Genomic DNA, 71,282 nt, shown 5'->3' on the forward strand with positions numbered 1-71,282 from the left:
ACTTGTAGGAAATCTCTGAGTTAATTTCAGCTGGGGTGCAGGTATTAATGTAAATTGTTTTGTTTGGAGACTATGGCATGTGTTGGGATCTAGCTTATAGGGGCAAGCTCTTCTCATTCGGAGGGAATAGAATCTTACTTGGTAGGAGCTGGGAGAGTACCTAATTGTGTTTAAAATATGGAAACTCCTAACTGTGTTTAAAATACGATCCACCTTAAAAGGAGATCCTCATTGCTAAGCCCCATACCCCCTAGACTTTGAAAATCTTTGGTCTGACCACTGATTCATTCTCAGCTCATTAAAAGCCCAAGGAGGGGAGGAGGTTCTTTGAGTGGATTTGCTGGGTGAGAGTCACTTGGACTCTGCCTGGTGTAGCAAAAAGCTTTTCAGTCAGAGAGGTCCGAATCCCAGCGAGTGGGCCAAAAGCCATTTACTCATCTGAGGTCACACTTCCATGAGCAAACGAGCCTCATGCTGGAAAGGTTTTCTTCCACAGGTATAATTTTTGCAGCAGCGACATGGTGCAAGAAGACGTTTTACAAACTCTGTACCCTTGTTAAAAATGTGGTGGCCTCAGAAGACCTAAATAGACATTTCTCCAAAGAAGATATACAGATTGCCAACAAACACATGAAAGGATGCTCAACATCACTAATCATTAGAGAAATGCAAATCAAAACTACAATGAGGTATCACCTCACACCAGTCAGAATGGCCATCATCAAAAAATCTACAATAAATGCTGGAGAGGGTGTGGAGAAAAGGGAACCCTCTTGCACTGTTGGTGGGAATGTAAATTGATATAACCACTATGGAGAACAGTATGGAGGTTCCTTAAAAAACTAAAAATAGAACTACCATATGACCCAGCAATCCCACTACTGGGCATATACCCTGAGAAAACCATAATTCAAAAAGAGTCATGTACCACAATGTTCATTGCAGCTCTATTTACAATAGCCAGGACATGGAAGCAACCTAAGTGTCCGTCAACAGATGAATGGATAAAGAAGATGTGGCACATATATACAATGGAATATTACTCAGCCATAAAAAGGAACGAAACTGAGTTATTTGTAGTGAGGTGGATGGACCTAGAGACTGTCATACAGAGTGAAGTAAGTCAGAAAGAGAAAAACAAATACCGTATGCTAACACATATATATGGAATCTAAAAAAAAAAAAAAAGAAAAAGAAATGGTTATGAAGAACCTAGGGGCAAGACGGGAATAAAGACCTACTAGAGAATGGACTTGAGGATACGGGGAGGGGGAAGGGTAAGCTGGGACAAAGTGACAGAGTGGCATGGACATATATACACTACCAAACGTAAAACAGATAGCCAGTGGGAAGCAGCCGCATAGCACAGGGAGATCAGCTCGGTGCTTTGTGACCACCTAGAGGGGTGGGATAAGGAGGGTGGGAGGGAAGGAGATGCAAGAGGGAAGAGATATGGGGACATATGTATATGTATAAGTGATTCACTTTGTTATAAAGCAGAAAGTGACACACCCTTGTAAAGCAATTATACTCTAATAAAAATGTTAAAAAATAAAGGAGAAATGATAAAAAAAATGTGGTAGCCTCTTTATCTTTATGATAATAAAATTTTTAATGGGCTTGTTTTGATGTTGAAGTATTAGTTTGATCTTGAGGTGTTAGTTTGACATTCTCTATGTTCTGGGGTCACATTTCAGAAAAGATTTGGGGGGCTGGAACCACTTGGCCACAGGTAATGCCTAGAACATCCCACCGGTCTGCCTCTGCCACCATTTCTCTCAGGGCACTTGGTGTGGCCTGTCCTAATGTATTTTATATCCTTAGACAGTGAAATTCTGTCCTGTTTGAAAAGGTTGCTTCCACACATTGCCCACTCAGCTTTCAGCATCCTGCGGGAGAGAGCAGACCCCATGTGAGAGCAGCCTATGGCATGAGTGACAAGCTCTGAGCATTATTTAGGTGAAACCTGCCTGCACCATGGAGGAAGGGCTTTAAAATAAGTTACTACAGGGCTTCCCTGGTGGCGCAGTGGTTGAGAGTCCGCCTGCCGATGCAGGGGACATGCGTTCGTGCCCCGGTCCGGGAAGATCCCGCATGCCGCGGAGCGGCTAGGCCCGTGAGCCATGGCCGCTGAGCCTGCGCATCCGGAGCCTGTGCTCCGCAACGGGAGAGGCCACAACAGTGAGAGGCCCGCGTACCGCAAAAAAAAAAAAAGTTACTACATGCACACGGCACAAAATGCAAACAACGCAGAAGAGCGCTCATACACCGGGTACTTTCCTTCCAGCCTTGCCCTCGGGCCTCTCAGTTCCTCTTCCCAGAGACAACTTGAGTTTTTTCCAGAAACATTCTATGTATAAATATTCATGTACCCATCTCGCACACCCCAGCCCCACTCCACCATTTTTTTTTTTTTTCTCAAACAAATGGAAGCATACAACACGCACCGTGCTCACCTTGCTTTTTTCACTAACGGTAATTTTGATATTATTCTCTAATGGTCCAGAAAGGGCTTCTTCATTCTTTGTGTGGCTTCACAGATTCCACTGAGGGATGTGAGGTGGTATGTTTGTCCGTGCTGATGGACATATAAAATTTTCCTCTTATGAACATTCATGCAACTACTATCCTTTTATGATATTCTAACATGATACAAATTTGTCTAAGAAATGTTCAGGATGTTTATTTTGATCAGTATTGCCAAAGTACAGTCCAATTTACACTCCAACCAACAACACGGTAGGTTGAACTGTAAATTCAAATTGCCGCTCTTGGGGGCCCAAAAATTCAAATATTGACAATTTCATATGGTTTGTTCTAACATGAGAGTGTTTTGCACCCTCACCAATGTGGGAAATTGTCAAACCTTTTGTCAATTAGGCGCTAAAAGTGCTTTTCCCTCTGTTGTAATTTGTGTTTGCTTTGTTATGAATGAGAGTGAACATCTTTTCAGTGTTTAACGGCCTTTTGTATTTCTTTTTCTGTGAATTGTCCAAACTGTGTGTCAATTTTAGGCATCTTTTTGATGTAATTTTTACTTTAAAGAACTGTTTAATATTAAGAAAATTGCAATGTTCTGTCGTACGCAGATATTCTCCCCAACTTACCCCTCTTCCTGGGAGAAAACCAGAAAGCTAGTGGGAGGGCCTGGAGCAGGGCCTACACCCCGACCTGGGCCCCAGCTCATACAAAGATTCTGCACATGCTGTAACCCAGGGGCTGCCCGGAGGGCTCCCCCCACCTTACCTCACACCTGGTTAGCGCTAGGTTTCGGCTTTCCTTCCTGAGCAGGATAGAGCCTCAGCCTGCGTGGTCTTCTTTCAAGGCCAATGAGCGGGTAGGAGTCTGTGCTGAGCTCTTGGGGGGCTTGGTGCCACAGCAGGCAGAGCTGCTGGGGCCTGTGCAGAGTGTGGCCCTTCCAGGCTGGCCTCCTGCCCACTCGTGGCCTCCCAATAGCTCCCAGCTGACCTGCTCACTCATTCCTGGGGCCCCAGTGAGTAAACAGGCTGGTGGGAAGATGAGGGAGGCACTTTCAGGGCCTAGGATGGCAGTGGAGGGCACACCTGTTGGGCAGAGTGGGAGTATCCATCCACTGCTCGATTCTGAGAATCCAGATATGGCTTCACTGAGCAATTCTGTGAATGGCGTCATGGCCACAGGGACTGGGGCTTGAGGAGAACAGCAGGTGAGTCAGCCCCTGAGTTTCCGAGAATGAGGCCAGAAGGAGCCCACCCTTCCCTTTACAGGAATGCCTCAAATTCACAGCAGAACCAAAGTGCCTGAGCTCAATACTTCGGGGGTTTTCTTTCATTCTTCTTTTTTCTTTATGTTTTCTAAACTTTTTTTCTTGAAGCCCTATACAGCATGTAAAATCTCGACCTGGTGCAGTGAAATAGGTCTTTGTCTGAGACCTTCTAGACTTCCTAGATCTCTGTAAAACTAATATAAATTATAGAACAGAGGTTCTCGGCCTTGGCCCCAGCTGTCTCTTTCCCTGTACTACGTGGGCTGGCTTCTTCACTTCTCAACCTCAGCACACCTGGAATAACAGTATCCCTCCCTCACAGGGCGGCTGTGATGATTAAATAAGACAAAGCATGCATAGCACTCAGTACAGTGCCAGGCACATGATAAATAGCCAATAAATGAGGCAGGAGGGGCAGGGAAGCCTGAGCTATTCTTTAAGAGTAACAGAGACACCAAGGACAGGACTGAAGACAAGAACAGCCTCTGGGAAGGTATTTGAAGTGGACCCAACAAAGGATTTGTATTCAGAATGCATAAAGAAAAGGACAGCCACATAGAAAAGTGGACAAAATGATATGAGCAGTCAACACACAAAGAGACACCTGAATCATAAATGTTTGAGATTCATCTCACTAGTAATTGAGGGAATACAAATGAAATTCTGATTACCCAAAATACAACTTCATCAACGACAGAGAATGAGCGAGGGTCCATATATATCATCATGAATAGATCTCCCAGATGTCCTGTTGAAGAGAAAAGCAAGTGTCAGGAAGATGCCACTTAGCTAGAGAGGTTACCATGTAAGTACATTTCTGTTCACAAAATACTACTACTCACTGCAGATGTGGTGCAACATATCAGAAGAAGGACGTTTAAAATCCTCTATCAGTGGCGTTATGTTTATTTGTCATTACAAAAGGATCTGGAGCAAATATGACAAAATGTTCATCTTTGCTAATTCCAGGTGGTTGTTACAATGGTGTTGGTCAATGTTATTTCTTGGTAGTTTTGATCTTTTATCCAAATTTAGGAGAAAAAGGAGAGAGGGGGGTGGTTTACAATACTTTGGAGTTCGGGACCTGTGGCTAGTAGGAGGGGTCACTGGTGAAAGTTTTCTAAGACCCCAAGATCGTCCCCATCTGTATTTGAATTCAAATCCTGATTTATCTGCAATTGTTCCCAAGACACACAGCAAGAGCCTCTCTCCTCTTACTCATGGGGACTTGTGTCTGTCACATCAAAACTCTCCATCTTCAGTCTTGGACAGTCTTGCCACTTGTCCTCGGTGTCTTGCTGTCATCCCTGTGTCAGTGGCACTACTGACGAGGACCAAACCCAGGGCCTGGCAGCATCTTGCTGGAGCCAGCCGAGACCACCCTTAGGTAAACAGCTTTATTTCTTAGCATTTACCCACCCAGGCACAAACCTTGTAATTCCACAGAGATCTTACTGAACCAAGATGTTACCAGCACCAAAGATGCAATACAAAGCTCTTCGTTAAGAACGGAGCATCTTCATCCTGTCTTCTCAGACTCCATAGGGGAAAAAATAATGTGAATACTTTACAAAGCTATTTCATAAAATGTTATGCTAAATGAACAACAAATTGCTTTTTCTTTTACTAGCTTTTAATGTTAATAGTGCCGTTTATTCCTGACCTTCAGAAATATGAGATATTTTAAATGACAACTTATCTTGCTTGAAAACGCAAGCTACTTTAGACTGCATATTATTACTTATAAGTATAAGCGTGTGCCAGCATCACTCATTTCAGCATCGCATTTGTACCTAACTGATATATATTTCCGTTGACATTTATTGTTCTCCTGCTTATGTGTCAAATTCCTTAATGATGACTCTGACAAAGTTGTTAGCTCGGTATATATAATTTACATTTGCTACCATATAATCGGTGTTATCTATTAGAATGCTATTTGTGACAAATCATGTTCCAAATAAAAATTGAATTGATTTTTCTGTTACTTTAATATTGTGCCGCTCACAGCAAGCCTTTGATTGAATCTGAAACACTTTAATGCCCTGTTTTTGTTTGAGGCAGATCAGAAATGGAGTCTGCCTGATTCACAAATCTAAAACGATTTGTAAAACAACAAAATCAAATTTCAAAAAGCATCTTTATTTTCAAGCCAAGGGAATAAATTTGGTAAAGTTATCATTACAGGGTACACAGCCTAACAACAAAAGCCTCGCATGCACAGTTAATTTCTATGCATCCATTTTCATCTAAATTAGATTTTAACTTTAATGCAGGGTATGAAAAGCCTCTACAGGCCTTTGTTTCTACCTTTTCTCTCAAGCAATTGCAGGCTTTCTCCCGGCTAATCTGAGCTTCACATCACCCTGGTCACTCTCCCTCTTGGCAGTGGGTTTGAGCTACATTTTCAGTTTTCTGGGGTGCATGGGGGTTCTGTTCCCCAGATCTTCCCAAGGGGTCTCTCTCTCAAGAGGGCACTTGCTTGACCCATACTGCTTACAAAATAAATCACTTACAACTAGATCCTGGCTAGCATCAACCCCTTGGGTTAAGTTCTGGTTTAGAGCAAGGGTCAGTGACCTGGGCCCTTGGGCCACCTGGATTTGTACAGACTTCTAGCTAAGAATGGTTTTCACATTTAAATTTTTTTTAATTCAAAGAAATAATCTTTCGTGATACATGAAAATGATATGAAATTAAAATTTCAGTGTCTATAAATAAAGTTTTATTGGAATGCAGCCACACATTCATGTATATGTTGTCTATCACTGCTTTCCTGCTAAAACTGCAGAATTGAGTAGCTGCAACAGAGACCATATGGCCTAAAATATTGACTATCTGGGCCTTTACAGAAAAAGTGTTCAGCCCCCGGTTTAGAAGGAAGGGCTTTAGTGATTTATGTCCTGTTAAAAGGGTGAACACCTTCAGGGGAAGAGGCTGGGGCAGCACTCAGACAAAATGCTGCATTCATGACAATAAACCTCACAGAAAGCTTTTTCAGACACTGGCTAAGAGATCCTCAGAATGTTCAAAAGTAGGTAAAATGAGGGAAAGGAGGACAACCGAGGAAAACAAAACACCTCCAAACTGCACAAAGCTGCGGATGTGATAAATGTGCACACAAATCGTGAGTCAGAAATGCCCTTAGACAAATAGGTTTTAAAATACTTTACGCGCACGCACCAAAATTGAGTTGAGTTTAAGCAAGTAGGAGTGATTTGGGGTAAACCGAAGCTGGGTTCTGGGAGTGTGGAGGGCAGGGGGATGTCCCAGGCAGACAGAGAGGTCTGGGGAGAGCTGCCCTTGGTGTGACCTTCAGCAGAACACAAACCGGAAACAAGGCCTGAAGACCTTGGGGCTGAGTGGCCAGCTCCTCTAGGTCATGGAGTACCTAGTGCATTTTCCTGATGGCTCCCTGGGCTGGTCAGGAAAGGTGGAGAACATGCTTCTTCTCAGCCTTTGGAGAAGCCAGACCCAGTTTGAGTCCAATTATTGACATGGTGCTCTTGTCGGGGATATATATGCCTTTGAAGGAGCCACCTGTATTGTTTTCTGGGAAAAATGGCCCTAAGTGAATTGTTTAACCTCTGTGTGATTCAGTTTCCTCATCTGTTAAATGAAAGTATTTATACTAAGTAATACTAATTAAATAAGCTATTCCAGGCAAAGGACCAGAGTCTGACATAAGCGAGCACATTAGCGGGGCTGCTGCTACAGATTTATTATTGGCCAATTACACCTGTTCTGCCTGCCTCGCAGGGTTAGGATCCCTGGAAGAAAAGTGCAGCAGTGAAAAGGACACTTCAGTAGGGGCCAGGAGCCCTGGTTCTGAACACTTTTCTGTTGAGAACTCACTGTGTGGGCTCATCACGCTCCCACCCACAACCCATGTCAGCTCTAGCAATGTCCCCAAGACCCTTTACCCCAATGGTAATTGATAGTATTTACTGAGCACAGATTTACATGCCTAATCTCTTCATAACTCATGAGACTGGGTTGGCTTTTCTGTTATTTCACCTTACAAAATAGAGATCTAAGGCTCAGAGAGATTAAGGAAAGTGCCCAGAGTCACACAGCCAGAAAAAAGCAGAATTGAGCTCTGAACTCAAGGAGTGTCTGACTCCTGGCCACACGCTTCACAGCTGTGCTGGAACAAGGTTAAAGCCGTAACTGAGGTCCTGTTTGGAGCCACCAGTCACCACTCTGTGGGACAGGGACAGGGAACCAAGGCATCCCCTCCCATCATCCCACCTCCGGGGAAACTGTCAATTCTCCAATACAAAGAGAGAGCAGGGACCCCAAAGGAGCACTTTAACTATCCCCACAAAAGGCCCCATTGTCATAAGAAAACATACAAACTCACAACCTCCATTTCTTCAGCATTTCCAGATCGAGGGAATTTTTGTCTTATCAGGTAATAGACTTGTTTTTAGCAGCAAGAATGAGCTCATTACAGATGCAGCTTGTGCTAATAATGATAATTTGCTGTGCAGTAAAATCATCTCTCTCCCTCCCCTGACAGACGATGCTCTAGAAATTACAGGTTAGGGAGAAACAGAAAGGATAAAGATTAAGGAAAAGAATTGCAATGCGGAATTGTTTCAACAAAAGGAGTTTGATATGCACATTGAACTTGATAATCTTAATCATGAAGTTATAGAAGAATTAGATACTATTAGACGATCTTTTAATTGCCTTTATTCGATTTTGTTATTTCTGTTACTGGGTTGTTGTTTTGTGTTTTTGTTTTACTGCTCAAGTCATTTTTTAAAGGTCAGTGCCAGGAATTAGCTAGTGACTTAAATATTGAAAAGATTCGATCCCGCGAGTGAAATCAAGATGAAGGCAGTTGCAAGAAGTGGTTTCGCTCCCGACATCCCCTAATTTCATGGGCAAAGACTTCAAAAACCCTGGGTTTAGAGCAGTAATCTGCAAACTCTATGGGTGTGGGAGAGGGGAGCAGGCAGAACTGCTTCCTGTGTTCTTCATTTCTGAGGGGCCAGCAGAGATGCAGCAGCCTGGACCACACGGCCCTGGGCAGGTGAGGGATCTGTCTCCTGGTTTCCTTCCTGAGGCTGTGGGATCACTCTCCCAGGGTGTTAGGAAAGCTGGAAAAAATCCCACCTGTTCACTGAGCTTGGTCCCGGCCCTTTAAAGAGAATGCAGCTAACTTCTGTTGAGTCATGGCTTTCTTCTTTAAACATGCAATCTCTAAAAGAGATTTTTAATCACTTCAAATAAGGATCTTATCAATTCAAATAAGGAAAATAACATTTTTTCCCGATTATGAAAACAATACCCGTTGGCTGTGGAAAATTGAAAAAACCACAAGAAAGTAAAAAAGACCAATCGCACCATCATCCAAATAATCACTGTTAGTATTATGGGTTAGCTCCCTTTCCCACTCCTCCCTTGTTTTTAAACAGAAAAACAGGATTATAGTGATGTGTGTGTGTGTGTGTGTGTGTGTACACATGGGTTTGCTGTTATTGTCCTGTCTCATGGTCTTGCTTTTCTCATGTACTGTATCAGAAATGTTTTTCCACAATAGCATTTCTCTATCACGTTATCTTTTAATAACAGGATGCATTGTAATGCCACACCCCATTGGGTTTGGGGTGTTGTTTGGTATGACAACCACCCCTTACACACATCTTTTGTTGTTTCCCAGGACAGGGCTCCTTTCCATTTCTGTGCCCCAGACCCTCTGGCTGTCTGATGAACCTATGGACCTCTTCTCAGAACAATGTGTTTAAAGGCATAAAGTATAATACATGAGATTACAAAGGGAGCTAATTATATTGAAATACTATCAAAATACTAAAAAGAACAAATTTGTGAATTAGCCATATAAGTGTTTGCTTATACGTATGTTGAAGAACAATGTTAGAGAGTAGACATGGTAGCTCCAATGACAACTGTGATTATAAAGTACTGATCAACATTAACATTATTTCAAGCTGTTTGCAACAAATGTCACATGACGTGAAAAGATCTGGGATTTTTATTGGGTTAAGGTGACAGGTACAGCTGGGGTTTGTTGCCTACACTCATAAACAAAGGAAATATTATATTTCACTTGGAGGTTAGTGAAACAAACATGTAACTTTTTTCTCATTCCAGTTCTTTTTTCTCATCCAAGATATGACTCCTGATTTCCACCCATGGAAACTTGGGGGGCCAGGGAGCCCAGGTGAAAATTCTCATCTTGGGAAAAACGCTCAGGTGCGGCTCAGTTCATCTTTTGGCCCAGCAGTTTTGAGTCTTTTGATAACAATGGCCTCACTGCCCCAGGAGCTGCTTTTGAGTTATTCTTCATGCCAGTGGCTGCAGAGTGAAGTCAGAGAGAGTGCCTGTCAGTGATAAAAGGTCAGCCAGTGTTATGGGTTGAATTGTGTCCCCCCCACTCTGCCCCTGCAGAAGGATATATTGAAGGCCTAATCCCAGTACCTCAGAATGTGACTTATTTGGAACTAGGATGTTGCAGGTGTAACTGGTTAAGATGAGGTTATACCGCAGAAGGGTGAGCCCTAATCCAGTGTGACTGGTGCCCTTATTAGAAGACAGCCATGTGAAGACACAGAGACACAGGGAATTCACATGATGACAGAGATTAGAATTATGCACCGAAGATTGCCAAGGATTGACAGCAAACCCCCAGGAGGTGGGAAAGAGGCAAGGGGTGACTCTCCCCTAAGGTTTCAGAGGGCACATGGCCCTGCTAACACCTTGAACGTGGACTTCTAGTTTCCAGAAGTACGAGACAATAAATTTCTGCTGTCTCATACCACCCAGTTTGGGGTACCATTACAGCAGCCCTAGGAAACCAGTACAGCTGGTGTGCCAGGGCTCTCCTGGGGACTGGGATTCTGAAACAGCAGGGTTGGGGTGGGCATGGCCCTGTGCCAGTGTTGGGGACTGCCATGCCACAACCCAAGGTGGCTGATGGGGGCCGACTCATTAGATGGCCGGGCTAGGGCTTCAGTGAGCGCCCGATCCAGGTGTGCAATGTTACCTCAGCATCGGGAAGAGCTGGGCCCCACCCAGCAAGGTCAACATAACCTGGAAAACATCCACAGAAGCCGCAGCATGCCGAGAAGTGTATCCTCTTTACTCTCACGTGACAATAAACGGCCTTTATTGTGAATGACATGTTATCACCAACCGGTCAGGGTGCAGGTGGCAGTGAAAAGGACGCTTATCTTATGAAATTTCCCTCGTGCCGGTTGGGGTGTGTGAGGGGCTCTCAGGTGAGAATGGTGAGCTTCTGAGCCCCCCTTAATATGTGCCTCTCCTTGGGAGGCTCTCCACTTCTACCCTTCCACGCCCTTTACTGAAGAGAGTGGCTCTAGATAAATCCTCCCGTTGCATAACACATTTGGCCTCTGAGCGCAGCCACACCTCACCGGAGGTCTGGGGTCCTCCATCAGGGCTCCTCCAAGGTTAGGACACCTAGCACCTGGAAGATAAACCAGCCCCACAAGTTGCAGGCAGGTGGCCCAGCGAGGCAGAAGGGCTACTGCAAACATCCCACCCGCTTTTTTTTTTTCTACTTAGAAAACAATTTTTTTATTGTGTTAAAACATACTTAATACTCACCATCTTAACTATTTTTATGTGTCAGTTCAGTGATATTAAGTCCATTCCCACTGTTGTGCAACAACAGCACCACCCATCCCCGTGACTCTTCTTCTCTTGTAAAACTGCACTTCTGCACCTATTAAGCAAGAATCCCCATTCTCCCCTCCCCTCAGTCCTCGCAATCACTGTTAATTTACTGTCTTTAATTTTGACTACTCTAAGTACCTCATATAAATTGAATCATATGTTATTTCTTTCTCTGTTAGACTTATTTCTCTCAGCATAATGTCCTTTAAGTTCATCTGTCTTGTAGGTTGTGTCAGAATTTCTTTTTTAAGACTGAATAATATTCCGTTGTACATATAGATGACATTTTGCTTATCCCTTCATCCTTAGATGGACACTTGGGTTACACTACTATGAATAATGCTGCTATAATTATGGGTGTACAAATATCTCTACAAGACCCTGCTTTCAATTCTTTCCAGAATATACTCAGAAGTGGAATTTCTGGGTGTATGGTCATTCTAATTTTAATTGTTTCAAGAGCCCACCATACTGTTTTCCATAGCAGCTGAACTATTTTACATTCCCATCTACAGTGTACGAGAGAATCTAAAGGCAACCCACAGAATGGGAGAAAATGTTTGCAAATTGTATATCTGATAAGGGATTAGTATCCAGAATATATAGAGAATTCTATACACTTGACAACAAAGAAGCAAGCAAACTGATTCAAAAATGAACAAAGGGCTTGAATAGACATTTATCCAAAGAAATGTATAAATGGCAAATAAGCACATAAAAAAGATGATCAACATCACTAATCATTAGGAAAATGCAAATCAAAATGATAAAGAGATACCACCTCACACCCGTTAGAATGGCTAATATCAAAAAAAAAAAAAGCAGAAAATAAAAAGCGTTAGCAAAGATGTGGAGAAATTGGAACCATCCCCTTTTTAAAACCAGCAGGAAGGAAGGAAAGTCCTCCCTTACCTGGAATAGAGAAATCCGGATACTTTGGCAGCAGCCTTTCATGCAGCAACATTTTTGGAGAAGGGGTAGGAGGAGGTGCTGCAGGCCTAACTCAATATATTCTAAAGTAAGAACAAAAGTCATGGAGTTATTCCTTTCATTAATAATAAAAATAAATATAATCTGTGCAGGTCCCGATGAGCACGGTGTGTTTATTTCTGATCCTTACGATTTATCCTAAAGGATCATCATCTCCATTTTACAGAAGGGAAAACTGAGGCCACGAGAGCCCCCCACTCCATGCAGTGCCCTACCATCTCCCTTCCTCAGCATGCTTGAGCCTTAGGTTGCTGCCTGGACAGGGGGCCCAGTTGGTTTTTACTGCCAGCCTCTCCCTGCAAACCAGCAAAGACCAGAAGCAAGGCTTCTGGAACTTGCTGGGCACAGGTTGGGAGCAGGACGTGGCTGCCTACTTGGCAAGTCCTGCAATTACAAACACAGCGCCTTCTGTAAAACAAAAGAGACACCAAAAAAAGAAACAGTCCTAGCGCTGGGCTGGGGGCATCTGGAAACCCCTGGCCTGAGATCTGCTCTTCCCCTCGTTCTTGTTACCTGAGTTACAAGCCAGATTTACTCCTCATATGGTTTCAGGTGTGCTCTCTTGGCCTGCTCCATGACGTCCAGGAAGTCCCTGTAGCAGTTTCTGGCCATGACGGTGTGCCGCGTGGCACAACCTAATTCAGTGACCCTGGCTCTCGGCAGGTAGCCTGCCCAGCTGGGGATGGGGGGTGCTCCTGAAGAGGTTTCGTTATGTATTTGCATTCTGTAAAAAGATGCCATGCTTCCTGAGAAGCCACACAGTGGGCGATGCTCCTAAGCTAGCTGGCACCCCAACAATCAGCCCCAGGGGAAGCATTAGGCCCCTAGACGTGATGAGGGCAGCTACCAATGGTTGGTTGATGCTGCGTGCCAGCACCTTGGTAGGGCTTTGCATAGGTTCTCATTTTATTCTCTTACAAACCATAAGGAGTTGGTGCCATTATTACCTACACTTTGTGGAGAAGGACACTGAGACCTCAGAGAGGTTAAGAAAGTCTTGGCCAAGGTCACATAGCAAGGAAGGGATAGGGCCAGGATTCAAACCCAGGTCTCTCTGATTCCCAAGTTCTTGCTCTTAAACAGATCCCACTCTTTTCTCAGACTAAATACAAAAGAAAAAAGAAAAAAAGCTTCAGACAACGCTCTTTGACCATCTGAATAAGGGAATCAAGAGAAGCACGCAGGTCAGGAGAAAGCACAGCAGACTCGGCTCTAGCTGCCCGGCTGGCTGCCCTTTAGCAATTTCACATTTGTGAGATGTAAGATAACTGCCCTTCAGTTGCTGTAAGAATTGAATTAGGCCACTGAGTCCCAGAACCTAAAAGCTGGAAGGCACCCTAGGGAGTGTCTAGTCCATCCTTCCCTGCCTTGGATGAAGGAACTGTAGCCCAGAGAGGGGAAGCAACCTGCCCTAGGTCACATAGCAAATACTCATGGAGCTGGGCTAAATCCCAACTCTTAGGCAGATGTTCCTTGTAATGACTTGGAAATTTTTAAAAGCACGCCAAACATGTGAGTCAGCGTGTGTTCTTGAAAAGTCCCCAATTACAGTAATAATAATAAAGACAATCAGTCCATTACTTTTCTTATAGGCCTTTAGGCCTTAAAAATAGTCTAGGACAAATCATTGTTGTGATTATTAACATTATACAATCATACTGTCAGTTGTTTCTGTCACCGTTATTGTGACTGTTACTCAGTGTAAAACCCCTTCCCGCCCAGCCAGCACCTGAAGGAGCTGGGTTCAAACCAAGGTCTGACCTCAGACAAGGGACACTGCTCTAAAGTGGGAATAATAGTATCGACTTCATAGGGTCATCGTGGGTGGTTAATGAAATAACGGTAGCCAGCACAGAGAAAGCAACTAAAAGCGGTACCTACTGAGACAACAGCTGCTCTCTGAACCTCTGTGATGATTGCTCAGGGAGCTTAGTACCTAGCACCCTCCTCCCCACCTGTCTCCCTCTCCCCCGGAAATGTTTCTTTCTCCTTTTAAGAAACTGGGCCTCTCCATTTTGCACGGACGCCTGGGGACCTGGAGCTGTGCTGGACCCAGTACCCTCAGTCGCAGCTCAGCAAGACAGCCAGGCCCTGTGCTTGGGCCCAGGGTGAAGGGCGGCTGGTTTCTGGGAGCCGGTACCCCAACTCAAGGGGCGGTACCGCCGGTAATACTGGTGCAGGGTCCACAGGACCGTCTCCTGTGAGCAGACGGGCTTTAGTTCGGGGCAGTGGCCACTGTGCAGCGTAAGTCCTCCAGCTGGTCTTTACTCCGCTGTGTGTTCTCCTGGAAGATTTTCAGACAGTGGGACATGTTGTCCTCACTGGAGGTGCCCTGGCAGCTAAGGTAGGGCACGAAGCCTGCAAGAGCCGATCACGACCTTCAGCGAGGGATTCAGAACCTGCCCAAACCCCCAGAATCTCAGCCCACCCCTTGCCGTTTCTTCCTTGGCCGACAACACTGCATTTTCCCAAAGGCCATTAATACAAGCCGCGCTGTTGTTTCCACTGTGGCCGGGCCCTCCCAAGGCCATGAAAAACTGACCTTGGAGCAGGGAGGGAAGGCCCGTTTCAACAAAGGCAATGACAGTAATATTCTTTGATAGCAAAGCCCCTGATGTCAGCCCAAACGGCAAATGGGGAAAGCATTTAATGGACCAAAATGTTAGTCAAAGGAGTAACTGAAATTATTCATCTTTTTAGAGAGAGAGCTTATTTTCTTTAACACTTCCCAAATGCAATCGGGGATCTTTTCTGTCGGACCACCGGGAAATTGCGGGCTTATTAAAAGCAGAGACCTATTACACAAAAAGGTAAATTCATTATCTGTGAGACCCACCCCGAGCACAATTTTTCACCATTTCCCACAAAATAACATGTAATCATTACAATTAGTATGGGTAAAACACAACTATTTATTTAAACTGGATGCTGAATCCTAAGTACTATAATGCTGCCATAATAAGACCAGTTTTTAAAAGAACAAAGGGGGAAAAACTGGTTAAGACTTGGCTTTAAACTGTCAATAAATAAATAAGTAAATCCCATTATTGAAGCCCACCATTTTTGCCCTTGTCCCCAGGGCCAGAAAACCTGGCCCCAGAGTTGAGAGCAGCAACCCTCACCCTGTGCACCTGCAAGAAACCTCCTCTGGAAGAATCCAATTACTAAACTGCTCTTGACAGTGTTGGAAGTCTTCCACCCACTATCCAGTCTCCCCAGTTTTGGGACAATTAAAAGTTACCCTAACATCATGGAGGAGATCGTAGACACCCAGGGGCCCTGTCACAGAGGTTTTTCTCCATCAGGGTCTAGTTTGATCTGTATAGATTTTACCTGATTGCGTATATGCACACACACACATAGGAATACAAGCTACCCTTACTGAGTCTTGCTAAGGGCCAAGATATTTTAAATAGGCTATGTGTGCTGGCTCCTTTAATCCTCACAACAGTCTTATGAGGAATCTATCCCTACTCCATGTAATGGGTTGAATTGATAGACCTATCCAAGTCCTAACCCTTGGTACCTGTGAATGTGAACTTATCTGGAAATAGGGTCTTTGCAGACGTAACTAAGGATTTGGAAATGAGATCATCATGGATTTAGGGTGGGCTCCAAATCCAGTGCCTGGTGTCCTCATAAGAAAAAGGAGAGGGAGATTTGAGACACACAGACACAGAGACACTGAGCAGAAGGCCACATGAAGAGCCATGTGAAGATGGGGACAGAGACCGGAGTGATGCTGCCACAAACCAAGGACACCAGGGGCCATCAGAGAGAGCACGGCCCTGCCAACATCTTGATTTCAGACTCTGGGCCTCTAGAACTGTGAAAGAATAGACATCTGTTGTTTTACACAGCAGCCCTAGGAAACTAATACAACCATTTAATAGAACTTTCTACTTACCATAGAGAGGTAAGTAACTTACTTACAATCACATAGATAATGGCCAGGGAGAGATTGGAATCTCAGTTTATTAGAATCCAAAGCCTATTCTCTTAACCAACCAGTAGGACCAGGGTGAGGATGGGCAACCTTGGAATATTCTCCATGCCTCTCCCCACCAAGAATACCTATATGTGAGAGCAGAGGGCCTATGGGGACCACCAGGTTTGTTACCCACAGGGATGTGACTTAGTAAATTCTCGGAAGCCTGAGGAGGAAAAGCCTTTAGGTAGGGTGACCAGTTGTCCTGGTTTGCCAACAACTGAGGGGTTTCCTGGGATGTAGGACTTTTAGTGCTAAAACTGGGACCATTCCCGGCAAACCAAAAAAGTTGGTCACCATCCCTCTAGGGGACACAGGAAGAAATGGGACCATAGGGACAGCCCTAGTTCATGAGAACAGCACAACTTGGGAAGGAGGACAGAGCCTCAGCTTATTCATTGTGTCTATCCTGGTCCAAATGTATATAACAGACATTAATTAAGCGCTTCTTACATATCAGGCCATGTCCTGGGAGATCTGCCTAGATTATATCTCCCCACTTATCAGAACCCAGTTATCTGCCATCTTCAGCAATGAAACACTTTCAGCAAGTTTCTTAAAAGCTAAAGTGCCTGTACTGGTCCAATAAGCCGGTCAGACATGGACAGTGGGGCAAGGCAGGGACAGCGATCAGGACCATGGTCCCCCTGCAGGGCACATCACCACTTACCACTGTAGCCTGGCGTGATTGGCAGGTGTCTCATGAAGGTCTTGGAAGACTCCATGATTTTGCTCTCTGTTAATGGAGGGAAGTCCTTGCCTGGAGAACTCACTGCGCATGTGCTAGAGCCCTTGGGCGTCAATAACCTTGCCCGGGGATTAGGACAGAGAGAAAGCACCACAATTCGCCAAGGATGCTGTTAAACATGCAATGTACAGGACATAGCAAAGAATTAGAGAAAACTGTGGCTGGAAAGGATCAGAAGTTGCAAAGGCTGGCATGGAGTCCACGATGGGGCGGGGGGCGGGGGGGGGCGCGGACCGAACAGGGCCAGTTTCCGTGGATGCTGTCTCCCGAGCCAGACCCCTTCTCCCTTCTGGGATGGCCTGTGGTGCCCCCAAATGGACCAGGTCCTGCATCTGACATCTGTTGATGCTTCCAAGTCCTACCCTACCAAGCCAGTTCCTCTCTCAAAAGTCATGCCCTTGTGGCCAGGACAAGTGGCCTCAGGGGTGGAGGGGAGGGCCTCAGGCAAGGTTTACTCAGCAGTGATGGAAATTTTTTAAACAGTTCAGACATTTGAAGAACACCTGCTACAACACGGCTGAAGACAGGACTGCATTCCTGTGAAACGCTAACGGCCGCCCTAAGGGTTAGTTCCTACCTGAGTCCCTATTTTACAGATGGAAAAATAAGGCACAGAGAAGTTAAGTAACTTGTCTGAAGGTCCCTGTGCCCAAGGAGGTGTGACCGAAAGACGTCTACACTCTAGGGGCAGGATTATGTTGCCCAGAAGCGTGCCGCGGGTACGTGGCCGGCTGCGCAGCTGCAGACCCAGCCCAGAGGCCTGCCTGGAGGAGGCTGAAGGGAAGAGCGCGGAAAGGGGGTGTGCTGGGGGTGTGGCCGGGAAGCGGGTCAGAAAGCGCGGACACGCCCCCTCCCCCCGCCCCGTCCTCACCTGGGCTGGCCTGGATCCTGGCCCCGCCGGACCTCCTGCCCTGGCCCGGCCTCCACCAGGGCTCCCGGCTTTTCTGAGCTCACCTCGACCGCGGTGGGGCGGGAGGGGGGAAGGGGCGGAGTCGGACCATCCCCCACCCCCTCACCCCCGCCCCTCCCGCCTTCATCACCCTTTGGCCTCCTGGAGAAGTCCGGGCCTGGGAGCCAGAGGCGACTGGTGAGCCCGAGTGAACTCGCTCAGCGTCGGTCTATGGGGTGAGATGCAGAGGTTTGCCCGGAAAATATTTTGCCTCCGAAGCTGTTCTCCGTTCTGAATACACGGTCTCACCCAGGCGAGGCCGCTCTGGGTTTGGAAATTGTGGGGAGGGGTACACGAAGGGATCCGGGTCAAAGCCGCCTTTTCTGATGTAGACACTGGGGAGGCCTGGGCTGGGGGGAGAGGATTGGCGGGAACAGGCCTTGGCAGGGGCGGGGGAAGCAGCCTGGGAGGGAAGCAGAGGCCTGTGTCCCAGACGGCTTCCCCTGGGCTTCTCACACCCCTGTCCTCCCAGCCTCGTATCTCTTACTGGGAGAATCTCCAGATGGCCAGGACAGGTAGCCGGGCAGAGAGGGACAAAGCACCAAAACGAAGGATGCTGGGAAGGTGTAGCCGTACTCCTTCTAACCGTCCTCATTTTATGGGAGATGAGCCTTCATCTCAGTGGACTGAAACTGTCAACTACAAATTGGCACTTGCCATGGGCACTTGCCATCTACAAGGATTAATTCAGGTGCTGCTGAAGTTGCTGACTTTCAACACCCCCTGAAAGGAGTTCAGGGTGGAGAGCAGAAAAGAGGCACTCTGTGCTCTGGGAAGAACTGGCCCAACAGGTCTTCAGAGAGTTAGATATTTTCAGGAGCCGATTTTATTTTATGAGGCTAATTCTTGCATCTCCTCGTATTTAGAAAAGCACTAAAATCCTTCATGGTGACGTCCGCTTCTCACGACTAGCAGAAACCTTCTGCAAAAAATATGTGCCTGATTGCACGTCCTCCCTCTTCACCAGAATCACATATATACTGACTTCCCCCCGCACCTCCTCAGAGCAGTTTCTCACAACTATCTGAAATGCTGTGTCCCGGACTATAGCCCTCATTTTGTCCCAAGTGAAACTCAGCTCTCAACTCTCACATTGTGCACTTTTTTTAAGTCGACAAAACCAAGATGCCCACTGTGTGACCCAGATCCAGGGATTGAGTGGCCTTTACAGACGGCTAGTCCCAGCCGCTCCCTACAGATGAGGAAACGGCAGCCAGACTGCCTGCTGGCTCTACTTTGCAATACACATTTGTTTGACTGTACATCCTGGCCTTCCCGACCTCTCCTCATGGGAACTAAACTTCAGATGAAAGCTGGTGCAGCTACCCACTTAGGAAGAACCCATTTATACCTCCCTCGAGGTCCTAGGGCCCGCCTCAGACTATCCAGAAACTCCTAGAGCCAACTGTGGAGGGTGACCCAGACATAGAGCCTGGAATAAACCCAAGGCCCTAGATGCAGCGGCCAGCTAGTTGTGCCTGCTAGGATACCACAGGACAAGGCATCAGTCCTTGGCCTTCTGCTTTTTTTTTTTTTAATGACCTTCATTTGGGTGCAGTGGAGTTGTCAGTTGTCACTGTGGCTTATCTGCCTTTTCTCTGGCAAGGCTGCTTTCTTTGGCTTCAAGGGAAAAGGGGTTAGTGGATGTCAATGGAGGCTTGGTTCCCACTGAACAGAGGAGCCAGTCTTATTGGAATGAAAGTTAATAAAGCTTGCAACACCTAGGAAAAGACCTGAAAATCAATTTCCATCTGAGATGGGATAGAGGGGAAAGTCAGTAATGTATCTATAATTCCATTTACAAATTCAGAGTGCACAAAAAAAGTCTGGGCCACATGAGATCCAGAGTTTTGCTTTATTAGACATCTGTGAAGACAGTTTGCAGATACAGTCAAATTGTGAATTGCTGCCAAGTTCTGTGAAGTTCGAATTTATAGTGAACAAGACCCCAGTGGCTGTTATTTTAAAATATATTTCCATATTCCAAGCAGATAAGAGATACGATGTTATGGCCAACAACTTTTATACTAGTCACCCACTTCAGCCATTTCCCAGCATAAATATGCAGCTTCATCACAGCTATTTCATCTCTACAATGTGTGATTCGGTCTTCAGCTAATAATGCATTTTGACTCCTGTTTATATAGGTGCATGCGATTCTTTGCCACCCTGGCAATTAACCAGACCTGGACTCTAAAAGCTAAACTTGATCTAAATAACATTCTAGGGGTAGGGCAGGCTCTGTAATCTGGATTCATCTTAGCCATCGGTCTGCAGAAACGCTTGTATGTTTCCTCTTTTCTCTCTTGTCCATCTGACATTCTTGTCTGACATTCAACATTTATTAATGCGTGCTGTGTACAGAAAGGGAAGTTACAAAGGAAACCCTTTGACAGTTCTGCTTCCAAGAAACTTGAACCTCAGATAATATGCCAGGGACAACTGAGTAATGCGTTAAGACAACGGGCCTTTTAGAAACTTTCTAAGATTAGAAAATGTGTCCACGTGTACCTATCCAGTGTTCTTACTCCAGAATATTTCTGTGGGGGGGGGAAGGGGAGAAGGGGTGGATTTGAGGATTCCCTCTAAGAAGTCTGACTATCAGGGCTGCATCTCTGGGGCAGAAGAAAATCCAGTAAAATCATCACCCCCTCTCCATCATCTTTTTGCCAACATTGCAAATTTCAACCATTTCATTTAAGAGAAATGGTAGACAAGGAGACGTCCTTAATGCCAGATGGGAAAGGCCTTACATTAGCCAGGGAAAGGACTTGACTCTATTCCTCACACTTACACCTAATCCAGTAGAAAAGCTGGATTTGTGTACCACCTGATTCCTTCCTTTGATGCTGGTGTCCTGAAAACATCACACTTTGCCTTCAGAGTGACTGCTTCGCCCCACAAGGAGACGCTGACAACCCTGCAGGGACACAGAGTTTTCTGAGGTTTTTCTGCACAGTCACATGGCTTACAGAACCAGAACGTTCAGCTCTCAAAGACAGTTCAGGAGAATCGATACATTATTGTGCACCTTTAAATATAAACTGTGAACCTTCGGGAAGGATGTGTGTGTAGAAAGGTCTGATGGAGCTGTCAATCCAGCCGGTCTATTTCGTAGAGGATTCTGACCCTAGGCACCTCTGTTGCTCAGTCTGCACACACAGTCCATAGCTCAGCATCAGTACAAATCAATGTCTAGTAAGCACAATTAAGAAATGAAACCATGGAAACTTACAGGCAGCAATGTCATCAACAAAATTCAAAGAGCATTTTCCCTTTTTTTTTTTTAACAAGAGCACATTGTAGAAATCAAGATTCTGTACAATTTTCTAATATTATATGTACATAAAATTATATTACTTATAACTAAATGGAAAAGTCTTGTTTGTAGAGTATGGCTGGCAACACCAAAGAAAGGCCCATAACATTTAGGTTTTGAAGCCGAGCAGGCAGCAAGAGAACCCTAGAGCACACATTTGTGTCTCGATGCGAAACCCCGCTACTAAGTATGTGACTAGCATTCTCTAGTTCTGGGTTTGTCAGCGTTTCACATTCTAGTAGGGAATTCTGCAGCAAGCGATGTGAAAAAGAAGACACTTAAAATGAAGTTGGAAATGCTACTTAAAATCTGCATATGATAATGGGCTGTGATAATGGGTTTGTGAATCCAAGTTGCATTCAAAGTTAGTGGCTGAGTCATCCATCCTCCCCTCATTCATTATGCATGCCTCTGGCGATTTAAAATCGAATTAACTCCAGCAGGTGGAAAAGACAGCTTTGAACAGATCACATGGGCTGAGTCAGGTTCTTGATTCTTCTCCTCAGTTGGCTCGTGAATGTTGAAGACTGGCTTTGCAAGTGGGGAAGGATGGAGAGCGGACACACACACCAGTTGGTTCCTCAGCCCCATTCTTAGGCTGCCTTTCTTCCAATCTTTTTCCTCCCCAGGCCCTTCCTGTGAAGGTTAAAAGTGCCATCCCCAAGCCAGCTGGAGCTCCAGCCCCACTCACAAGAGGGCAACGTGTGGGATTGTGGTTCTTCACTTGTAGGCTCACTCCCTAAGGGAACCCAACTGGAAGCTGCAGGCTCTGGTCTGTGCCCCAGCTTTCCAAAACCCTAAAGTTAGGAGTTTTCAAATTCCAACTGAACCACAGTCCCCTGTGGCATTTACTAAAAATTGCAGATTCTGGTTCCCCTCTCCAAGACTTGAGTTCATAAAAAGGACAGAATCCAGGAACCTGTATTTCAGAAGCACCCAGGCAGTTCTTGCGCGGGAGATCCACAGATCTGCTTTGAAAAAACCCAGCTTCATTCACTAAGTACAGATCTCTGAATGCCTTTAGATAGAATCTTCAGTTCTAGTTTTAAAACTGAAGATTTTAAATGAAACATTTCGTTAAACAGATTCTCTGCCCAGGGATCACCAACGTATTCTTTTCAAAATGTGGAAATAAATGGCCAAATCTCTTAGGGAGATGAGGGCAAGCAGGGAGAAGGAGGGAGTTAGTTTAAAATACGTGTGCCTGTCAAGGGGAGGGGCTGTTCCGGACTCCCGGGCTTGGTGATGTGAACGAGGCAAACTGCAACTTCATTTTCTCACACAGAATCCTACGAAGGTTAACGCAGATTACTAATGAATTCAGAAATCAGGATTTGGCCTTTGGGGAGTTCTATCACAGCATATAATTTGGGATATGTCACTAGCTCAATATCCATTTCCCTCCAAGCAAATTTTTACCTGCTGAAAAGCTGAGGTGTCAGCTCTCCCACTCACAAATCCTAGTGGATTAGCTGAAGCTACAGTTATTCTTCACTAACCCTTTCTGGAATTTAAATTATGAGAACCTAAAATAGCGTCCAGTGTAGGCAGTCTTCTCCCACCAGCTAAAAACCCTCCAAGTTCCCAGTGAATCATCACTTTTAATCACACCATGATGAAAAGAAATTAACTGCAGATGGATGGCATTTTATAGCGACTGCCATCCAAAATATGTAAAAAAGAAAAGTCTCAAGAGAGATGAAGAATCTCCTCCTGGCTCAAAGATCTTATTTCAAATCTGGAAGGATCGCGATAGGGCATCCTAAATTCTACATAAGGGAGATCTCTTCGACCCAAGCCCGATCACTGCTGCAGAAATGTACTGATTCCCTTGTGGGGCGGCGGGGGTGGGGTGGGGTGGGGGTGGGGTTTCACCACTTCGTACCTATGAACGCTAGCTGCTTTTCTGGGATCCTCAAATTCCTTATTTCCCAACCTCCATCTTCACTGCCAACAGTTTTTCTGACTCCAGTGTGCCCTCGAAAATCCCTAATTATTTCTAGCCCTGGCTGTTCTCATCTTCCCTGCTGAAATTCAGACGGGTGATGGCTAGGGTCAAGGGCAGGGAAAGAACAGTCAGGGTTGAGGTCAGCAGATGCAGGTGAGCTGAGTCCAAGGGGACAGGCGGCGGGGAGGGCCAGTTAGTAATTTAAGAAGTCGATCCCAACCTTGACACTCTTGGAGGTGGCTATATCAACGGCCATGGCCTTGATCTCAGTGTCCCCGAACTGCATGAGGGTCTGGATCTCCCTGCGGGTGGGCACGGCAGTGCCGCTGGCCCCCGTGAGATCGAGGCGCAGCGTGCCGCACTTCTTCACCCCGGGGTCGGTGATGAAGCTCACGTTGTCGAGCTCAGAGCTATAGATGTTGATGACAATGACCAGCTGGGAGGGCTTGGCCGGGGTGTAGCTGCGCTTGACCAGCTCGCCCAGGGCCACGGACTGGTCAGCGGAGATGAACTTGTCGAAGACGTCAGTGCACCAGCGGGTGCCGTCCTTCACCAGCAGCTTCTCGGGCGGGTGCTTGCCCTCCACGTAGCGGTTCAGCACCCCAACCCCGTAGGTGAGCGGGGACCGGCGCACCTTGATGACAGTGGGGTCCAGGCCGAAGAGGACGGCGCCCTTGAGGATGGTGAGGCCCACGTCCTGGGGGATGATGATACGGCACTGGTCGCCGAAGGCAGCGTGCACCGCCTGCTGCAGGAGGGGCGCCTCGGCGAAGCCGCCCACCAGGAAGAGGAACTTGACCGTGGACACTTCCGGCTTCTGAAACAGGTCCCCTGAGAGGGAAGAGTAATGGACAGAGACCTGTCACCAAAAGCCAGGGGGGGATTGGGTGGCCTGAGAATGTGGAGAATGGACAAAGTCGCTTGGGCCAGCTGGAGGACAGGCTTAGTCTGACCTTGCTGAACGGAATATTTTTGTAGAGCCAATCTTTTAAAGAAAGGAGGGGTTTGTACATCAATATGCTCAGGAATAAAAACCAAAGCTACTTCTAAGTAGAAACCTATTTTAACAGCTAGACAGTGATCAGTTTACGTAGTTCTTTGTTACACATAAATGAATACCCCTTGCCCTCTCCAAACCTGCGGTTCTGTTAAGGCAGGCTGTTATCAATATTATTCTTTGGTTTTCATAAAATTCCCATCCCACCTCTAGGAGTTCTGACTGTGTAGGTGCAGGGTGGGAAGTGTGTGGAGGGCCTGGATACTGAAAGAGGCCCCTGGTGAGTCTACTGTGTGTCCCTGGGCGAGGGCCCCTGAGGGAGCAGGTTAAGTGCATGGCCAGATTCCGTTTGCTCTCTTGTGGGAGACCTTTCTTTGGTTTACACAACAGTTCCTCCTCCCTAGCAGAGGTTGTGATTTCTAATTTGTTCTGATACAGCAAAGACCATCCCTTCCCTAAGGCCTGTCACTCGATGATAATATTGCTTTAGATCTCCCGCCTCTCTGACTTTTGAAGCCAAATGGAAGCCCAAGTGAGAACAGGCTCCGGGGCTGCTTTGCAGTACCTGAGGTGAGGGATCCACAGCCAGTGCCCAGCAACCGCCCTCATGCATGCCCAGGCCCTGCCCACTCCTGCCGGGGCCCTGGCCTGCGGCTCCAAGACCCAGACCCCCTGCTATCCTGACTTCACATCATACACTGGTTGGTGATATTGGAAACATCAGTCCCCATTCTTGGCCACTGAGTGGCCGAGCCCTGGCGGATCACTTACGGAGATGCTCAATGATGCTATCAATGGTCGGCTTAAAAAGGGCATTCATGGCATCTGGGCTCATCCTCAGCATCCCCTGCGAGGACCACTTCACAAAATCCACACTGTGGAGGCACGGCAGAGAGAGGATGAGCGGCGAGTGTATGAAGGACAACCAGGCTAACCTGCATGGTCACGGGCCCTGGTAGAATGGGTGTCGCATCCGAGGGGGCTGAAGGGGGCTTGAAAGTCCAAAGAGCCCTTAGAAATACACTAAACCACCAGGACCTAGACTCTTAGAAGCTTCAAAGCTAAGGCATAACCTCTTTGGTTTCTCTTTGCTTTTGCCTGTGGCCAACATTCCCCTGAGACAGTGGAAGCCAAAGTCTAGCGCAGAAGGCAGGGTGATAAATAATTCAACAAATATTTACTGAGCACCTACTACCTATGCATCAGGTTCTGTTGTAGACACTGGGGATAAAGCAGGGCCCCAAACAGACAAACTTCCCTGATTTCATACAGCTTAACTTTTTAGTGCGTAATCATAGCTGACACAGAGGCAGTATTTTCCAGGTCTCAGGCATTGTGCTAAGCATATATGAATACATTTCATCCTCACAACAACCCTTTGAGGTAAGTGGAATTATCATGCCCATTTTCCAGGTGAAAAAACCAAGGAACAAAAAAGTTGAGTCACTTGCCCAAGGTCACACAGCAAGCGTGTCGGATTGGAACTCAGAGTCCACGCCACCTTCCTCCTCCCCATGAACACAATCTACCCCCCAGACTGTCCTGAGCCAAACATGAACCCAGCTCACTTGCTCTTCCTCAAGGCGTGCTCCACGCTGTGCCCACGGAACTTCTTGTAGTAGTCAATGAAGGAGAAGGGCAGGGTGATATTCAGAGGGTTAGTTCGGTCCGGGGCAGCTGCCCTTTTGCGAGACTCAAATGCAATCATTAAGTCAACCCAGGCCGCAGGACGCTTGATTTTGAATTGCTCAATAAAATCCTCTCCGAATATTTTACACAGAAGCTTTTCAAATTCATAATCTACTCCTAAAGATCCATAGGGTCCACCTGAGTCAAGAACAAAAAGGGAGACCACTATGTTAAAAACGGTCAGAAATGGAATCCAGAGTCTGAGAAGCAGCCTACCCCGGGTTCTGGGTTCTGCTCAAAGACAGCAGCACAGCCTTGGACCCACTTAGCCAGCAGACCGCAGCTATGCGTTTTTACTTACACTTTAAAACCCTTAGGTTCTCCTCATTCCACGTGGAGAAACTTTCCTACAGAAATCACTCGTCAACAATCTGTTTAAAATCAATTACATTTTAAATAAAAATCAATACATTTAACTAACTAGGGGCATCATGGTATTCCCACCCAAGAAATCCAAGGACAGTGTCTGGAAAACCAGCAGACCTCACTTAGTCCCTGTGATCTACTAATTACTCATCCCCACCCCACCAAGAAGAAGAGAATGTTCTTTGGTTTGATGATCTTGAATCAAGACCAGGCATCGTGGGACCTCCCTAGAAAGCTTAACCAAATCACAGGTGACGATCGTGGCCAGGATCTGAAACAGGCTCACTTTATGCCCAAACCCAAGTTATGGTGGTTTGTGTTTTAAAGGCCATTTAACTGCAATTTTTTTTTTTTTTTTTTTTTTTTTTTTGCAGTACGCGGGCCTCTCACTGTTGTGGCCTCTCCCGCCGCGGAGCACAGGCTCCGCACGCACAGGCTCAGCGGCCATGGCTCACGGGCCCAGCCGCTCCGCGGCATGTGGGATCCTCCCGGACCGGGGCACGAACCCGTGTCCCCTGCATCGGCAGGCAGACTCTCAACCACCGCACCACCAGGGAAGCCCCATTTAACTGCATTTTGCTCTCTGGTCTCATGCATCCGTATCCTCTACTGCCTGTAATTCCACATGCTGGTGGCACTGAAAGAATGAGATACTGAGAGAAATCTGAAATGGGTAAAACAGCTCAGGTATGAGAAAATTAGCCATTTTTCTCATTTTCTCAGGCTTACCTGTTGCTTTGTACAGTTCTTTAAGGTGTCCCTCCGGTAACCGTATCTGGTGGACTGTCAGGTCTACGGTGCCACCGCCACTGTCCACTACCACGTACTTGTCACCTGGTACAAAAACAGCCAACCTTTATACAGACCACTTGTCCATCACGTCCTGGAACAAGTTGGCAGGATGACTTGGTGTACCCAGCTAAGTGCCATCAACACTCATTAGTACAATAGTTTTGCTAATTAGCCACACAGTGAGTTATTCATGACTAAAGAGATGAGATAGTGTCTGCCCAGAAGTGCCGGTTAACAAGGATGATGAACCCAGATGAGTGAACCTTTAGGACTAAAGCATTCAGGTCATGCGCTGCTGCATACCTGGCACATGCGGACCACTTCCTGCCAAGTTAATAGCACCATCAAATGACCTGCTGTTTAGCACAAGACTCACTCTGGAACTGGTGAGTTCCAATTCCTACTTTTCTTCTGAAGAACCTATATGGTTTTAGAATATGCAAAATTACAGCTCCAAAAAGAGCTCTCCCTGGGTGAGTGGTCTGTAAAACCAACTGATCTGGAACATTTTCCAAAAGTACAAAAGGAACAAATAGAAATGCATTTTTGCCAGCAGGCCCCCCCCTCCCCCACACACACACACAATCCAGCAGGGGCAAAGGACGTTTAAGGATGCTACCTTCCTCCAGCTCGGACCAGATTTCTCCTATGACATTCTCCACCAAAAAGGTTCGACTCTGCCGATTACGTCGTATGTGTTCCTTAGCTAGTGGCCAACAGAAAGAAAATAACGACAGGTAAGAAAACATGAAAAAGCTGGCAGTCAGTGGAGGTAAAAGAGCCTGGGAGGTTTAGGAACAGAACATTTGGCGATACTTGATCAAAATGATTACATAAATGCAACATAGGGAATGACAGAGTCAGCTCTTCCAGAGCAAGAAGCTATTTCCACCAGCCTTCATCTATTCATCTGCCTGGCAGCTTTGGCCAATGCCCTGCTGAAAAGCTCACCCTGATGAGATTCCCTTCCTCCAGGGACACTTTCAGGGGAATGCGCATAAAATAGGCCAATTTCCTGGCTTTGCTGCCCCAGTGAGGAGGCTGTCTGCCAAGCAGCCTTCAGAGCGCTTGGTGAAATAATTTCACATCAAGCAGCTTTGTCTGGTACAAGGAATGCGGGGTATGTTTTCCTAATCTGGATCCTGGATAAACGGCCAGGAGCCCTTTCCAGACCCCGTTGAAGTCGACATGCTCTTCAGCCACAAGGTGGCGCTTCAGCCGCAAGGTGGCACGGCTGAACCTAGAAAAGTCGGCGCTGCCTTTTTCCTGCACACCGCGGGACAACCTGGGGGTGGCTCGGGGTACTCAGTGGCTGTGACTCGCATGGGTATTTCTTGCCCCGCAGGCCTCCTGACAGCCCCGTGAGGCGGACAGGCACAAATCATATCGCCCTGTGTTCAGACGAGGAAACCAGGTCAGGGAGGTCAAGGGACTTGCAGTTCCCACGACTCTGTCTTGCAGCCTGAAATTAACCCTCAGGCCACGGACCCCCTCTGCCTTTGAGATTTAACAATTTAGAGTGAAGTCTGAAAAAGCAGAATACGAATGTTAAGAAAGGTGCTGTGAGAGGGAGCCTGGGAAGCAGCAGAGCACAGGCACGATGGGAATTTGGGCAAATCACTTAACGTCTCTCACAGGCAGAGCAGGGACCAGCCGTCTGATTTATCCTCAGCACCCACTGTGACACCAGGCACACAGCAAGTGATAAGGAAGGCAAAGCACCAAGTATGAGACTGGGAACCCAACAAATGATCACTACAATGAACAATTTAGAGCAATCCTGGTTTTACAGACGAAGGCTCTGTCCACCACTCTGCTGTCCCATCCAACAAGTGTCCTCCCGACCAATTTTTTTAGTCCCTAAGCCCTACAAATCCATCTGTTGCTGGTTATCCAATAAAGAACCCTTGACCCTCCAGCCTCCTTCAGCAAGGAGCACAGTGTTTGCAAAACATCTTCTCTGGGGATTAGAATGGCAAACATCGGGCCAGCCTTAAGTTCCTCAGGCTCTGGTTTACAGCAGAGAGGCCGGCCCCCCCTGATTAAAGAGTTCCCGCGGGCCTGGGAGGGATCTCCAAACTCAGGGCTTCTCTGCTGTTCCCAACACCGGCTCCAGATGAACTTATATTGCACACCTTGTAGTGGGCATTGGTTTTCTAAAACAATCTAGATGACTAAGGAAATGGCATTCATAAAAAATGCCCTAGTGAGGCTAATAAAACATGTTCTAAGCTTCAAAAAATTATTTCATTTTTCGGGCAAATTAAGCCCAAGATTGTGAAAAATGTAGCCTTTTCTAATCTCATTAAGTCTTTTTGGAGTAAAATAATACCGACAGCAAACCCTGCAGTGCTGGAGGCAGAGTGCCAGCTCTGGTCTCCTCAGTGGTGACCACTGGGAGTCCATCAGGGAGGAGCATCGGAGGGCAGAAAACAGCCAGGGGGCCTCAGGGTATTAATGCCATCCTGGGTATCCCGGATTAAGTGCTCTGCCAGGCCTCGGCACATAGCAAGCACCCCGTCCTTCCGGGAGACAGGTTCCCATCGTAAAGCAACGCTGAGACAGAACCCCTGTCTCACTGCCCCTCTGAGGGATGGTGGCCAACAATTTGAGGATTTCAAAAACCAAAGACACCCCTCTGAGCACAGGAAACAACAGTAAATCCCACAAGGCACAGGACACAGACACAGGGCAGTGTGAAGGTAGGCAGGATATGTTAAAGAAAGGGAACCAAAAACTGAGCTCTTGGGGAAGGCAAGCATTCAAAACAATTCCCCCCTCAAATGTGAATGTTATACTTCAGAAGTGTCAATGCTGTGTTGAATTAGCTAATTCTGACATGAGCTGCTGTTTATGAACAATTGCGAAAGAATCAGCATATGAAACATAGAGCCCAGTCAGTCACTCCTCTTTTTTCCAGTTACAACAATGAAGAAGGAAATTTAAATAACGAGATCATCCTGAGTATTTAAAACATGAATGCATTGGATTTAGTTAGCGGTGAGGCCAGCCTTGGCATGCTGGGGAGGCCAAGCATTGTGAGAAAAAGGCAAATCAAGCCCTCAGACTTAGAGGGAAGCCCGTTTCCATTCATTCTGGGTGAATCAGATCCAGGGTGCGAACACATGGCCCCAGCAGGCTGAGGCAGCAGCCTGGGGACAAGCGAACTTCTTGCCACTGTCTCGTGGCTGAGGCTCACAGACGCCTCCATCCTGGGTTCAAAATGCAGATCAGTGGCTGCCGGGGCAGAGTCACCCTGTGAAGAGGAAGAGAGGCCTGTCTGGGCAGGAATGTGTGCCTGCGAAGCGTGAGCCTGGGCCCCAGCATCCCGGGCAGTGCAGAGACGGGCGTTGGGAGGAGGACCAAGAAAAGCTTGGGACCAACTGGTGACTGTCCTCACTGATGGCATCCCTCTCCTCCTGGGCCTGGGTCTTGCAGGGCAGGATGGAGACAGGCTTGGGCGATGGGGGGTTTTCTGTCCTCGGAGCCCTCACCCGGGCACAGAGCTCAGAGCCGGGGCGCACAGCGCCACCTCCCCAGCTCCCATCAGCTTCCATGCTCACTCACGTGGCTCTGAGTGATCCAGGGGGTCTGCAGACTCCGTGGTCCTGGACAGACCGACGGAACCCTGCATTCCAGGGAAAACAGTCCTGAGGCACAAGATTGTGAGCAACTTGCACATAGTAAACATTAAAGAGAAGAAGGCCCTTAAAATGCCCATCCCGGGTCTCCATGGGCGATGCTCCTTCCCACAGCTAAACGAGCATCAGCCCCTCAGGACAAGTCAGCCCTTTCCATCTCTAGTTTCAACTCTCGCCAGGTTTATAGTTAAGACACATAATGAGCTCATCACACACGAAGCGGCCCCAATGAGTGAGTCAGCAATAAATCAACAATCTTAACGGAGGAATTAATAACAAGCAAGTGGGATTAGATTAAGAATCAGTTAATAGAGAGGAGAGATTAAACGTCCAGCAAAATGCAAGGCCGAGAGCCGCTCTCGGGCCACCCTTGGGTTCTTGGAGAGAAGTGCCCTCCCCTAAGGCACTTGGGTGGGTGACGAACTAGGGTAACCACTGCTGAGTTTACGGGGGTCCTTGGAGGGGCCAGGTAGGGGGGCTGAGCACAGAGGTACTTAAGGGCCAACCTCCTTCAGAAGCATCTTGATTTCTCACGACCGCACTGAGTGCCTTTAAAACTCCAAGGCACAGAAACATGCAGGGGGCTGGAGGGAAGACAGCAGGGAGGGGGAGAGAGAGAGCAGGAGGTACCCTGTGCAAACCCAGCTCCTACTGTGTCACTGGCGCTGTACCCATTGACCGCGGCCTTGCTGCTCAGCTCGATCATCTGGTGCAACCGCAGCTTCCGGCAGTAGATGGAGGCCGCCTCGGGCTCCAAGGCAATGATGAGCTGCTCTGCGTTCTCGGGGGAAGCCAGGCCTGCCTGGAAGACAGAAGGCAAGGCTGGGACCCAGGTTCCCTGGCCAGGACCCCTCCAAGGACACCCACGCCTTGGGCTGACACCCCGCAAGGAAGGGACACTCACAAGCTGGTTTGGGAAATTCCCTCCACGGGCCTCTCCGGAGCCTAAAATCGGGGGTGATCGGGTGCTGGTCCCCAAGCCAGGTACCCAAACGTCACAGAGTGGGGAACGAAAATGTACAAGCGCCCTTGGGAAATTCCAGGCTCTGTGAGCCTCAGGGCCTCCTGCATTTGGGGCCTGCTTGGCCCAGAACTGAGAAGCACAAAGGGGCAGAGGACCGAAAACTTTGAAAACCACCACGGGATGGAAGGCCGATGGTCTGTTTCCAGTTCCAGGACTAAATGGTCTGACCGGATCGTAGCAAACCCCGATCTTTGGTGGCCTAGGAAACAGAAAGGCCATCACTGGGCCTCAGCTATGCAAGCGTCTGATTCTGTCGTGTGGGAATCTGACCTGTTATCTCCAGAGCACCAGGAAGGTTCCAGGAGAAAGCCCCCCCTGGAATCCCACAGAGTCCCCATTTCCTAGAGTGCAGGGGGAAAGGCCACTGACAGTTATCTTATTCAAAGCCTCTACCTCTTTCACAGCAGAAATGCTTCTGCCCCGTGACACCTGGCTTGTTCCAGTCACAGCCCCTCCAGGCTTCACGAAGGGCAGCCAGGAGGCTCCGGGACCAGCCTTCTGAGGGTGCTCAGAGACACAGCCCGGATTGGCCTCTCACGGCCTTGACCTGGAGCACGAGATCTAGCTTGCTTGTTGAAGCTGCCCAAGCTCACGGCTTTCCGTGGTCGCCAGCACAATAGGAAATAAAAACTAGCTCCTTCGATCAGCACTGTGTTTGCTGTCTTTGCTGCCATTTCCGAGGAAACCCGGGATGCGCCCTCGTGTGGCACCCCTTTGGAGAAGGCTCCCAGGTGTCCCCAGGCCCCTGGGGGTTTAGTGGACTCATCTCGTCAACCAGGGACAAAGGTCTGCCTAATGTCACACATGTACAATGACCCGGTGGGGAAGAGCTGGCCTAGAGTCACGGGCATGCGTGGAAGGAGCTTAGGAGGGTCAATTACTGGGCAAGGAGGGGAGGGGAGTTCAGGTTAGAAATTAGAAATGCCTTTCGTCCAACCCCTTCACTCTACGAAGAAGGAAACCAAGGCTCGGAGAGGTAGGGCAACCAACTGTCCCGGTTTCCTGGGGCACGGGCCTTTCAGTGCTAAAACCGGGCCAGTCTTAGGCTCCAGGGTATCCCAGAGAAGTGGCAGAGCAGCCCAGGCCCAGGTCTTGAGCCTTGCAGACCAGCTCTTTAATTGGTTCTCAGCTCTCCTGCTCTTAGTAATTCCAGGTACTGGGGTAGGGCCCAGGCCTCTGTACTTTGACAAAACCCGTGGGTGCCCCTAATACTCCTGAACTGGTTTGAAGGTACGCTCTCTACTCATTTACTCTGCGACAGTACTGCCTAGACCTGCTGTCATTCATTGTCACTAATAACCACACCCCAAATGAACCAGTTAATTACGTCTTAATGAGATACCATCAGCCGGCAGGTGACTGAAAATCTCCACTCTGCCGAAACCATGAATGCCTCACAAGGGCAGAACCCGTCTGGACCGAATTACAAAAACAGATGGAACCGCACACGCCTACACCCTCCGCCAGGAACCCGCCTCCTTCCTGCCTTGTACCCTTGGCTGAGGCCGACCACATGGGCAGTATCTGTGCCCATCAGCAGGGTCCCCAGGTCAAAGAGGCCGGGTCTGCCCTTAGCTTACACGGGTCAATAGGTTAGTGACACGGATGCGCGACAAGATTTCCCCATCCAAGGGAATGAAGGTGCCCCCTCCCCCAGCCTCACTTTCTCATAGGGTCTCCTCAGACACCCTCAGCACAAAAGCAGACAAAGGTTAAAATGCCCGATGAAATAGGACATGGGTTACACGTGTCAGGTGCCACCAGGAACAGTGAAACCTCTGAACCTTTATCCCCAGGATCCCAGAATAAGAAATCCAAAGTGACACCAGGAGGAGCCCCGTCTATAGAACAGCGCTCGTGGACTGGTTCTTCTATCCTCATGGGTTTGTACGTAAAGCCAAGGCCCTCCTAGAACAGAAGCTCATAGGCCCAGCTCCCACAACATGGGCTGAGGGAGGAGACGCGCTACAAAGCAACAGTGGGCCCTGGATGTACAAGCCTCTCCTCCAAAGTTCAGGATGGAGGATAAACTTGGAGGAGGCTAGGGAGAGCAGAGCAGAGTGGTGCCCAGGACTCGGTGTGGAGGAAAGGCACGGGCTCTGCCCACTCAAAAGGCGCATTCCTGTCATTGTGTCCCACTGGGATGTCAACCGGCCAGGCAGCTCCCATGTGGCCGGTAAGAGCAACAGGGGTCTGGGCCCAGCGGGAATGGGGACGGCAGGGGACAAAGGAGAGCCGAAAATAGACGCCCTTATTCCCCTCCATGCCTACCCAGAAATTCTGAGCAGGGTCTCTAACTTATATGTGAAATATCTATGTGGAAAATCACATCAAGAGGTCCAGAGGAGTGAAGAGCCTGGAGGAAAATGTTACATTTTCCTCCAGGCTCTTCACTCAAGGGCATCCGAGGGTACCTGGTGTGTGACTGAGACCACCCCCCCCCCACACACACCGGATGCTCCCACATCCTGAAGATGTGAAAGACAATCAGGCTGACCTGAATCTGCCCCAAACAGCGTGGGCTGCACCCCCCAGGGGGCCTTTCACCTGTCCCTCCCCAGCTGGGCTGGCCTCAGCTCCACAGCCAAAGCTTTGACCCATTTCCATGGGGAGTTCCCCACAGTACCCTGCTCAGGATGCAGACAGAAGCAAAGGTGAAGAGGACCCCAAACCAGAGGGGAGGGGAAAGGCAAGGTCAGTGGGGGCCCTGGCAGTGCCTGGGAGACCCAGGACAAAGTAACCACACTCCTTTGCTTAAGCCAGCCCCCCTGTCCACTCCCCAGTGAGAGTGAGGGGCCGTGTCCCTACCAGCAAACTCTCATGGAGGTCACAGGGAGAGGGGAGGGGGAGGCAAAGGGAGGCAGCTGCCTCTGCACAGATTCCCAGTCACCAGGAGGCTTCCCAGAGCTGCTGGTGGGCTCCAAGAGAAGGAGGAAATGCGAACGTCTCTGCCACACTCTCAGAAACCCAGATGTCTTTATCTCTGAGAGAAGGATCCAGTGCCCTGAAACGTAAGCTTTGTTTCCGCATGAAAACACTTGCCATCCTTCTCAGCAGAAGCCCTCTGGCCTGGCAGCTGGCAGGAGACCTGGGGGTCTTTTCCTGGGATCAGGCCAGGGTCAACCGGGGCAGGAGAGCTCTCTCTCCGCTTTCAATAATTCTGCCTCTGGAGCTGGTATCTCAAGGCCACTGTTCCGTTCCAACGTGAGCTCTCCCTCTGCTCGGCCCCCGGCCCAGCACCTGGCATATTCCGCCCCCGACTATAGATCCATGGGGACCTGTCTAGCCTCTCCTGCAAGATGGTACATCTTCTAAGGGCAGCAGTCAGGTCTTCTTGCCCCGGAGCACACAGTAGGTGCTCAGAGAGCAGCTGCCGAAGGAACGAATCACCCATCCCTCCAGCCAGCCTTTATTCTGCAATTTCCGGCCCTTCTCAGGAGAGCATTTCAAACATGACCTGAGGATTCTGCAATCAGAAAGCGTCTGAACAAGGAGGTTGCTACCCCATTTGACTTCACGAATCTGGGCCAGCAAGAACTCCATCGTGGTAGTTTTTAGCGCTCTGCTTCCTGGTCACAAGCTCCACCTGAAAGGAGCGGGTGGGTGAGAAGACCGCACTCCAGGGAGGCCGAGGACGTGGGCAGTTACCACCTCAACCACCGCTCCTTGGCCCTGCAGTCAGCCAGGCAAATCCGCCAGCGGCTGTGTCCACGGCTGAGAAAAACAGGCAGACCAGCGGAGTACTCAGCTGGCCTGGTGTCAGACTGCAAAGAGCTCCAGCTGCACGGCTTCTGAGCGTCATGGGGTTGGCTTTCTTTCCTGATGTGATTATTTTTCACTGCAGTTTGTTCAGAAAGGGAGGCAAATGCAAGCTGCAACTCCGTGTTAGAGGAGATCAGCGTACGTTGGGGAACATCATTTAGTTAACAGGTTTCTGGAACCTACTAGAGTTACACATTTTAGGCAAAATGCCTCTAGAAACACACTGGACCACCTCCTATGCATGATGTGCTCACGATGCAGTGGAACTCTCTCCTCATTCTGGGTCTTTTCTGAGGGCCTCAGAAGAGGCATCAGCTGTTCTTTCTGCCACCATCTTTTCACTGAATGCTCTTAAAGGGTCTAAAGCTGTCCCGAGGCTGTGGATTATAAAAGATGGAGACTTAACCCACTTTCTCAACTATCACTTGACATAAGAGGAGTTTTGGAAGTTTCACAGATGAAACTGTCCCCATGTCAAGTGCTGGGCAGCCCTCACTGGCAGTGAATCTCAGTCCTCCAAGTGCAGGCCCCAGGCCCACCCCCTGCAGGCCTGCTTCTCCACGGGAGATGCTGCCCAGAGATTCATCTCCTGGCTCTGGTCCAGGCCTCTTCCCCCTCCCCCAGGCCGGTGGAGGATGACCTTCAGCCTCCATGTGACCATGCCATGAATTTGGGCTCAGGAGGCCTCCCATGAGCCCAGAAGGAGGGGCTCCACTTGCCACAGGCAAGTGGGGTGGACAGACCAGTTTCCCAGCTGCTCTGACGGAGAACCATCCCACCTCCTTCCTCATCCTTCCTGTTCATCTGTCAGAAGCCAGGCCGACAGGCAGCAGCACATCAGATGGAAGGACCTGCGGGCACTCTCAGGTTTCAGAGGCTGGGTGGGCCAAGAACTGTGTTTTTTGCTCAGGTTCTGTATTTATCAAGTTTCTCCAGAGAAATAGAGCCAGTAGGATGTATGCATATGTAGAAAGAGCTTTATTATAAGGAATTGGCTTAGGCGATTATGGAGACTATCAAATCCCAAGACCTCAGCCGGCAAGCTGGACAGCCAGGAGGGCCGATGGTATAATTCCCTTGCCGGCAGGCTCAAGACCCAGGAGGGGCCGATATTTCAGTTGGAGTCCAAAGGCAGGGGGAAAACAATGTTCCAGTCTGAAGGCAGGCAGGCAGGCAGACAGGAGGAATTCCCTCTCATTTTATCTAGGAAGGTTCAGCCTTTTGTTCTAGTCAGGCCTTCCAGTGATTGAATGAGACCCACCCACCTTAGGGAGGGCAATCTGCTCTATTTAATCGATTTAAATGTTCATCTCATCCTAAAACACACTCACAGCAACACTCAGAATGATGTCTGACCAAATATCTGGGTATCCCTAGGCTCAGTCAGGTTGACACATAAGAGTGACCATCACAGGTATGCATCTTTCTTGCTCTGCATAATAAATGGGAGGTGAGGAGGGAGAGCTGGAGAGATGCTAATTTTGGAGAGTAGCAAGCTCCATTTCCATCTTGTCATGAAGACTCTCCCAGAAGACAGGCTAAAGAGGGTGCCCCTGATATGCCACCTGCCCCTTGCCAGAAGTACAAATGGCTTCAATGAACCACTTGGATGCAAGTGATTTGAGAGCAGGGCTCCGGTCCTATGACTCGAGCACCTACCACAGTCCTGGTACAGGCTGTTTAATGAATAAATGAACAAGTGAACAAAGGATGAATGAACGGTACCTGCCATCTTAAAATCCATCCAGTGACTGTAAACTGAACACAAGTATCAAATCAGAGCTACAAAGGGCCAAACGTTAAGCTGCACAGACACTGTCCTGGACAAACGTTACCCAGCAAGGAGAGGACAGGCCGATCCACAGGGTGTCTCTGGGCCTCAGGAAGCAAATTCCCCCATCCCCTCCATCCATGCTGGCCACCTGGGCCCTGCCCAGGAGCTGCTGGCCCTCCTACTGCCTGAGGTGCCAAAGCCTAGAGGACGCCACACCCACCTCAGCCTGATTTCCCCCTTGGCCTCCCCAGTGTAAGGGGCCTCTCCCCACACTGGCCCCACCCTCTCAGAGAGACCGTCCTTGAAGAGCCGGCCCAGGGCTCCATGAGCCCCGACAATCTACAAGTCACCGCACCTCTTTCTTTTTCAGGCTAAAACTAAGAACTGTCCCCTTTCCGGGTCACGTGTTTGTTGCTGAAGTCTTCCCATGGGCTGGAAAATGAAAGTCAGAACCATGATTCTTGAGTATCCTTCCTGGGAAAACTCAGGATCCCAGGCTGTGTCTTAGCAGACAGCCATGTCCCAGTGTCCCATCTTTGGGTCTTTGGACACTGCCTGAAGGCTGACGCCAAGGAAAAGCTCCCTGATGCCCAGGGCTCCCATGGACAGTGAAACTGCATTTGTGTCTCTTCCTTTTTAAAGAAGTTGCCTCTTTCTGGAACTTCCACCTTCTTCCTTCATCTGTATAAAAACAAATCTATTTTTGGCAACACAAAGACTGAGCCAGATTCTCACGCTGAACAGAGGAAGGGGAGAGCAGAGGAGCCAGCCTGGGGCAGGGAAGGGAAGGAAGGGAATGGGAGAGCACGGGGGGCGTACGGGGGCGGAACACTGCCCTTCCTTGAACTCCACCTGCCACCTGGAGTAAAGCCTCAAGCGTCCAGGACAATTCATGACTCCAAGGTGCCTGGGGCCATTTGACTGTGTTCAGAGATCAGCGTTGATTAGATGGGCATTTTGAAAGGAAAGGTTTATATTTATACATGTGGCCACAGACTCAACATCAAAGGTGTGTCTCCAGGGAAAGATGGCTCTCTCCTGAGAGGTGTGGCAGGGGACAAGGAGACATCTATGACCTTTGTCATTTTCCCCAGCCCACTCAGGTTGAAGGCTCTGAAAACTGATTCTCAGCACAGACTTGACGCAGGCCCCAGGGTCGGCTTTCATTTATTAACCCAGGGGACTATGTACAACAGGGGCCAGCTCTGTCCCCGGGACCAGAACAGCAGGTCAGGACGGCCTCTGCCATTCTTGCCACAAAGTCAGACACTCGTGGGAGCCCCGTCGTGGCACAGGATGTCCGCAAACAATGTGAGGGTTGGAGGCCACGGGGGTTTTGGCACCAGTGGTGCCCCCTGCACCCACGAGGGATGGGCTGGCCATCGACGCTGGAATGCTCTGGCTCCATGGCGCCATGTTGACTGGCTCGCTCCCTAACTGTACCACTGCCCTCACCCCGCTGTGGGTGTCCTCCACCAGGCAGGTCCAGCAGCCCCCTCCCCTGTCTGGGGCGCCCGTACATGCCATGCTCCTGTGTCGCTCCTAAGATGAACCGTGCAGAGGACAACCGTACTCCCTTTATTTCCCAGCCGCATAGGTGCAGCTTTCGGCCTCCACCAGGCTGATGTGCCTGGTCCATGGCCATCGGCCTTGTCTTTATTTCTTCCTTGTTCAAATATTCTTGTTCCCCAAGCCTTTTCCTTGAGGGTCTCACTTCCATTTGCCCACAGAGAAATACCTCTGAACCTCAGTTTGCAATCCTAGCCCCAAGGAACCTACAGGGGCAACAAGACCTGGAAATGAATAAAGTCAGAAGGAAAACTGAGCCCAGCCCCTCCCCTTGTCCGTCTGACCCCCGCCGCTCCCCCAGGAGGAAGCTGAGGAATGGGAAGACTCCTGGCCCCCCACCTGTGGAAGACCCCTCGCTGCCTCCCCAAGGAGGCCTGTGAATGCTGGGGCACCCTGGAGTGGGGTGACAGCCACCGCCAGGTGTATCTTGGGCCCTGCCTGCCCCCAGCCCTGCACTTACCTGGTAGGCAGCTTGTCTCATGAACTGCTTGGCGGGCTGTTTCCAGATGGCAGGCACTGTGATAACCCATCTGACATCAGAGTTCTCGAACTCTGAACCCGTCTGATCGCTCAGCTCCTAAAGCCAAGGAAAATGCAGCAGGTCAGGTGGACAGAGCTGGTCCTCCTGTGGCTTTGCTGACAATCCAGGCTTCCTGGCCGTGAACTCTCGGGGCATCTATTCCGCGGCCCCCCCGAACTTATCAGCGTCAGGAACAAGAGTCTGTTTTCCGAATATACAGCAAACAGGGAGCTCCCAGCTCCTTCCACTCCCTGGATGTGGCTGCAGGTGGGAGATGGGCAGATCTGAGGCCTCTGGCCACTTCCTAGTCATGTGACTTAGGGCAAGTGACAACCTCTCAGGCCTCAGCTTCCTTATCTGGACAGTAGGGATAATAGTAAGCTCATACAGTTATTGGGAGGATTGATAATTTCCCGAGAGCTTCACTTCCTGGCAGCTTGCTCCAGTGTCAACCTTGTTAAGCCCTTTCCATAGCTCAACCGCCATTAATCCACTTGAGAATCCTGTTAGGAAGAGATTAGCACTTGCCCCTCTTCTACAGGTGGCAAACTAAGGCCTAGATACGTTCGGTATCTTTGTGATGACTGCCCAGCTAGAAAGTAGCAGAGCCAAAGTTTGGACCCAGACGCAGGTCTATCTTGACTTGAAAGGCCAAGGTCTTAACTAAATTGTTACTTTTGGTCTCTTATCTGATCAGTGCCTGGCCCACAGGAATGCTTGACGACTGGTAGCATCTGTTAGCAGAGTTGTGTCACTGTCACCCACCTTACTGCAGGCCCAGCACATCAGTGGAGTTTTCCTGGCAGGATGGTAAGGGTAGGAACAACGTGACCTAAGCAAGAACCGTGCTGCCCTTGACTTTCAGTTAATGTAAAACCTATCTACAAAACAGAAACAGACTCACAGACATAGAGTTCAGACTTGTGGTTGCCAAGGGTGGAGGGATGGGGAGGTAGGGGAGAGAGAGGGATGGACTGGGAGTTTGGGCTTGGTAAATGCAAACTATTGCATTTAGAATGGCTGAACAACAAGGTCCTACTGTATATGCAATCTCCTGGGATAAACCATAAAGGAAAAGAGTATTAAAAAAAAAGAATGTCTGTATGTGTATAGCTGAGTCACTTTGCTGTACAGCAGAGATGGGCACAACATTGTAAATCAACTCTTCTTCAAAAAAAAGAAAATCAGTGGGACCCATGTGGATAAACAGGACGGGTGGAAGCATCAGAGGTTTCCACCAGGCCCAGGTAGACAAAATATGTCTCTAGAATAGCTCTCAGACTCAGTATTCCCACCGGTAGAATGGGAAGAATAACACTAACCCACAGCGTTACTGGCAAGATTAAATGAGGACACACAGGGAACATCCGGCCCAGAGAAGACCTCTGATTGATGCTTGTCCCCCCCTTCTCCTCCCCTCCTGTTGCCACATTCACCAGACAAATCTGAAATCAAACCTAAACACACACTGATGTGCTTCTGCATCAAAGTCCGCTCTGGGGACATGTTTCAGAAGATTGATAGGCTGGCGGTTTTTTTCCTAATGGGTATCTCGTTTTCTCTATTGTTTCACATAGTTATCTTGGGGCTGACCCACCCGCTCACTGAACTAACTTCCTCTTTGGTCGGTAAGTTTTTTTTCCCTTTTAAAAACAACTTTTCATTTTTCATTGTGAGAAAATACACGTAACATAAAATTCACCATCTTAACCATTTTTAAGTGTGTGGTTCAGTACATTCACTAAACTTTTTTTTAATAAACATGTTTTTAAAAACATCTCTGCTTTAGACCAACATGAAACAACCTTTTTTTAAAAAATTGAGGCATAACTGATTTACAATGTTGTGTAAATTGCTGGTGTACAGCAAAGCGATTCAGATAGATATATATAGATATATATACAGATATATATATATGAATGTATATATAGATATATATGAATGAATATATATATGAACATGTTCTTTTTCAGAAAAATGTTCTTTTTCAGATTCTTTTCCATTATAGGTTATTACGAGATATCGAATATAGTTCCCTGTGCTATACAGTAGGTCCTTGTTGTTTACCTATTTTATATATAGTACTGTCAAACTCCTAATTTAAATCCCAAACCCCTAATTTATCCCTCCCCACCCCTTTCCCCTTTGGTAACCATAAGTTTGTTTTCTATGTCTGTGGGTCTATTCCTATTTTATATATAAGTTCATTTGTATCATTTTTTTAGATTCCACATATAAATGACATATGATATTTGTCTTTCTCTGACTTACTTCACTTAGTGTGATAATCTCTAGGTCCATCCATGTTGCTCCGAATGACCTTATTCCATTCTTTTCAATGGCTAATATTCCATTGTATATGTATACCACATCTTCTTTATCCATTCATCTGTCGATGGACATTTCGGTTACGTCCACGTCTTTGCTATTGTAAATAGTGCTGCTATGAACACTGGGGTGCATGTATCTTTTTGAATTTGCATGTATCTTTTCATCTTTTCCGGATATTTGTCCAGGAGTGGGATTGCTGGTGAAAGAGCCATTTTTTGTTTGTGTTTATTTTTGTTTTTTTAATCATGTTTTATTTCCTTGCAGGTCTGCACTGGGCTTTAAAAGCAGGTGAGCATGTGATGGGTTGGGAGGGATTCTAAGCGTGGTGCCTATAACCATCCAGGCTATTTTAAACTCTTTAAACAGGAAAAGGCTCAAAGATGAATGATGGGCTTCCCTGGCTGTATGGAAAGTTGTCTGGTGAGCTGTTTGTTCTCCAGCGGGTGGAGATCAGCTTGGAAGGGAAGGAACCTGGCACTGACTGAACATCTCACGTCAGGCACTTTCACTGACTGTCCCTCGTGAATAGTGAGACTGCTCCAGGGACGTGATTTCTGAGATATTCTACTTGAGCTTATTCTGGTCCAACATGCAATAGTCCCCCTCTGCACTGAACCCACCTGCCCCTCAAACACCAGCCAGCCTCTTATGCAGGGCCTAGTTCCTATACACCTCCTCAAACAGCTCTTCTGCATGGAATTTCTTTACAACGTGTTCCCTGCTCAGAGAAGGTTCCGGAAGCTTCTGGCTGAGCCGACAGGCCCACAACCACCCACCTACCCACGCCCGTGCCTGACCTCTGCCCCCTCCACCTCCTCCCTCCCTTGAGAGATGGGATGTTCACGCCTTTCTTCTTGGCCAACTTGAAACACACTCCAGTGTCGTAGACATTCTCAAGTTCTACATCTTCCCTGAGTCCCCACGGCTGCTCCTCTTATTCTGGAGGCCCCCACCTCCCTCTGCGCCTTCATCTTTCTCCAGGAGCTGAGCCCATCCCTCTGAGATCCTTCTGTTCAGGCCGACAGAGGTCCACCTCCTCTCCTGCTTCGCCGTCTCCTGGACCAATGGCGGCTTCCCTTCCGCAGGTCCCCGCCGGCCTTACTGCTCCTGCCTCTGGCTGGTCACCACCTTCTTCCTGAAGCGAACCCAGCCCATCTCCCTCCCACTTCCTTCCTTAGAGTCCTCTCCCCACCCCTTTTCATAGAAGAATTTGTTCCCAGGAACCACTCCCTCCCTCCACCCCACCACCTTTATCTCCCTGGTTTTCATGTTCCTCAAGTGACCCCGCAGTTGGAGTCTCAGCCTCGCCCTCAGTCCTCGGACAGACCTGCTTCAGGATCTGAGTGAGGTGCTAACATATCACTCTCCTCCACCTGCAGGCCCTCGGGACCACGTGGTCTCCCCTCCTCTAACGCTATCCTTGTGGCCATGGCAACCCATGCGAGAAATCCTTTGAGGGCTCCCCACGACCCAGGAAGAATTCCTTCTCCTGGCCCTCGAGGCTTCACAGGATCTCGGCCGGAGCTTGCTGTTCCCGCTCTCTCTGCAGCCTTGCCCTTCGCCTGCTCCAAGCTGCCTGCTTCCCACAGCGGTTTGCTATGTTTTCTTTCCCCTGAGCTGTGCCTGGGCCGTTCCACCGGCGCAAAACACCCGCCCTTCCAGCTGCTGCCTGTCAGAGGCCCGCAATCCCTCTCCTCCGGGGAGGATTCCCTGCTGCTGCCCTTGGGCAGAACCTCTGCCTTCACCGAACACTCAACACCCACGGTTACCCCCTCATGACACCCACCCATCGACTGTATGCACTGGGTTTCTTTCCACGTGGCCAGAACTTGCATAGCACCTGGCTCACAAAAAGTACTCAAAACAAGAGGTACTTGAATGGATGAAAGCAGTGTTACGACCTCACCTCTTTGTCTCCCTCTAGCCCTATTTCTAGAATTCTATTCTACTCTATTTCTAGAATTCACTAAATTTCTTCTAGCGATCACATAATACCAAATGCTTCTGAAGTTCCCAATTCTTTTTGGATAGAGTTTAATACGCGAGGCTCTTGAATCATCTGATCTACACCCGCTCATCACCATGCCTATGAGAGGGGACACCGAGTGGATGGCTATATTCCATTTGGAAATTAGCCATTTTCTTAATTCTGGGCCATCACTGAACAAACCTTTGCAAGGGCCAACCAAGGGGGCTTATTCACCTGGTCAGCTTCTTCCATGGGGTCTGGGGTGGGGGGCATGGAGGAGGGGGGGCAGCAGCAACTATTCACCAAGTAAATAGTTGCCGAGCCCCCAGGGAGGCAGTTAACATCTAATATTTCACTTACTATCAAACGACCCACGAGGCACAGCTATCTGACCCCCTTTTCATGTTAGGAACGTGGGTATCAGAGAGAACGAGCACCTCGCCCAAGATCGCACAGCTGCTGCATGTCTCCCGCCTTTCTTTCTCTTGTTTGTTTTACTGAGGTATAATTCACATACCACAAAATTCACCTTTTTAAAGTGCACAGTTTGGGACTTCCCTGGTGGTGCAGTGGACACGGGTTCACGGCCAATGCAGGGGACGTGGGTTCGATCCCTGGTCCAGGAAGATGCCACGTGCTGCAGAGCAACCAAGCCCATGCGCCGAGACTACTAAGCCTGCACTCTAGAGCCCGCAAGCCACAGCTACTGAAGCCCTTGTGCCACAACTACTGAAACCCACGGGCCTAGAGCCCATGCTCCGCAACAAGAGAAGCCACTGCAACGAGAAGCCCACACACCGCAACGAAGAGTAGCCCCCGCTCGCCGCAACTAGAGAAAGCCCGCGCAGCCAAAAAAGTAAAATAAAATAAAGTGCACAATTCAGTGGGTTTTAGTATATTCACAAGGTTGCGCAACCATCCCCGCTATCTAACTTCATCACCCCCCAAAAGTAACCCATACCCCCTGGCAGTCACTCCTCTGCCACTCCCCCAGCCTCTAGCAACCACTAGTCTTCTTTCTGTCTCTATGGATTTGCCTCTTCTGATCATTTCCTACACATGGAATCATTTGTGGCCTTTTGTATCTGGCTTCTTTCACTTAGCATAATGTTAGCATAATGCTTTCAAGGTCCATCCATGCCATAGCAGGTGTCAGTACTTCACTCCTTTTTAAGGCTGAATAATATTGCAGTGTATGGGTGAATCCCATTTAGTTAACCATTCATCCACTGATGGACATTTGGGTTGTTTCTGCTTTTTGGTTATTATGAATAGTGCTGCTAGAAACATTCATGTACAAGTTTTTGTGTGAATATATGTTTTCATTTCTCTTGGTACATACCTAGGATTGGAACTGCTAGGCAGATGCTCACTCCGTGTTTAACCTTTTGAGGAACTGCCAGGCTGTTCTCCACAGCAGCTGTACCATTTTCCCTTCCCGCCAGCAGTGCCCAAGGGCACATTCTCTGCCCTGAGGCTGTCCCTGCTCCCCTAGCTGGCAGGTGCCCCCCTGCCCCCGGCACAGGCTCTGGCATGTACCTACCTTCAGCGCCTGTTCCTTAAAGTACCGCAGGGCATAAGCAAAGATTTCAAGAGCTTTGATTTTCTTGCCATTTGCTGCCATCAGGTCTGTATCCATGGTGAGGTCCTAGAGTCGGGACAGGAATGAAATAGTAAAAAGAAGGAGAGACATGCCTTCTGGCTTTAAGCACTGTCACTTGGAGACCTGGGGAACCCAGTGAACCATGTCTGTGTTTCCTGGTGTTTGAGGGGCGGACTAGGACGGCACGTCCCCCAGGACAGGGCTGGCAGCAATGTCCCCTTACTGTGTAGGGGGCCCTGGCTGCTCCCCTCAGGCCCCACCTCCACTGCTCCCTTCTTCCCTCCCTCCCTCCCTCCCTCCCTCCTTCTTTTCCTCTCTTCCCTGGATCCTCTGGGGGCAGAGGTTTCGGGGCAGCAACAGAGCCCAGGAAGAAAAAAAACAGGCAGCAGACGTCACTCCCGATGCAATTTACATACTATTTCCACATGACACACATGCTCACCCTTGGGGACCCCCCAATGGAAGCCTAGATAATCACACCAAATCACTGACGTGCACGGTGCTAAACAGACACGAAGCTTTCACTTCCCGATGAGCTGCCAACCAAGTCACAAAAATAGAAGAGCTCCTATTTTAAGGGTTGTGCTGTCTAACCCACTGGGAGCCCAGCGTCACTGCCTTCCTTCCTCTGCCAGAAGCTACAGCAGTTGCTGAGTGCAGTCCCGGGTGTAAGATGCTCCGTGAGATGCGGACGGACCGCGGTCATTAAAAAATGATGAAAATAGTCCCCAGAGGGTGGGAATGGGCAGAGAGGGGAGCAAAAATCAGGAGGAAACCCCCAAGTCTCCTGGAACCAGAAGACGTATTGCCACCAGGGAAAAACATCAGTGTGCTCTGGATTGATCCAGGCTGGGTAATTAGTCTTTGCCTTTGGAGTGTGAAGGGGTATCAAGCAGCTAAACCGGCCTTGTGGGGCCTTGCCCATCATCCTGACCCCTCTACACATGCTCACTCCTCCCACATCTGGGGCTCAGCAAAGACACCCCAGCTTTGGGGTGGTGGCCCCCAGGCGGCTTCCAGGCATCAGGAAGCCACAGGCTTGGAATTGAAAAATTCAAATTGAAAAAATTCCTGGGCTTCCACCTGCAGGAGATTCCTATTGGGCACTGCTGAATCCTATCAGGTGAAACAGGAAGGATGCATTCTGAGGCGAAGTCAGTGTGCTTCAGAGAGAGACACACACACGGGTGAGCACCGAGCCCTGGAAGGCAGGGTGCTGGCTGCAGCATTTCCCAGTAACATTTGTTTTGTCATCTGCAAACACTTAACAAGCAGACATATGAAAGCAATAAATAATAGAAGCTAGCAATTGACTTTAACTAAGGACCGACCGGCATGGTTCTGAGAGCTTTGTGTATTTTGATTCCTTTAATCCTTACAACATCCCCATAAGAAAAGCACTCTCCATGTCTCCATTTCACAGATAAGGTAAAGCAAGGCAAGGAGAGTCTAAGTGACTTGGATTAAGTATCTCAAAGGTGTCAGAGGTGGGATTTAAACCCAGGCCATCTGGCCTCATGGTTTGTGGTCTTAAACACTATCACCATCCAGCATCTCTAAGTACTGAGAGTTAAGGAAAATTTAAGGGATAAAATGCTTAAATTGAAAAAATTCTATCCTATGGCCCAACATTTCGATGAAGCTTGGGGGAGGGTGCTAATCAACTTGGCCATCTTACAAAACCCTGGCAAGTTGGAAGCAGAACTACTTCAGGCATTGGGCCTCCAATTATTGGGCCCTTGATTTCCTGAGCTACCTCCTTCCCCACATAGAAGGTTAATGAGCCATTGTTGCTGGTTGTTACTTCCAAACTGGTTAGTTATAACCACTACCCTGAGCCCCCAAAATGCTCCCTCGTCCCCGAGTCCTTCCTTCAGGATTCCTTGATCTCCCAACAATCCTGCAGGTGAAGGGGGATCTCCTGGCACAGCACGGGTCTCCCAGCCCCCTATGCCTGTGCTCCATCCAGGCAGTGTCTCTCTGACTGGTCAATTTCCAAAGCAAACAAGTTGCTAAACATTCTGAATATCTCCCTGCCCATGTGTACGTCAGAAAGTGCTGTGTGTCCCACAAAAGTGTCGTGTGCTCCAGGCTGTTTCTAAAATCAAGGTGAATGGACATTCATTTCTGCTTGGGAGAAACCTGAGGGCCCCCAAGGTCTGGAAAGGCTGGAGGAACCTCGGCTCTCGAATGCAGAGGACTTGGGGCCAGGGAGAGGCTGGCTCACCCCAGTGGTGTGCAGCTTCATCTTGAACTTCTCCAGGTACAGCCACTGCTTGGCCTCATTGGGATCCAGGTCGTGGTAAAAGTCCCTGGCGGCATACCCGAAACTGTGGAACTTCCTCTCCGGAGTCAACAAGATGGTGGTCGGAGTCTTCTGGTTGGACACCCCAGGGTCGCCTCCTTCCCATCGCCTGCCACCAAGGAAAGGCAGAGGTCATGGGCCTTCTTGCATAATCTCAATGCAGGCAGCACTGGTGTGAGCACCTACTGTGTGCGTGGCTGTTACAGATGTGAGTGCCCATGGTGGCTGCCAAAGGTGCCCTCTGGTTTAGCTGGTTGAGTAGTGACTGAGACACAACTTCAGTCAATAAGAAAAACGAAAGGGACAAGTGCCAGGTTCTTGCTAAGTAACAAAGTCTGCTTCATCCTTTCAGCGTTTACTGAGCATCTACTGTGTGCCAGCTGCCAGCGACACAGAGATGAAACATTTATGTCTCTGCCTTCAAATAACGCACAGCCTAGTAGGTAATGGTTTGTTTTTTGGCTTGGGTTTTGGTTCTTTAATTTGCAAGCACTCAATAGCAGATGGATAGCTGGTTTGCATCCTCTTTGAAACAGGTACGGTATAAACAAACACATAAATACCTGCCTCATCAGATGGAAATGAGGGGCCCAGGGAAATGTCCCAGAGGGGTCAGAGGAGACAGAGGTGCCAGAGCTGGGGCCTTGGAAAGAATGCAGGGCTCAGGAGAGACTTGATGTTGAAGGAGGGAAGGACACTGCAGGATGCTCTGAGGTGGGCAAGCTAAGTGACTGTGTAGGTTGGAGAAAGCGTGTAAATGAGAAGGGTGATTGTGTTCATGTGTGAAAAACGAGATTGGGAAGCTGGTAGGAACCAGGCTGAAGAGAACCCTGAGGAGTGAGAGATTTAGTCAGTGAGTAATAGGGAACCACTAAAGGTTTTAGAGCAGGGGCAGGATAGAAATCAGAGCTACTGTTGACTGCAGCGAACTGTACTAAAGGGCGGGAGACGGGAAGCCAGGTGGCTGAGCAGGAGACTCAGGCCTCGAGGTGAGGGAGCTCATACGGGGGTGGAGAGCCCTGGGAAGAGAGAGAGGGGACGACGGGGGAGGAGCCGTCCAGCGGAGAACCGAGCCAAATGGCCTCGGTGGTGAGCAGGTGCAAGGAGCCCCAGAGGTTTCAAGCATGGGAGCCTGGAGGAGACAGTGCCCCTCACAGATGCCAGCAGCCCTGGCCAAGAAGGAGACAGGAGGAAACGTGGAGAGCTTTATTTGAACGTTCTGGCATCGAACTCCCAGGAGGGGCTTGAAGATACAAGCCTGGGGTTCAGAAAGAGATCCAGGCAGGAAACAGACCTGGGCGCCCCCATACTGGGGGGACAGTCACAGCAACAAGGTGGGTGAGAGTGCTGACGGGAACCGTGAGGAGGGAAGGAACCATATCCTGCACATCTATATGCTGAAGAGGACCCAGAAGTGGGGAGGGGTGGATACAGACAGGCGGGCAGATGCGATGGGATTACGTCCTGGAACTGACGGATGGGTGCCATGGAGCAATCAGAGGGTAGGCTGAGCCCCAGCAAAGCTTCCTTCCTTCTCACAGATAGAAGGAAGGAGAAAAGTAAAGAGTGGATGCTTCTCCCTCCTTTGGGGCCACGGCAGAGAAGCCCTGGCTGCCAAGAGGCTCCACGAGCAGACTACCAGGTCCTGGCTCAGCAGCTGGCTCTGGTCCTGCCACTAGCCACACGACCCCTACGAGCAGCCCCCGATGGAGACACATGCCCGAGAGGAAGCACACCTCTCTCCCTGGCCTGCCCTCCTGGGGAGGTGGCTGTACTCCTGGATAGGCTCTCACCTGCCCCTGGCACCACAGTCCAGACGGAGAGCCAACCTCCACCTAGATTTGCCACACAGATGAGGCTGGAGTCATCCCTGGCCGGTTTCCCAGTCAAGCCCCATGAGGATGCAGGTTTCTACCCAGGGAGCCAAAGTCCCCGTGGTGACCCCACCGAGACGCACGGGTGATCAGCAGCTCAGGCAGACACTGGCGCCTGGGCCAGAGGCACGCTCCACACAACCTTTCGGGAATGGATTTTCCATTACTATTAACACTGACATTTTCAGTAGGTAATGGACTTCCTGAGGTTTTGCCCTTCAAATTTTTAATTCTTCATCCCTATTTAAATACAAAAACTTACACTTTCTCATTCATAACTCTGTCAGTCTGGATCATGGTTATGTTAATATGTTCTGACTGAAATAAAATTCAGGTAGAACCTCCCTCCAAAAATCTCTACGATAACTACGATAATGTCCCTGGAGACCCTGAATCTGTGGATGCTTTGTAAGAATTCCTCCCCAGCAAGTTCAATTTTTGCTCTTTTTCTTTTCTTCAGTTTTCATTGTATGACTATCCCTTTGAAATAACATTTCTTAAAACAACTAGAAGCTGATAAATGTTGACTCTAGCTTTTAATACAGAGCTCTTTTCTTTCCGAGGTTCCCACCTCAGGAGATGGCAGAGCGGACCCGCACAGCATCTGTCCCACGAACCCGAGGCAGAATCTCGGTGGTGACTGAACACCGAAGGCTCTGCCGCAATCAGGGTTCTCTACTAGAACGGGCGTTTTGTTATTTCCTGATGAGACGACACCCACGGGTCTCTGAAGCATCTTAGGACACCCAGTTTTCCAGAGGAAAGGCAGGGCCTAAATCAAGAGTGGGGTAGGGAATCACTTTTATCATGACTTATGTTTTAAACAGCACTCTCTATAGAAAATGCGTAAGATCTTATTCTGGGAGTGATAACTAAATTCCACAATGACCAGCTGAAGGAATTGCAAAGCCCATCATGATGTATCTTCAGAGCCATCCTTGGATTTGGAAAATCAGGGTGATAAATCCCTAGTTCACAAAACTTTGAGTGGCCACAGACTGCAAAAAGGCGTGAGCCAGTCTGGGGGAGCAGGCACTGGTGCCAGGATAGACCAGGGTCCTCGCAGACAGCTGATCACACGTGGATGGGGTAGACGCCAGGGCTGCTGTGTGCATGAGTGGGGGGGCGGGGGGCGGGGAGTGGCCCAGGAGACCCAGGGCAGCTTCAGGGTAAAGTTGGCTGAAATTCACCCCACTCTGCTTTTTCTCAGGTGCTTCCCACTTCTGATTACCGTCATCTCATGACTTCACTTGAAAGAGCCAGCACCTTCCCTGCTTACTACCTGCTAAGTGCTTGATGGGAAATCTCGTTACATTTGTACACACACTCTGTCAAGCAGGTACTGCTATTATCCCCATTTCACAGATGAGGAAACGGAGCTTTAGAAGGTTCAACAATTGCCTGACGTCACACAGTGGTGAGTGGAGGCCTGGATCTCCTCCATCACCAGCACCTTAAAAGTCAGCACCTCTTGCCCAGGCTGTTCGCTGGAATCACCTAGTTTCAAACATACTGTCCAGGTCCTTCCCCAAACCAAGTCAGAATTAAAGCAACACATTGACAGACCAGGAACCTGGAGCCCAGAGATCAGAAGTGGCTTGCCCCAAGTGGCACGGTGAGTTTGGGCCAAGCGGGGCCAGAATCCAGGACCTGCTGACTACGTACCATTCACCTGCTCACTGTACTAATCCCTCTCCCCTCCCCCAAGGACCTCCCCCAAGTCTCCATAGTTACAGCGACCGGCACCAGCACCTGCCCCTCCCTGCCCACAGCACTCACCTCATCACATGGATGCATTCTGGCTCCTTGGTGAAGCTGTAGGCATAGCCGCTGGATGTGGTCCCAAAGTCGACAGCCACCACCACGAGAAACGCCTGCTGCTCAGAGACGTTTGGGTCGGCATCGTTCTGCAGATAACCGAGCGGGGTACAGGGAGTGGGTGGGGCAGTCAAGCCAGGCTTTCAGAAGGGTTCCACCCTGCCCTGCTGTGTGCCCACTGTAGACAGAAGCATATTGCACATTCTGGTTCAAGGCTGCCACGTGGTGAGCCCTGGGGAGAGGGCAGGCTTTCTCAGCCCCTACCTGACCAACTCAGGGAGAAATGGAGGTGTCTCCTGAACAAGGGCCAGGCCACTGGGGAGGGCCCCTGCCTACACTTGCCCAATACTCCCTTTATCAACTGTGCACAAACGTGGCTAATTACGGGAACTCTTCCATCTGGGCTGGAACCCCAGTGGTTCCCTGAGTGACACCCCCCTCTGCCCCCCATTGCCCTCCCCCAGTCCCTGCACAGATCTCCAGACCCTGCTCAGCTGTGCCCTGTGCACCTGCCAGGTGACCCGTCCACCTGCCCGGGCGTGTCATGCATGGATCTGGGGCTCAGCATACCAGGGACCCTGCCCAGTCCTGCCATAGCCATCATATGACCCTGCTGAGTCCTGTCCCCTTGGGGCCCCAAGCCTTTCCTCATCTGTCAAGTGAGTTGGTCAGGCCATTACAGACTTCCAAAAAATCCTTTAAGCAAATGTAGACTTTTTTTTTTTAACATCCACAGAACTTCAAATTATACCAATAATTTTTGGATTTGAAGAGTATTGGTTAGAGCAGGGGGTGAGAACCCCACATGTCTGGCCTTTCATCACACTGCCCCCCCATCCCGTTCAGCTTATCCTGAAGCTTTTACAGGGAACCCTCAGGGTACAGAGTTTGAAAACCACAGGACCCAGCTGTTAGGTGACCAAGCCTCTCAGTTTTCCCAAGCCTGAGGGAGTTCCAGGATACAGGACTTTGTGTGGAAACCAGGATGGTTCCAGGAAAACCAAGACAAGCTGGCGTCCCTACCTAGCGATGGCTCTGAAGTTCTTCTCAGCAGGGTCTGCTTTGAGGCTCTGAGCAGCTTGTACAAAGCCGCCCTTTCCTCCGGGTACCTCTCTCTGGTTGGCTACATGTAAATCCCTGGAACGGCTGCCCCACAGTATCCACCTTTGCAGTGAGGGGCAGGGTGGGAGCAAATGCCCAGCCTCCAGCCCCCCGCGCTGCCCAGGTCCTCTCTCTCGGGCAAGCTGGTGCAGAAGCAATTACAGCCACAGCTTTTGGTCACGGCGGTTAACTACAGTGGAAAAGCCACTGCATTTCACTGACTCACCCGCCAGCCCAAAGTGGCTGCTTCCTCCCAAGAGGATGCCTCGCAGTCTCTGAGCCCTGAATCTTTAAAGAGCTGCTCCCACCCTGCCTGCTCATGTTACCCACACCCAGGCCAATGGCTCCAGAAGCACCAGCCACACCACGGAAAGCCTTTGCTGACCCACAGTGGCGAAGGGGCTTGGTAAGGCTCACGTGGCTGGTACTAGGACAACTTAATCTCCACCCATGAACGTGAGAAGCCGCTCAGAAGCCCATCACGTGAGAGGCGCCTCTGAAAGCAAAGTAATCAGCACACGTACCCCCCACCCCATACACACACATTTCTTACCACGGTGTGGGAAGGGGACAGAGGTGTTACTCCTGTGTCCCCCAGACTCCGGGCTGGAGATGAATATGCAGAGGTAGGGGCCATTTCTGAAAGGAAAGACAAGTGCGCTCCTTAGAGGTGGTGTGGACTGAGCCGGAGAGCAGCAATGCGGGCTTGGCGGCTTTGCTCTTGCAGGGACTGTTGCCCCTGGAAAGCCAGCTAACGTGGGGCGAGGCTGAACTCCAGCCAGAAAGGTAGGGTGTCTGATCTGTCCACCCCCGTATTTGATATTTAAAACTTGACCAAATGAGACGCTCCTTTTCTCACAGTGACCACCAGGACTCTCCCTATGTGCCAACCAGCTCCCACTTAGCAGAGAGGCTGCCCAGTCCCCAAATCGCCTTGGCACCTGGCTCATGCCCTCTGCAGAGCTGGTCCTTAGCCCAGGCACCAATATGGACCAGAGGAGCCTGTAGCCCCCTGAGATGATGTGCAAATTTTTCATGCATTTTCTTGGAAGGGCATCCACAGCTGTCAGGTTCCCAAAGGAGTATGGGACCCCACCCCAAAGATTAACAACCCTAATCGTAAGAATAGAGGACAGGAGTGCAACTTCCAGAAATAATTCCCTTGCTTTGTGGATGCATCACCTCCTCCCTCCCTCTGGCATGAGGCCCTGCCAGAACAAGGGGAACTCATCTCTCTTCAGTGATGCTGAAGGGTTTTGATATTCAATTAAAAAAAACAAAACAAAAAACATAGCAGAAAGACAGATAGATTAGCATTCCTGGGTCCCCCAGTCAGGGCCCTGCAACAGACACAGGTCAAATCAGAGAAGAGCCAACAGCAAGGCAGCATGAATAGCATTTTGTCGATTCCCCTACTGCTCTTGCAATTACTCAGGCACAGACATTTGTTCTGAAACCTTGCCAGAGCCCCGTGGCTCTCCCCCAGGGATGAGCACCCAAGGAGAATTCGCCCTGTCCCTGGTCAGTGCTGGAAGCTCCACCCACTCTCCCTGCCCGCTGCCCAGGACCGGCAGGGCCTGCAGGGCAGCGGAAAAAGCACTGCAGGCTCCCCCTGCAGAGGTGATGGCCAGACCCTGGGCACCAACAAATCCCAGGTACCATCCAGTACGTTCTGCAAATACTGCTCCATTCAGTATATAGACTAATACCTGATGGGGAAAAAACGGGTAATGTGCTACAAAACACCTGTAGTCAAGGAAACCCATAGGGTATGAGGTGTCTGAGAAAGACCTGTCTGCTTCTAGGGAAGCACTAGGAGTGGCTCCATCTGCCTCTGCTTGCCAAATCACTTTGGTTAATCCCACGCGCTTACTGATTTTTTTTTTCCTGCTTAGTGAGAACTCAAACAGCATCATTACAGTGGGCGCCAAATGGGTTGAGGGAATAAAATGAATCATGAAAGAGTGAATACAAAGCTTCAAATCTGCACAGCCACCTTCCCAATCTGCAGGCGTATGCTCCCTCTCCTCCTGATAAGGCTCAGTTCCAACCTCTGGGAGAAAGGTTCAGAAGCAAGTAAGTACAGAGGCCACAAATCAACTTGTGGGGCAAAGGACTTAAACAGACATTTCTCCAAAGAGCATACGCTAATGGTCGATAAGCACGTGAAAGATGCTTAACTCATTAGTCATTAGGGAAATGCACTCATTAGTCATTAGGGAAATCAAAACCACAGTGAGATACTGCTTCACACCCACTAGGATGGCTCTAATTGAAAAGAAAAAAAGGAAATAACAAATGGTGGCAAGGATGTGGAGATATTGGACCCCCTGTATATATCTTGTGGGAATCTTATATCTGTGATAAGCAGTTTGGTAGTTCCTCAAAAAGTCAAATACAGACTTACCATAGACTCAATTCCACTCCTAGGAATTCCACTCCTAAGTATCTACCCGAAAGAATTGAAAACAGGGACGCTTGTGTGTGCGTGTTCACTGCAGCATTATTCACAAAAACCAAAAAGTGAAAACAACCCAAGTATCCATCAACAGACAAATGGATAAACAAAATGTGGTATATCCATTCAATGGAATATTATTCAGCTGTAAAAAGGAATGAAATTCTTACACATGATACACCATGGATGAACCTAGAAAACATTATGCTAAGTGAAATAAGCTGGACACAAATGGACAAATACCATGTAATGTTTAGAACAGGCACATTCATAGAGACAGACAGTAGATTAGAAGTAGCCAGGGGCTAGAGGGGGGAATGGGCAGTACAGAACTTCCATGTGGGGTGATGACAAATTTTGGAAAAAGTAGTGACGGTTGCACAACATTGTGAATGTAATTAATGCCACTGATTTGCACACTTAAAAATGGTTAAAATGGCAAATTTTATGTTATATATACTTTACCACAATAAAAAAATTTTATTAAAAAAAACTTGCTCGGGGCTTCCCTGGTGGCGCAGTGGTTGAGAGCCCACCTGCCGATGCAGGGGACACGGGTTCGTGCCCCGGTCTGGGAAGATCCCACGTGCCGCGGAGCCACGAGGCCCGTGAGCCACCCTCTCTCCACCCGCTACCTGCAAGGCCTGCAGCCGTGTGTCCACGTTTGCACAGAAGGTTTTGGAAGACACCGAATGTCTAATTGCCCAGAAAATCTGGTGCCGGCAATTAGCAAACAAGCTATTTATCTGCAGACAAACCATCCACCCCGCTGTCTGCTTGGTTCTAATTATGCCATCACTCAGCCCTTCTCAGAGCATGTCCTACTGACTTGTAAAACAGCATGTGTTGGGCCACACACTGAACACATGCCTTGGGCCCCCAGAGGACTCCAGGGAATTTGAAGATAAGAACCAAGGATGTTTTTTGGTTCTCCCTGTACCTCCCTCCCACCCTGCCTCTGGTTCAGTACGAAATAAATCATTTGACTTGCTGATCACCCAGCCAGGCCTAGAGGCAATCGAACTTCATGGATTTTCTCCATTAGAAATTAAAATGCAGCTACATTGTGCGATGATTTAAAACTGATTTGCACAGAGGGTATGGAGGAGTAACATTTTTATAGACATTTGCATATCATGCACACCCACATCTATAGCTCTATAGATCCCAAATCAAAGGTAATTCACCAGTTAATGTGCACTGACCCTCCACAGAAATATAAAGAGCCTGTAGTGATAACTTTGTTATCAAGCTAATATTTCTTTATTTAACTATTTAAGATGTCAAAAAGGTGCTCAAATTTTTTAGGGAAAAGAATATGGAAAAGCCTACTTTAGCCCCTGCGGGATGTGAGAAGTTTCTGGTGTGCTAATAATCCCAACCAATCTTGAGAGCTTTCATTCAATAGGTAAGTGATTAAGAATAAACACAACAGGGTCAATAGAATATTATCTATTGGTCTACGGATAATTGACAGATCTAAGCTAACAGACAAGAGGAGAGAGTTGATACATGGAATGTCTATATGTACAAGGTACATGCTGTGTGTCCTGGCTACCAATTAAACCTAGGCCATTATCCACAGTAAGAAACACCAACTGTCATTCACTGGGACCCTGTTTAAGTTTCTGTGTAAAGCCAATATAGTAACATCTGCCCCATGACTGCTCCCGCCTACGTGATATTCCAGTTCAGTACAGAGTGTACTGGACACATGAGGAGCAGAAGAGAAAGGCAAAGCTAAAAGCCCAAGAAGAAGAGAGATTTTTAGAGTCCAGGCTTGGAAGAGAGAAAGGAAGCTGATGAAAAGAAAAGTGATACTCACCTGCGGAGGTAAGGAGAGAAGACTGGTAAAAGAGATTAAAGGAAAATGCTCTACCAGAAGTGTAGTCAAGGGCAGAGCCCAGGGATCAGGGAGCTTTAAGAAATACCTACTCTGCCGTTCCCACAAGATTAAACAGACACTCAAAGCACCTTCCCATTTCAAGCACTAAGTTACTCTGAAATGCAGTAACACAGAGGGATTTGATGATTTCACATCACAGAACCAGAAAAACAAGGAACGTTTCAAGAATGCAAACTATCAGCCACAGAATCAAGCCACGGAGGAAGAGACCGGAAGCTTCCTAGAAAACCAATAGGAAACAATCTTCAGGTCTTCCTTGTCATTAGTTTTAGATGACTTACCATTACTTATGTCTTATACACTTACTGTATATAAGTAAGTAATCTTTACTATATATAAGTATATAATCTTTTTTAGTTTAGTAAATATAAAAATAGATACAGGTGTTCCTAGGTTCACTCTTAACCTGGGACTCAGCCCGCAAAACATTCTTCAACCAAGTCATTTAAAAAATAATTTTTGCAGCAAAGAGGGATGTATAAATAAATGAAAATATTTATGCAGCCAAGTAGAGGATATGAACAAGTAAAAATAGGATTCAACCAACAAGTCTCCTGCCACAGGATTTTTTAGACCCCAAAGCAGACAGCAGAGGAGAAACTAGTTGAACTTGTGAGGTTAATACTCACCACTTGCCTTAACAGTGTAATAATTAAAATACAGCCTTCATCAGGGTTCCTGCTATAAAACGTGAGACTTGTAAAATCCAGACACATTCTCATTTGCTCCTGGCTCTCATGGCTTTAATCAAAGCAGACACTCCTAAAATAAAAAGTAGTTTTAATAAGAGAACCTCAGAGACAGCCATAGTTCATGAACTTGCTCGTTGCTCTCCTCTGCTGGAGACATTAGTCAGCAAAGAGCCGTGAGCAGAATCGTGGACTTTCTGACATACATATCAACTCGATCCTGCTCCATAAGTACAACATTTTAAAAGATGAAGACGGAACCATTGGGCTGACTTTATTTTACAAGGCTCCAGGCTCATGTGAAATGACAGGTGGTCTCAAACAATGGAGACTCCCCAGCTTTTTCAAATAGGCCTCCTTGCTAGCTTTCAGATTTATGTTCTATCAAACAAATGCTCAATTCCAAAAGGATTTTTAAGGTCTGGTCCTTATGATTTTTAAAATGCAGTATATAGGTTCATTTCTTTTCTCCTGCTAGCCATGAGATAATAAGTTATTTGCTGACAGTTGCCTAAAATCAGGCCATTTGAAAAAAGCTCTCCCTTTCTCTCTCCTTATATGCCCTCCCTGTAGTGTCATCTTTGAAAATTGATCAGCTCAAGGTCATGTGTAGGTTACTGGCAAATATCTTTTAAGAAGGAAAATTTTAAATTCTTATTACCCTATAACAGGCTGCATGGCTAGCTGAACTAATGCATTATTACCGTAAACTGAACTTCCATTTCAGTAAATAATTTATGGGGTTCTTTTTCTATCACCATGGTTGATGTCCAAAGTAAATGGAAATTTTATTGGTGTGAACTGAGAGAACCTCCTGACTTCAAAGAACACAGAGCGTAAAATAGCTGCTCTCCAAATGCTAAATAACAATTATGGAAATGAGCATTTATTGTGGCAGAAACCACAGCATCATGCACCAGGGGGCTGCGTCAGGCCCATCCTGACACTGGACGGCAACTTCCAGTTACCGTCCCCATCGCTAAATGGATTAGGAGATAAGGTACCCCAGTGAGAGAGAACTGGAGCATCGGAGTTTCCCCGGAGACAGTGAGATCCCCAAGTTCCTGCAAGCTCAGTCCACGTGCGGTGGCAGTTCACAATTTCTCTCTTAACCATAGGTTCACAGGAACACGCATGTTCAGGCAGCTGCTGGGGGAGGTGAGGAAGTGCTTTCTAGACCAACAGGTCTTCCTACTAATTTTCATGAATTATATTCAGGAACCACACAGCCTCTGCCCACTGGGACCCAGCATTTGAAGGGGCTCCACCAGATCACCCCATACACAGGATTAAGATACTTCTGTCCACCCAACTTCTCTTTCACAGACTCTGGGCTCATCTGGGCAAGGCCATGCCTTATTTCATCTTTGATTCCTCAGCTCCTGATTTGTCACAGGCACTCAGTAAATGTAGGGTGGATGGATGGATGGATAGGTGGTTGGGTGGGTAGATAGATGGATGGATGGGTGGATGGATGGATAGCTGGTTGGGTGGGTAGATGGATGGATGGATGGGTGGGTGGATGGATGGATGGATGGATGGATGGATGGATGGATGGGTGGATGCATGGATGGATGGATGGATGGATGGGTTGATGGATGGATAGCTGGTTGGGTGGGTAGATGGATGGACAGATGGGTGGATGGGTGGATGGATGGGTGGATGGGTGGGCGGATGTTCCTAACGTGTGCCCAAAAGTGGACTCAGTGACTATCCATAGACTTGGAGGGCCACTGAGGTCTTTCCCAACTGAGGCATCAACCCCCGAGTCAGGATATTAGTAACACATTTCCTGAGTTACCTCCAACAACGTGGGATCAGCTCTCAAATCACCCCCAGACCTGCCTCTCTCCTCAAATGTCCCTTTTGGTTGGTGCAACCACCATAGCTCCCAGAAGGGAGATTTCCTAGGCTTCTCCCTCCCCTCTCATTGCACTCCCAAGCCCTGTCATTCCTACTTCTTAGCATCTCTCACAGTCACCCCCTGCAGCCTCACCACCACAACCTTGGTCCAGACCCTGCTGACCTTTACCAGGGCTCCCACACAGCCTCTTAGTCTCCCCGCTCTGAGTCTCCCCATCCAAGTCACGCTCCTCCACAGTCAGAGCCATCCGGTCAAAACTGAGGTCTGCTCACGTTACTCGACCAGGCCAGGGCCTTCTATTCCCATCCCCCACAGGATAAACCTAGCACACAGCTAGCATCCAGGCCTTTAAAAGTCCACCCCGCCTCCCTCTGCAGCCTCATCTCTCTCCATCGCCCCCATCCCTGGCTCCACCCAATCCTTTCACAGGCCCTGGAACATCTGTGCTCAATCCAGCCTCCAGACCCCTGCACACACTGTTCCCCTGCCTGGAGTGCACCCCACTTCCACCCCCTACTCCGGGGAACTCCACCTCCAAAAGTCAGTCCCCTCTGTTTGAGGGAGAAAAGCCTTCTCTACTCTCTCGGTACAGAGGAGAGAGGAACTTCTTCATTAGTGTCTGGGGACTGACTGGCAAAACCCAGACTTGCGGAAATGCTAAGGACAGCAGCCAGGTTTCATCAAGAAATAAATTACAGGGCTTCCCTGGTGGCGCAGTGGTTGAGAGTCCGCCTGCCGATGCAGGGGACACGGGTTCGTGCCCCGGTCCGGGAAGATCCCACATGCCGCGGAGCGGCTGGGCCTGTGAGCCATGGCCGCTGAACCTGCGCGTCCGCAGCCTGTTTTCCACACTGGGAGAGGCCACAGCGGTGAGAGGCCCGCGTACCGCAAAAAAAAAAAAAAAAAGAAAGAAATTACAAGGAAAATACAGGGGAAAGAAGGAGGGGAAACTATAGATTAAAGGGTCTCTCGAACTTTGATGTGCATCAGAATCACCTTGGAGCGCTTATTAAAACAGATGTGCTGACCCCACCCCCAAAGTTTCTACTCCAGTAGGTCTGGGAATGCTGATTATCTGCATTTCTAATGAGTTACCAGGCCATCTGGGTCAGCCCCAGACAAAGGCTATACCTTAAAAAGACATGTAAAATACAAAGTAACTACAGTCATTGCAACACTTGGATCTTTATTGGACCATGATTCAAATGAACAAAAAAATTTATGCCATTTATGAGACAACTGGAAATGTAAACACTGACCAGATATTGATAATACGAAGAAATTATTGTTAGTGGTGTAATTATGTAACTTTTAAGAGTTGTTATCCTTTAGAGATACATTCTGAAATATTATCAGATGAAACAATATGATATCTGGGATTTTCATCAAAATAATATGGGATATTAATCCTTTGTCATTGCTTCATTTGCAAATATTTTCTCCCATTCTGAGGGTGGTCTTTTCGTCTCGTTTATAGTTTCCTTTGCTGTGCAAAAGCTTTTAAGTTTCATTAGGTCCCATTTGTTTATTTTTGTTTTTATTTCCATTTCTCTAGGAGGTGGGTCAAAAAGGATCTTGCTGTGATTTATGTCATAGAGTATTCTGCCTATGTTTTCCTCTAAGAGTTTTATAGTGTCTGGCCTTACATTTAGGTCCTTAATCCATTTTGAGTTTATTTTTGTGTACGGTGTTAGGGATACAGCCACTATAGAGAAGGGTATGGAGGTTCCTTAAAAAACTAAAAATAGAACTACCATATGGCCCAGCAATCCCACTACTGGGCATATACCCAGAGAAAACCATGATTCAAAAAGACACATGCACCCCAATGTTCATTGCAGCACTGTTTACAATAGCCAGGACATGGAAGCAACCTAAGTGTCCATCAACAGATGAACGGATAAAGAAGATGTGGCACATATATACAATGGAATATTACTCAGCCATAAAAAGAAATGAAATTGAGTTCTTTGTAGTGAGGTGGATGGACCTGGAGTCTGTCTTACAGAGTGAAGTAAGTCAGAAAGAGAAAAACAAATACCCTATGCTAACACATATATGTGGAATCTAAAAAAAAAAAAAAGGTTCTGAAGAACCTAGGGGCAGGACAGGAATAAAGACACTGACGTAGAGAATGGACTTGAGGACACAGGGAAGGGAAAGGGTAAACTGGGATGAAGTGAGAGAGTGGCATGGACATATATACACTACCAAACGTAAGGTAGATAGCTAGTGGGAAGCAGCCGCATAGCACAGGGAGATCAGCTCGGTGCTTTGTGACCGCCTGGAGGGGTGGGATAGGGAGGGTGGGAGGGAGGGAGATGCAAGAGGGAAGAGATATGGGAACACATGTATATGTATAACTGACTCACTTTGTTAGACAGCAGAAACTAACACACTATTGTAAAGCAACTATACTCCAAAAAAGATGTTAAAAATAATAATAATAATACGGGAGGGGAGGGACAGAGATTAAACGATATTGGCCACAAATCGATAATGACTGAACCTAGTGACTGATTCATCGGGGCTCAATACATTATTTGCCCTACTTTTATATATGCTTTGAGCTTTCCATGATAAAAGAGTTGGTGTTTTAATGTACCAGTTTCATGTCCATCTCCCTCTTGTCAGGAGGGCAAGAGGATAGTTTTCTCGTGCTGTGTATCAATCAGAGCACCTGGCCCATCCATGGTAGGTAGGTGCTCCAGACATTTGTCAAGCGAATGAATACGCTAGTAAGAATATATATTCATTTAAACCGATACACGGGGACTCTGAAGGCCTGGGAAGGTTTCAGACCTGGGTCACCGGTGGGTGAGGGGTACAGGTTCAGCTGGCTTCTCTGGAGGTGAGACTGTTGGGAGAGCCCTTGAAGGAGTCTGAGTTTCAGCAGAACCCACCTAGCCCCCTTGCAGGCAGCAAAGCAGGTGTCTAACCACCAGCTGAGTGGCTCTAACTCTGAGGCGGGCTCCAGCAGCCCAGCCTCAGATACGAGGCCCTCCTAGACTTTGAAACCACCTCTGTAAACCCAGGGCCTCAGAGGAGGCAGGGGGCTGTCCCCCACCCACTGGATCCCTCCATGTTCTGAGAAATGGGGAGATGCCCCTGCAGACAGGCAGGGTTTCTCTAAAGACCAGGACACACCCTTTTTGCTGTGCTCCCAACTCCATGTGGAAGGGATGAGAAGCCTCAGTGAAGGCCTTGTTATCTCCTCACCCCCCTGAAGAATGGCCAGCTGCAGTGCCAATGTCAGCTGTCACCCTGTGACCCTTTGTACTAAAAGAACAAACGCTGAGGCCTCCAGAAAGGGAGGTGTCCTGAGGGGACCGGGCTGCAGGCACAGCATCCTCCATGCTCAGGCAGGGCAGCCAGCTTGGGCTGCAGGGTCGAGGGCCATGTCTCCCCAGAACCGGGGCAGCTTGAGAACAGGAGCAAAGCTGAAGTTGGCTCCTTAGCTGCAGTTCTTAAAGGAAAGTAAGGAAAGCAAAATGGCTTCTGAAGATGGAGAACATGGCGTGGCAGGTGGAGAAAGCGGAGGTCTGGACACCGGCTTGTGAGCCTGGAGAAACTACCTCACCTCTCTCCGGTGCATCTTCTCCCTCCATGAAGTGGGAATTTGGATTCTCAGGGCCTCAATCACTGTGTTGCAATGAGCAAAAGAGGTAAACCCTCAGAAATATGTAACAGTCCAGGATAAAAGGATCCAGGAAAAGGAGTAAGTCTGTGAATAAAGGTGATGGATTTGTTGTGGAACGTATTTCATTGATGTAACTGTGGAAAACACAAACGAAGGTATTCAGGCAATTGGAAATGCCTATGCATTCCAGGGAGAAACGTCTTATTCTAAATTCAAGTTCTTCCATTAAAGCTCATGCTTTGTGTCAATATTACCAAACTATTTACATGTGATTGTTATTTAGTGTATCTGTTCAATAAATATTGGTTTAATTCACCATTTGCTGAATTCCTTCATGGGGTCAGATATTTATGTTTCTTTTTAGTTTAGGCTCTTTTGCAAGTTTATTAAACTCAAATTATTAATTTGAAATTGTTAGAAATGTACAAACTCAGAAATCTATTAGGAAAGCTATCATGGTCGGCACGCGCTGAATGCGAATTTCATGCCACACTAAGAGCTTTACAGGTGTGGCTTGAGAAAGCCTGCTGTTAGGGGCTGGAGGTACTGGCATTCTTCCACTGGATGGGTGAGAAACATAAGGCCCAGAAGGTTAAGAAAGAAGCCCACATTTTTAGGATGCGCCCCGGCTGGGTTCGGAGCTTGCCACCTCTGAGCCTGTGCCCCACACGGTACCCAACACCAGGTCCCGCGCAGGTATTGTTTCTCTTGAAAGATGAAACTACGAGAGAGGTGTTAGTGTTAACTTAAATCCCCATTTCACAGATGGGCAAATAGTGCAGGGGAGGTCAGGGGTCACAATCACAGGGCACCCCCAAGCCCCAGCGGCTGTCTCTGCCTCCGGGCTCAAAAGACTGCATGGCTCACCCTTCCTTTCGCTCCGAAGCCGCGCAGTGTTCTCCATTTCAAATGCCATAATTCTTCAAATCCAAATATCAGCGTGGGGAGGAGCCATGATAACACAGAGGCGCAGAGTCAGGAAAGCCTGGCCTCAAATCCTAGCATGGCCACTTCCCAGAGGCAGGCCCTGGGGTGAGCTACTTAGCCTCTTCCAGCCTGTTTTCCCACCCCTCCTGGAAAATGGTGGGGAGGGGATCATGATGATGGTGATACATTTCATAAGATCACTGTAAAATAATGCATGAATAAAGGAAATAATATCTATAAAACCTGGTGCATGGCGAGCACCTGATAAATTATAGATGACATTTATCATTGTCACCATGATCATCATCACCAAATCGGTCCAACTGCTGTTGAGAGAAAGCACCCACGTGCTTACACCAGGGGACAGAGCTCCCACTTATGCACAAGGGCGGCAAATGCATTTTCTTTACATTATGCTTCTCCGGGCTTCTTAATCAAGGATAAAAAGTCTCACCAGACAGAAACCTGGCAAATGGGACCCTCAGGAAAACTCAGTGATGGGAAACACAAGGGCCTTGCTGCCGTGGGTGAGGGAGACTGTCTGGCCCTGACTTCCCGCTCAGGCCACCTGCTCGCCTCAGGGGCACTTTCAGAATAACCACGGAGACCCTGGGAAGCCACGTGACCCTCCACGCCAGGCAATAAACTCAGGCTTTCCTTCCTCTGCGATGAAGCACATTTTCGAACTGACCGGGTAAATGAAGAATCACTCTCCCACCAAGGAAAAGATTCCACCTGCCTGGGCACCTGGAAGGCCAGGGTTTAGACTTCCCCAATTTCTATCGTGAACAGCCTTGGGATGGCTCAGCCCACAGAGGCCACGGCACAGCTGACGCTGACTGTACTGAGACTAAAGCCAGGGGCAATGGCATTCCAGCCTGTTGGCCTCCCCCGGAGCGGGATCTTTCCCCTCCCGAACGCCCATCATCTGTCCCTGGGGAGGGGAGAGGGAGAAGCAGAACTGGAGGTAAGGGATGGGGAGACAGACAGCTGGTTCACCCCCTTCAGCTGAACCCTCCTGATGAGAGAAAGCTGTGCCACCTCCAGGCAGGAAGGGTTGCCCTTAGCCCGCTTGTACCCCAAGCCAGAACCGGAGCACAAACCTCCCGTACTCTGCCGGTGCCTGAGAGCTGAGGCTCGTGCACGTTACTGATCCCTCCGAGGAGTGTCTTAATGGAAGAAATGTCCCAAAACAGCAGCGCAGTTTGTGCAATGCACAAAGGCACCGCCTTGAGGGACATCACCCAAGCAGGACTGCACCCACCCTTAGGTATGGGTGCCTTTTTCTTACCCCAAAGGTGCCCTTCCAAGTCATGAACTAAAGGGCTATATCACCTAGAGTGAGCACCTTTTTCCAATTTTTGCACCCAGAGATCTCTTTCTAATTCATCTAAAAGCACCATAAAAGGCAGCCATAGCACTTAATAATCTAAAAAAAGGAAGGAAATGCCTGGAAAGGTACTGAGTTCCCCATCACTAGAGGATTTCGAGTTGAGGCCAGGCAATCACTTAGCTGTAGAAGAGCAACAGTGGGTCAGAAAAAAGGAGATGGGACTCAGGAGGAGTGGAAACCAGGCTGTACAGATTGAGGCATTCGACCAAGATTCACTGAGCACATGACTCACTACCTGCCTGGAGCTGTAGAAGCTGTGCAGCACTGTGGTTAAGCACAGGGGTGTTGGGCCTGGGGAGGCTGTTTCAAATCCCAGCTCAGTTATTTATTGATCCTGGTGGATACTTCTGCATCCACCCCAAATCCATTTCTCCCTTCTTAACCAAACCCTATTTTACATGACTAGGAGGAGGGGTGACCCTGCCCCAGATCCAGGGTAGATCCTGAGTAGTCCGAACCAATCATGGCAGCCCCCTTCCCCTTCCAATGATGGACATGGGAATGGCTTTGTGACCCACAGCTCTGGCTGATGGGACATGAAGGGAAGTCTGCCGGAGGCTCCTGGGAAAGAAACATCCTGACTCTCAAGGGAGCCCATGAGGGCAACACCTGTGGCTGCCATCTTGCCGCCAGCCCAAGATGCAGTCAGCATGGAAAGAACCTCCATCCATCCTTCAGTGGGTCCATGAGCTGCCTAATACCTGCCTCGGAGCCTGCCAGACCTCTGGACTTCCCATTCATGGTCATAACTAATTTCCTTTTTCTAGAAACAAGATAAAGTCAGTTTTTCCATGCTTTGCAGCTAAAAACTGATGCAAAGCTGTGCAATCTTGAACAAGTTACTGAGCTTCTTTGTGGTTCAATTTTCCTTCTGTATTAAATAGAGACGATAACTCTTACTTCCTGAGATTAATGAGGATTCAGTAAGAATAATGCAGGCAAAGGTCTTAACAAGTGTAGCTATTACTCCTCACAGTGTCTCATTTTATCTTTACAAACAACCCAATGAGGTAGGAAATAGGTAGATATTAGCCCCATTTAACAGCAGAGAAAACCAAGGCAGAAGAGAGGTTAAGCATTTCCCTAAAATCTCACAGCTAGTAAGTGCCTGTCTCTAATGCCCAAGTCCCTTCCCTCCACCACATTCCAGCCCTGAGGTTCCAGGGGCGCTGAGCCTGGCCTGAGCCTGTACCATGGAAAACTTGCAGCAAAGGGCAGTGAAAAATCAGATCTCTGGAGGGAGGGGGGATAGGGAGGGACTACTAATGGATGAGAGTTTCTTTTGAGGGTGATGAAAATGCTCTGGAATTTGATAGTGGGGATGGTTGCACAACCTCATGAATATATTAAAAACCACTGAATTGTAGACTTTAAAATGGTGTGTTTTATGATATGTGAATTATATCTCAAGGAAAAAAAAAAATCAAAGAGCTGCAGGAAACCACACTGTAAGGACAACTGTCTCCTAGCCCACCGCCAGGATGGCTGCCGACGACAGCTAGGCCGGGGGCAACAGCTGGCACGGGCCTGTCCCCAGACACCCTGCTCTTTAGCAACACAAGAACGTGGGCACAGAGCGGCGTCAGTGCCTCAGGTCACCAGCTGTGTCTTCACTTTTCCCCTAGATGCTCTGAAGCCGGCTGGGCAGAGCTAAAGGGCCAAGAGACTCCCAAGGGCCAGGCGTCCTGACAGCGAGCTACAGACAGGGGGCTTGTCGGTGCTTCTCCCGGGATAAGTAGTTTCAAGGGATTCTGGAATAAATGTCAGGAGAAGGTGCCTGATAACCTGGCAGCCACACTAGCCCTCAGCAGGAGTCACGGCCTCATCTTAGCAGGAGGGCAAACTGCATCAGCATTAAAACATTCTTCTGTTAATTATTTGCAAGTGCCCACTGCCTGAGCCTGGGTCCTAGGCCAGGAGGTGCTCGGGAACCTGCCTGAGAAATTCCTGCTCCCAAAATACAAAGGAAAAGAGAAGAGAAATGCCACAAGGGGCTCAAAAGAGCCCCTGGGGAGATCAAGCATGGCCCATCCACTGCAGCCTGAAGGGAGGCTTCCAAGGGGGTGACCAAACGCCCTCCAGCACAGGCAGCCTGACACCTGTACACAGACCATTCCCCACACACTAGGTAAAGGCTTCATGTCAGCTGGAAGGAAAGAAAGTCCATTCAGAGACTTTTAAGACTGAGTTTAAACTCCCTAGTTCTTTTTTTAATCAAAACCTTCACTGATGGATTGACCTTCTTACAAAAATGTAATAAGTAAACTGGGTTAAGATATTGATTAACTTTAGACTTTGCTAAATTAAGTATACATGGCAAAATTTCAAGAGTAACTACTCTTGAAAGGAGTTGAAATCGAATATCTAACTTCCAAGCAGTAACAAGAGATAAAAACAAAGCAAACTAGTGGACAATTCCCCCAGGACCGAATTTGCTCAAAGCCTTTGCCAAAAGAATATAAAGACCATGTTAAGGTACTTTCCTGAGAATGGTGCTTACTTCCTCAGGCTACTCCACAGAGCAGGGAGAAAACCCTAAGCCACCAGGACCCAGAGGGTCCCCCAGAGCACCCCATGGCCCACCTAAGGCCAAGCAGCTGTGATGAGGCCCGCGGAGCCTCCCCACCGATACAACAGACCCAGCTCCTCTCCCAGAGCGAGCAGATGCTGACCACCAAACTCGATCCGTTTTTTAATCTGCACTTCAAGCAAGTCAACTACAATGAAAACCAAACCAAACCAAACCCTTGGGGTGAATCGCTACAGCAGGGTAAGAGCAAACAGACCGCAAACTCCTGCCAATCCCCGTATCGCCCATCCCTACCACGCAGAAAAGCAAACGCGAGTCCTTCCAAATCTTCTCCTGAGCTGAGGTGGGGAAGGCAAGCCTCAAAACCATATGAACCGCAGGAAATAAAATGCATATTATGTTTAGGGCCCACAAGGAGGCCACACAGACGGCCCCAGATGCCAGACAATTCAGATGCATCACGGGTGCCCACACCCCCTGGTGCGTGTATCATATTCGTGCATGAGTATTCAGGACACGTGACCTCCCAGGACCCCTGGTTCCAGCCCCTGCAGGGCCCAGATAAGCAAGAACCGAGGTCCAAGGAATAGGACTTTGCCCCCTAGCCGCTACCTGTGGATGGCCAGTTGCCCAACCTCGGGCTTAGGAAGCCGTCTGGGCCTCCATAAGCCCAGGGCGGTGTTCCTCCGGCTTTCCATTGCTGCTGCGCCGCGGGCCTGTCCCTCCTGGCACCCAGGCCTGCCCGCTGCACTAAGTCCAACGGTGCACACGAGGGCTTCGGGCCTCATGGTTCTCCTTAACAGCTCCGTCTGCAACTCAATTAGTCAGGGGCCATCTCCCCTTCAGAGCAGAATGCTCCAGATGCAGAGTGACCAGCCTGCCACCCCCAGGCACAGCCCCACCCGCTGAGCCAGGAATGTCTGAGCACCCGGCAGTGACCTCCAGGAGGGGCCCACGGGAATGCCTCGGGCTGGGAAAGTGGCAGCTGGTCACAGGGACATCCACATGGGCCCGCACTCCCCACCTCGTCTCCCTGCCCCTCTCTCTCCACACACCTAGTCTGGGAAGGTCCCAAAGGTTTGGACACAAGCCTGGGGACAGCCTGCATTAGTGAACAAGATGACTTCCCGAAGCTAAATGTGTAGCAGGGAAGCAGGCAGGGGCCACAGGGCATCACTTCAGCATTTCCTGGGAAGTCCGTCAGCGGAGCGGACGAGGGTCCCATCCCCCACCCCCTGTGTGCCTGCCCACACCCTCCTCTGCCCCTTCCCCACTGGGGTCCATTAGTCTTGTCTAGTGGATATGCATCACATGCGTATTTAATTTATGAGAATCCGACTATGAGTTCTCAGGCCACTACAGAGCAAGTGACTTCAATTTAAATACTGTAATTAAGAACACCGGAAAATTCTATCTTGCCCGTGAACTCTTTATATAAAGACACCATGGTGAGTGCCATGGGGGACTGAGGTGGGTGGGCAGCCCCAGGGTGATGCTGTTCGGCCTTTCGAAGGGCAAGTTTGCTGAGTGGACAAGATGGGGAGGGAACCCCAGGCAGAGGGCAGAGCACGAGCAAAGACAGAGAGAGCAGCGTGGAGAGCTCCCCAGAGGCCTTGCACCCTCCCTCCCGGCTGCCCCCGGCTCACATCACATCACAGCCACCAATTTCATCAGGTTACTCCCAGCCTCAAGCACCTGTTGTGGCTCTCCTCTGCCCTTCGTATCAGATCTAACGCTTTAACCAATCAGGCAGCTCCGTTAGCGCCCGCACCACTGCCGCCCCATCATGACTGCCGCCAGACAACTCCCTGCACCAGCTGGGCTCTGTTCTCTGCCATCTGGGAAGCCATCCACCATCCCCCAGGCCCTCTCGTGCACCGGTCTGCAGGGAGAAAGGGCCCCACTCACCTTCCCGTGGGGGGAGCTGACCCTTGTGGCTGCCCTCCCACCAGGCACAGCCTTGAACTACTCTTCCAGGAGTGGCGAACGGGGCCAAGGACACAGAGTTAGCTGGGCTGGAGGAGGACACCTGGTTCCACCCGCACCAGCTCTGCCACAGACAGGACTCTGTCCTGGGCCTCAGTCTCCACAGCTGCAACCTGGGCTAACGACTATTCCCCCTCACAGGGCTGCGTGGAGACCGCAAGGGAAGACCTATGAGAAGATGACAGCCCCGAACTGGGTGCAGAGCAGGTACTCAGGAAGCACAGGCCCACCCACCGTTCTGAGGCCCAGAGCGCACACCTGCTGACTGAGGTTTTCCACCTACATTTCCACCGGAGGGCCACCTGGACCAGAGGAGGCCCCCTACCACCACGTGTGCGTCCCGGAAACCACTGTGGGCAAGAAGGGTGGCCATCAGCCTCCGGTGCCCAAGGCCAGCCAGGCTGACCCCTGCTCGTGCTTCACAGCCCTAGCATTTCTGCTTGAGCTGAGCATCCCCACCCTGTGACTCAGCAACTCCACCAGCAGGATTCTACCCAAGAGAAATACATACGTGCCCCCAAAAAGATCTGTTCCAGAATGTTCACAGCAGTTTTTTTCATAATCGCCAAAAACTGGAAACAATCCAAACATCCATCCACAGGAGAATGGATGAACAAAGTATGGTATGGCCATACAATGAAATACGACTCAGCAATAAAAAGGGAGCAAAATCCTCTACACCCAACAACATGAACAAACCTCAAAAGCACTGGGTTGAATACAATACCCTGGTCAAGAGAGCAGATGCTCTAAGGTTCCATTCATATGAAGTCCAAGAACATCTCAGGTGAAAGGTATCAGAACAATGGTTACCTCACAGGGTGGGTAGATAGAGACCAGGATGGGGCACAGGGAACTTTCTGGAGTGATGAAAATGTCCTGTATCTTGCCTAGTGTGGTGGTTACACAGCGTATCAGCATCCTATTGCTGCTGTAATAAATTATCACAAACTCAGTGACTTAAGACCAGACAGTTCTGGAAGTTAGAAGTCCGAGACGGGTCTCACCGGGCTAAAAATCAAGGTGTCGACTGGGCTGCGTTCCTTCTGGAGGCTCCAGGGAAAAATCCACTTCCTTGCCTTTTCCAGCTTCTAGGGGACACCTGCACTCCTTGGCTTGTGTCCCCTCCCCCCATCTTCAAGGTCAGCAGCAGAGCGCCTCCGAATCTCTGACTCTGGCCCTCCTGCCTCCCATTGTCCCTCTGCCCTTATAAGGACCCTTGGGGTTACCCTGAGCTCACCCCGATAATCCAGGACAATCTCTCCATCTCAAATCCCTTAATGCAGTCACTTCTACAAAGTCCCTTTGGCCATGCAAGATAACATATGTGAATGTTCCAGGAGAGTAGGACACGGACATCTTAAAGGATCATTATTGGGCCCACCACACCCGAGTATAT

The 71,282-nt window shown here is 48.7% G+C and overlaps 3 protein-coding genes across 3 annotated transcripts in view; 1 reads left to right on the forward strand and 2 right to left on the reverse strand.

The window, feature by feature from the left end:
• The window catches only part of LOC111172607 (pancreatic lipase-related protein 2), a 17,345-nt gene extending 16,651 nt beyond the window's left edge, over window positions 1–694 (forward strand). The window contains 1 exon segment of the mRNA XM_022569516.3: window positions 497–694. Within this exon segment, the coding sequence (XP_022425224.3) occupies window positions 497–560 (64 nt within the window). The 3' untranslated portion in view covers window positions 561–694.
• A 12,240-nt stretch (window positions 695–12,934) lies between these two features.
• On the reverse strand, window positions 12,935–17,116 carry SPMIP5 (sperm microtubule inner protein 5). Its single transcript, XM_022569514.1, is given in 5 exon segments — window positions 12,935–13,093; window positions 13,096–13,127; window positions 14,544–14,624; window positions 14,627–14,761; window positions 17,062–17,116. Coding segments are annotated over 5 exon segments (462 nt in total).
• A 6,384-nt stretch (window positions 17,117–23,500) lies between these two features.
• HSPA12A (heat shock protein family A (Hsp70) member 12A) lies at window positions 23,501–54,962 on the reverse strand. The gene is made up of 11 exons (XM_022568664.2): window positions 53,044–54,962; window positions 51,351–51,478; window positions 47,620–47,806; window positions 45,333–45,437; window positions 39,430–39,546; window positions 31,471–31,642; window positions 27,819–27,905; window positions 27,137–27,241; window positions 25,921–26,179; window positions 25,124–25,227; window positions 23,501–24,186 (listed from the first exon to the last, which is right to left on the reverse strand). The coding sequence occupies exons 1-11, from the start codon at window positions 53,125–53,127 to the stop codon at window positions 23,549–23,551; spliced, it is 1,986 nt and encodes a 661-aa protein (XP_022424372.2). The 5' UTR covers window positions 53,128–54,962; the 3' UTR covers window positions 23,501–23,548.
• Window positions 54,963–71,282: the final 16,320 nt, after the last annotated feature.

This window comes from Delphinapterus leucas, chromosome 16 (assembly GCF_059928025.1).
Source record: "Delphinapterus leucas isolate spDelLeu-1000000601 "Yukka" chromosome 16, BTC_Dleu_Yukka2, whole genome shotgun sequence".
NCBI lineage: Eukaryota > Metazoa > Chordata > Mammalia > Artiodactyla > Monodontidae > Delphinapterus > Delphinapterus leucas.

Coding starts and splice junctions, on each gene's coding strand:
- HSPA12A (XM_022568664.2), bottom strand. CDS start 53,127: ATGGCCCCTACCTCTGCATATTCATCTCCAGCCCGGAGTCTGGGGGAC. Junction 51,479..53,043: donor TGTCCCCTTCCCACACCGTG/GTAAGAAATGTG, acceptor GGTTATCTGCAG/AACGATGCCGACCCAAACGT. Junction 47,807..51,350: donor GAATGCATCCATGTGATGAG/GTGAGTGCTGTG, acceptor CCTTGGTGGCAG/GCGATGGGAAGGAGGCGACC.